This window comes from Phoenix dactylifera, chromosome 1, assembly GCF_051530095.1.
Source record: "Phoenix dactylifera cultivar Ajwa chromosome 1, Ajwa_hap1_PhDact_Kaust_v1.1, whole genome shotgun sequence".
NCBI lineage: Eukaryota > Viridiplantae > Streptophyta > Magnoliopsida > Arecales > Arecaceae > Phoenix > Phoenix dactylifera.
The window spans coordinates 69,711,492-69,780,654 of record NC_143190.1 but is presented as its reverse complement, the minus strand read 5'-3'; the positions used below and the strand labels follow the sequence as shown (position 1 = coordinate 69,780,654).

Genomic DNA, 69,163 nt, shown 5'->3' with positions numbered 1-69,163 from the left:
TATCATATAGATGTGTATTATGCAAACAACATTTTCATTGTGCTCAAGGATTCATAACTTCTCACAAGTTATTTTACATCAAAATTTTAAGCATATACTTGTGTATTTCATGGTTATGACATAGGCAAAGATATATTTTAGTTTGGGCAAACCATGAAATAATTTCTAAAAGTATAAGTCAGTCAATACACATATAGACATGATATCAAAAATTAATAATTAAAGAATTTAATCATGCCATAATAGGATTTAAGTTATTGACTTTGCTCAATTAATTTGTGAGAAAGGTGTCTAAAATTACCTATTCATTATATGTTCTTCAAGCCAAACTAGATTTCTTATGTGTGAACTTTTGGCTGAAGAAGATCCTCTCTCTTGTTTGCATGTGAATGTTTAGTGTATCTTACATGAAGATATCCTTCAAGTTGAAATTTCTCATTTTTCTTTCTTGAAGGAAGGTCATTAGTTTCTTTAAGATACAAAGCATTCATCCAACATATATATATTTTTTAATTAGATGACTCAATATGAGATATGACAATAGTTGCATGTTGAGTCACTTTACTCAAGAGATTGCCTAAATATAAGCAAGCACATATCATTTGAACTAAAGAGATAGATTCATTAACCAAGATAGTTCAAGTCAATTTAGTTTAGATTCTATTTGCTTAAGATAATTATCAATAAGATATGTTAACTATGTTTTAATCAATTTATCTTAAATATTTGTTTCTATCAAAATTCAGATTATGATTTATTTGTTATCAATAAAATATGATTAATTAAAGTTAGATTGAAGTCTTGCACACGGTCACATAATGAGCATACAATCTGGTCTACTAGCTGTATGATAAAATAATTATTCTATCATGCTTCAATACAGCTTTAACACAATAGATCTACTTTGCTCATCCTTTTCAAATTCTACAAGATGGGGTCATAGATATACCTTCTTCATGCCAATCTTCTATAAGAGTTTTCTTGTGGACTAATGTTGGTCAATGAAGATCCCCTTTCCTGTTTGTCTTAATTTGGAGTTTGAGAGAAGATGTTAATTCATTCATCATACATATTTCAAACTCACCTTGTATGAGCTTAGTCAAAATATAAATCTTCATTAGTAGAACCAAAAATAATGTCACAGATTCTTCCTTTTGATACATAGATTTATCATTATTACTTTCTATCAAAAAGGTTGCTTAAGCTTTTATATCATGCTTTTGATGCTTGTTTCAAATCATATAATGCTTTATCATATTTGTAATGAGTGTTTTCAAATATGGTGGTTATCTAACATATATAAAGTAGGCACATAGGAGTCCATTCTACACACTCATTTGATAGGATATAACGTTTATAAAGCAAACAAATGATAAATGTGATTTTTACTTCTAATCATGCAAGAATCTTATCAAGATCTATTTCATCTTTTCTTGATTTAATCTTCTAGTAGTCATCATTAAGTGTATATCTGAAAAATCCAATTTGGTTCTAATTAACAAGTTTTTCAGATTGTTATATGTAAAAGATTTAACCATATAATTTGATTTTAGTATTTTGATAATAGATCATTAGTCTCATAAAGAATAAAATGAATTGATACTTCTACAACTAGAATTTTTCATGAATGTTCTATATGCATTGCTTGATGAATGATATCCAAGGATAGAAATATCTTTATTAGATTTGGCATTATTTTTCAAGAGAACATATCAAGCATAACATGTACGACTGAAAAATATGAAAGATATGCAATGGTTCATTTTCCATTTTTCAGAAGATCAAAAGGAGTTTTCATCAAAAATAGATCTAATAGAAATCATATGTATGACAAGCAGTGATGATAGCTTTTTTTAAAAAATCATTTAAGTAGATGACTATCATACACAATTGTCTTTTTCATTTCTTCAAGAATTCTATTAATCCTATTTTACTTAAGGTGTCCTTGGTGCTGAAAATATTATTTTTCTGTGCACAACTTAACACAAAATTGGTTTTCAATCACTATGCCATGATACTTCTTTTACTTTCATAGTTTGCAAACCTTTTTCATTTGATCCCTTTCACAAGATTTAGCAAATGTAGAAAATACTTTAATTTTACTTGCCAAAAACAAATCCAATGTAAGCTTGTGAAAACTTAGTGATGGAAACAACATCTCTAGATTTAGAAATTATTTTTGTTTGTTTTCTTAGTTAGCATGCATAGTAAAACTTTGACCTTTAAGAGGATAATCTAAGTAAGCCTATGGCAAGGTCTTTTGAGATTAAGTACATACTAGCATGAGCTGATTTCATATGCCAAATATGGTTTCTTTAATCTTGGTATTCATAGTGCATATATTCAAAAGCATACCAAGTACACATTATCATATCTATGATCAATAAACAATAATGCCATAGATAAAAACTCTCAATCAAGCATATAGAGAATTCATAGAGTTATTCTTAATAAGTTGATTAATCATTTAGCACCTTATCCACTAGTGAGTAAAATGAAATGATTTGATTATATTTCCAAAAGTATTTTCTATATCACAAAATTGATCACTACTAGCAAATCATATCAAATACTAAAGCACAAATAATGATGAGATGCAAGAATTACTGATTTCATTATTATTTTTTTTGTTAATAACTTTTTAAGTTTCTTTATGTTCCATGGGTACCTTGGTACACCTATGTGTACATCCTCATTTTCTCATTTTGGGTACCCAAGCTTGCTTGAGTCCTTGAGAGTTAGGACATATGGTTCCTTTTGGAACCCATATCTGTTTAATAGTAATAACTTTACCATTTGATTTAATTATACTAGAACGATAGGTAAAGTTGTTATTCCCATCCTTTTCATTTTTGAAATAAGTTATCTTATTTAATGGTTTGCTCGGTAAATTGATAACCTTTTTCTCTAGAGATTTATGGCTAAGTGAAGGAGTCAAGCTAAATTTTGATTTATCAAAATCAGCATGTTGGCTTTCAAACATCATTTTTAATCTTTCAGAGCTTACGGTGAATTTGTTAATAACAGATTTTAATTGATTAATTTCTTTACTTAAGTTTTGATTTTCTTTAATTAAGTTATGATTTTTCTGAATCAATTCTTCTGAAAACGACCTTAAGCTTTCATTTTCAGAAGTTAGTTTCTTAAGATTTTTATTCTTCATAGCTAGTTTTCTACATTCACCATACAAATCATGAAAAGCATTCAAAAGTTCATTATAAGAATATTCTTCATGAAATTTATTTGGTGTAAGATTAGATTCAGATTCTACTTTATCTTCTTGTACCATAAGACATAAATTAGTTACCTCTTGTGGTTCATTGTTGCTCCTAACTTTCAAATCCTTGTCTGACTTTCTCTTGGTCAAGGCTTTCTTGCGTTTTACCTCTTTCTTCCTTTCTTCTTGCTTCCTCTTCTTCTTTGTCTTTAGGAAGCTGGTTTGCCTCGGAGTCGACTCGGACATAATTGGAGTCGACTCGGTTAACTTGAGGGTCGACTCTGAAATACTTGGAGTCGACTCGACTGAGGTGGGAGATTCAACACCTTTTTCTGCAGTCTCATTGTTAGTATGCAATTGAAGCACATGTGAGCTAATCTGAGATTTATCATAAATATTTTCTAAAGTATCCCAGATTTCCTTAGCAGATAAGCATGCAGAAATTTCATTAAACTTTGTTTCTTGAATAGCACAATATAATATGTTCATAGCATTAGCATTCAATTGTGCTAAGTCCTTTTCATTAATAGTTTGAGAGAGTGTGTGAAGGTCATTTATTATGATTTTCCATAAATAATAGTTTTGTGATTGAATAAAAATGCGCATGCGTATTTTCCAATGTGTATAATTTATGCCATTAAATAGTGGAGGTGTATCAATTGATTGTCCTTCTCCTAGAAAACTATCTATTTGAGTTGTCATGATCTTTGGCTCTTTGACGGTTAGGTCAAACACAAGGCAAGAAACTATAGAGAACCTGGCTCTGATACCACTTGTTGCCCAGTAGATACAAGCCAAGAGGGGGGGTGAATTGGGTCTTTTAAAACTTTTAAGCTACTTCTAGTACTTTTTGATTAATTATGCTAAGTTGTAAATATGCGCAGTGAAAGTTAAACTTAGCAACAATTTGATGTATAGAATGTGACTTGATTAAATATGCTTGCAACTAAAGGATGTGCAGATAAGAGTTAAGCAAGCAGTTTATCTAAGTAAGTGAGTGTGTTGGTTAGACAATAAGCAGAAGCATTACAAACACAAACAAACATATAGTGGTTCGGTGCACCCCAGCACCTACATCCACTCCCCAAGACTTCTTGGGAATTTCACTATAATCCTACAGATTACAGCCGGTTGTTTTACAAGCTCACAACCCAACTTGTTGTTTTACGAGGTCACAACGAACTCGGTCGGTTTTCCCAGGCTCACCGACTAGAACCACTCCGATTGTTTTCCCGGGATCACAATCAAACCCTTACACGTTGGTTTTACCCTCGGCTCACCAACAAACCTATCTCCGTTGGTTTTCCCTTTGGCTCACCAACAAACCTTACACCGTTGGTTTTCCCTTTGGCTCACCAACAAACCTTAACCCCTTGATTCAATCCCGTGATTGAATCAAGTTACAAGATAATAAAACAAAGTTTAAAACAAATCAAAGCTTCTTAAACAAGCAAATGTAACAATATAAACAAATAGAGTAAAGTGAAGTCCTCAAACGAGTTTTGAAGATGAAGGAGCTCGACTTCTTCTTTACTTGACCCTCTTCTGATTTGGCACGAAGTAGAGGATCACCGAGGCAGCACACTGATGGAGAGGAAGCTTTGGGATTCACTTGGAAGCTCTTCTTCTCTCTATTTCTCTTTGGATGGCCCTTTTTGTGCTTATGGGAGATTTCCCTTGTAATCTCTTTCCTAAATGTTTTCTCCCACTTTCATGAGTTCTCTCCTAGCTCTCTTCTTGTTTTTATAGCTTTAGATGGCGTGGAAACAAGAATATAGCCGTTAGAAACAAAAATAGAGCCGTTGGACACAGTCTGCACTTCCTGACAATATTACCGTTGGGATCGGAGTCGACTCGCGCTTTACTGGAGACGACTCGGCCACTGTTCCAAATTTGAATTATGGTGCATCCTCGACTGGGAGTCGACTCGTCTTAACCCGGAGTCGACTCGCCAACTTCTGGAGCTGACTTGGCAATTTCGGAGTCGGCTCATCCACTGAAGTCCGTGGATCCAATTTTGAATTTTGTCCTCTCGAGTCGACTCGACTGTCCTGGGAGTCGACTCGAATCTCAAAGTCCGAACTCTCGATCCTCTGTCTTTTGGCTCGTCCAGTCTTGGAGTCGACTCGAACTTCCTTGGAGTCGACTCGGCTCTCAGTTTGCGAAACTTGGTCTTCTGCCTTTTTGATGTGAAGCTGTCTTGGAGTCGACTCGAGCTGTCTGGGAGTCGACTCGAATCTCAGAGGCAGTAACTTGGTTTTCTGTCTGTTGATGGTCGCGAAGTCTCGGAGTCGACTCGTGCAATGCGGGAGTCGACTCGAATCTCAGAGTCCCAAAAATGCTCTCTGACTTTTTCCTTGTGTTCCGCTGAGAGTCGACTCTTGCTTTCTTTGGAGTCGACCTACCAACCATCGGAGTCGACTCGCGTTCCACTGGAGTCGACTCGAATCTCAGACCCGAAAACTGCTCTCTGACTTTTCTGCCTGTGACTCCTAGGAGTCGACTCAAACTTCTCCGGAGTTGACTCGGTAAACATTGGAGTCGACTCGAAATCCTCAGGAGTCGACTCGAAGACTATTCTTTTGAATTTTTTCTTTGATTTTACTCTTCCAAATTGAATCCTTTGAACTTTAAGCTTGGGCCAATAAATTGTAGCTTTCTTCCAACTTGAGAGCTTTGGAGGCCTTCTTCCAACTTGCTATGTTCCTTGCAAAATAAATATCTTTCTCCTTGCAACATAAACATTAGTATTTATACTTCAAGGTTTTGTGATCATCAAAATCAATCTTTGGGTCATCAGGATGATATTTTGATTGCAGCCAGTGATTTGGGTTTACAAAGAACCAAGAACTTCAAGCTTACTTATAGACATATAGATTTCTTGGAGGTTGTCGGATATTCAGATTTAGATTTTGCTGGATGTTCGGATACAAGGTAGTCTACTTCAGGATATGTTTTTCTCTTGGCTGGGGAGCTATATCATGGAGAAGCATCAAGCAGTCTATAACTCCTTCATCAACCATTGAAGCAGAATTTGTTGCATGCTATGAAGCGACTTCACAGGCTATATAGCTAAGGAATTTCATAGCAGGACTAAGGGTTGTTGATTCTATATCAAGGCCAATAAAGATCTATTGTGATGATATGATTGCAGTTTTTTTCTCTAAGAATAATAAGAGTGGCAGCCATAATAAGCACATAGATATAAAGTATTTGGTTGTGAGAGATAAAGTAAGATCTGGAGATGTGTTTATTGAATATATCAGTACTATCAGTACCGAGCTGATGATTGTTGATCTCATGACTAAAGCATTGTCGGCTAAAGTTTACACTGATCATGTAGATCATATGGGACTTATTAGCTTATTTGATGTATGATCTTTTTCTCTCATTTTTGTATTCACATTTTGTGAACAATGCTTACAGCTTTGATTAATAATACATGACTATGGTTGTGCACATAAAGTTTATCTTTTGTCATCTATGGTATCTTTTGATACATAAAGAAAGGACTTTAAGGGACTATTATTTAGTCATTTAGTAAGATATGAATATATCTTATAAAGTACACATCAACAAATATCCTATATTGTAATACATGGAAGGAAATATCTTCATAATGAGATATAACCGCTATGATTCATGTAGTGGTATTTGTTGACAAAGTTAAAGGTTGCAAGATTCGATAAATTTAATTTTATCGCCATAATACAGTTTTATCACCTTTATGTCACATGAGCCAAGTGGGAGAATGTTAGTACGTCTCCTTGAATTAGGAGACTGATGTGACCCACTTGATCAGTTTATCCCGCATCAAGATAAGCCTCGTTTAAATGGTGATTTAAATCCAATCAAATAAAGAAGAGTTTATCTTATCTGGTAGTTTCCGTGATGGATGGAAACTATTAGAGATAAACCTTAAAGATAAGGATATGGGTCCCTAACCTAGCATTACAAATAAGCCTGTGGATCCATCACCTAAGGTACTCAAGTCCTGCATAGGTTAGAAGATCCGGGTCTCCTCTCTTTCTCTCGTGGGGTCTCTTCTCTTCTCTCTCCCTGGTGCGACATCTTCGTGCTTGAACAGCATGGGCAGAGGTCAGTAAATTTTTTTATTTATTTATTATTCCGCTGCACATAATTTACCCTATAGAAACAACGCAAACAAAACAAGACAATAGGAACCTATGATTGGAAAAACAACAAAATTGTAGCAAAGGTGGGCTTGTTGGGAGAAGAGGAGGAGGAATAGGGAAGGGGCTGAATGTCCTTGCTGTAGGCTTGAGCCCTAATGAGCTCCCTAGCCGTTCCTTGACAATCCTTGCCGAAACTCACTAGCAGGTCAGGAGATACAGCAGTTTGTATTCAGGGCACAGCTTGTAGGGCATTTGTTGGCTGGAGAACAGCATGGGAGACAACGGTTCACCTACCGAACAGCAAGTCTCAAAGGGTAACATTTAGTTTAAATTGCACACTTCAGACTTGTATGTTTTGAACTAATGTTGTAAAACGTGGTCCAGGGAATGTGCCAAGGTATTTAAAGCATATTAAGTTAAGGTTAGGTCTAAATTGTGTCACAAGCATATCGAGACAATGTGAGGTATGAAATTTCATATGGTGGTGATGTAGAGCATAAATAAACAATTGGCTGTTCAAGGTGGTTGGTGGATAGTGGAAATATGTTAAGTTCATTGCAGTGCAACATGTTTTCACAGAGAGAAATTAGGCGTGCTGTGTAGTTTTGTATTATTGGAGGCTGTTGCTACCTGCATGGATGTTGGAAGTTCTCTCCAATGGTCAAATAGTTTGACTTGGCTTTGTTATTAGATATTGGATCTTGTTGCTTGTTTTAATAGTTATTTATGTCACTTGTAAATGAAGAATGGATATCAGTAGCTATTCAATGTATGGTTCCCAGTGATTAAGAAATACAAATCATCGAATAGGGATACTATTTTAAGAAAAGGCCTTGAGTCAGAAGTTGTGAAGGTAAAAGTGGAATTAACAATGTCAAGCATCTCTTTGAATAGTTTCAGCTCAACTGGTGGGGACAAGAAGAAAACTTAATAAAGAGAGGAAATAAGCAAGCAGTTTCTGTTTCAGATGATGATATGATGTTTGCATAACCCCTTGCATGTACCACGATATAAACTCTTACCCTGTTTCATGAAAGTAGCATGGTTGCAAATACATGGACATAATTATGCATGATTTAAAGACAAGTGGATACTAGATGGATGATGACTATGGGTAGTGATGTTAATGGGACTTCCTATAGTGATGATGATAACTATGGTTATTGGATGATGAAATTGGGTTAGCTCTCAAGACTTTTCATGATTTGAACTAAGGATATATAATTCCCAGGAATTTTTGTGTTTGAGGCAACATCAGGCTGGTTAGCATAATGTTGATGTTCACCTAAGTCATGTTTGCTGCTATGTTACACGGACACTCTTGTCCAGCTCCAAGAATACGTTTCGGATACATATCCGAATGAGATATGCATCGGATTCTTGGATACCTAGCTTCTTTTTTCCAGCTTTTATAGTTGGATAATTTGACTCTTTCAATTATGAGTTCAATCCACCATTAGAGATTGGTCAAGGATGTAGATATTGAAATATCTTTGCAAAATATCTTTTTTCGTGTATCTCTCAACAAAAAAAAGGTAGTTTGGAAAACATAAGTGAAAGATTTTAACAAATAATATATATTTTAATATTCTATTTCATACAATATTGAAAGATAAATATATAATTTAATTAAAATTGCTTTTCCCATATTTTCTTTTTTTTCCTCTTAGTGAGTCAGATACTTAGACATGTGTCTAAATCTAATTCTCGTATTTGTGTCGATGCAAAACTTATTTGGTGTAATAGACCTGATCTTTGGTTAGTGCAGTGTGATTTTCTGCATCTGTAAATATTATCAGCAATCATGATGCACATGCGTTATGGCATCATATTTAATCTGCACGGTCGTATGGAAAATAGAGATGTGTTAATCTCCACTTTTCTATTAGATGGGGTCAGTGACTATTTTTAACGTATTGTGGTTGTCCTTGCTGAGACAGTACTGATATTCACAAAATACCTTCTCCATATGGGTGTTACTGATTAATGTAAGTAGATTCAGGGCAAACCAACCATATGATACATACAGTTATTTATTACAAATTTTTGCTGAGTTATATTTGCTTCTCATTTGCAACCTTATAGCCTGTCTAGAACTTCGACCATCGTGGTAACTTATATTAGATATATGTTGTATTCTTGAATTTTCAGTTGCTGTTTTAGAATGATGTGTGCGTCATGAATATTTGAAATCATAATGCCTGGCCAAACAATTTGTACCACCTCGTATGGAAGCTTTTAATAAATTTATTTGCTTTTACTTTTTTTTTAAAAAAAAAACATCTTATATTCTCCCTGAGATATTTTAAGGGAAGGTTCCCAATGTTTCCTTTAGTTACTTTTAACTACTCAGCCAAAATTGCTGTTATCATAATGTAGAAAAGGAACCTAATTTAAACTTGACCTGTTTGTTTTTTTTTCTGATCTTTAAAATCAAGTTAGAAGGTTTTGGAAAAGAATTTATTTTTTGTTAATATGGAGAATCCTGAGGATCAATTAAGCAAGGATAAAAGGTTGCTGTTTATGTCTGGTTTTGATTTGCACATGACAATGAGGATTGTAGGCATTGGGGACTTGATACTTTTTATTTTTCTGGGGGATCTTACTAGCATCAAGGCATGACTAATATAGTGAAATGTGAATCTTTTGATTTCTGGGAATCCAAATTTATCGTATGCAGAACAAAAACATCTTGACCATCTATTGTCATTGTGCGGAAGAATGAATTCCTTTTGAGGGTTGATTAAGCAAAAGCTTATGAGAACGTGGATTTAAATGATGGGGTCTTGGAAAATGCCATTTATATCATCAATGCAGATATCTGTCATGCTTTTCTTGTCTTGCACGGTCGGAAATCTAAATGCCCTGAGAGGATTTGTCTTCAATGATGGACTGTTATCATCATCATCATCATCATTTTAAATTTTTGCTCATTGTAATGTGATTGTGGATTTTCACCTTTAGGCTCTGCATCCATAGCCAGAGTTATTTTTTTCCATTAGACTCGATTTAGATGCTGGTATGTTGCTTGTGAAGAATTGCTGCTGAACCTGCATAAACTATTCCATTGCTTGCTCATGGATATGTTCTGCATGGAATTTAGATTTGTTTTAAGAACTTGCAGTTTTTTTCTTTTTTTTTTTGGAGAGAGGTTGGGGGGATAAATATCATAGTTGATGCTGTAATTTCTTTAGAGGCTTAGATAGTTCTAGGGTGTCATACACAGATCATGTGTATGGGAAAATTAAAGCATTTTCTCGCAGAGGGTTATCAGCTGATAACGATATGAGCTGCAGCTTCTTTTTTACTCTATTATTATTATTATTATTATTATTATTATTTTGGTGAGGAAGGCTGCAGCATTTACATCAATCACTATCTTTTATAATTCAGATTACATGATTGGATTACGCCGTAGGATACGGCACTAACTATTACTATCTTATTCTGTTAACTTTGTGGTACATTTTATTGCTATATCTAAGTACCCAAAATCTTTTAATATACTTCTTCATATCAAAAAATTCCTGGCCTTGTATTGGCTCGTGTTGCTTGCTTACGAGGAGTCCTGTCCGCGACACGAGATAACTGGAGGCAGGAGAAATTTAGTGGCTTAAACCGCCTGGCTAAAACTTGGGAGTTCGCCACCAAGATGGTAGCATGGTTGGAACGGAGCTAAAATTCCACCAGAGTGGCCCAGGTTCGAAACGCATGGGCATCGATTAAATATGGAGATCGGATGCCCCTCATCTGCTTCAAATATACAACATGGATTCTGGCAATGCAATGGAGTTGGACTTTCATGTCGATCCGAATGAATCAGTCTTTGAACATAGGTAAATCTTTGCCTGCTAGGCAAGAGAATAGCAAGTTACAATTTCTGTCTGATGGAGTTGCCATCTAGTCCGCCGATACTGAGGTGGCGTTGGGGTGACGTACTCATACGTGGGGCAACCCACGGGTTGGAGAGGGTATGAGTAAAGGATGGCCATTCCGTCTATCCGCATCAAACATTTTTTGGTAGAAGGAGGGCCCAGTGGGGGTTGCTACGTGGACGGGGTTTCACCTCTCCCCCCTCCTATTTTTTAGCAAAAAAAAAAAAAAAAGTTTGGGAGTTCCAAATTAACCATGGTGGAGCTGTCCGTGGAACAGATGGATGGCTGCTGTTGTACGCATCATCAGAGAACATTAGGGGAGGCATTTCTGTTTGATGGTTTTGGTGGGAGACCTTGGTGGCTGCGTTTCTTGGCAGCCTGGGGATGACTTCGGAGCTGTTTAGATCTAGCTCTGTAATTGAAGTTACACGGCAACTCTTCTTCTTTTTCTTGTTCTTCTTCTGTCTCTCTCTCTCTCTCTCTCTCTCTCTCTTTAAGAAAAGCAAGAGAGGGAATGATAAATGGTACAAGATGATTGGTTAGAAGGAATGATGGTGAAAATGTGAGAGGAGGCGAGAAAGCGAGAATATAAGGTGAGCGGTGGTCATTGACCACGTGTCCTACAAGAAAGGATTGATTGCTCGGCAAATTTCCTGTCATATGCTGCAGTTTTGACGATAAAGATTGAGATATAGCTGATCAGATGACACCGAGGAGGAGTCATCTTGTGACAAAGATGTCTGACTCTTGAAAAGGGTGGCTACCTGCTTGGAGACTTCAGGTGCTATGTAGGTTTAAAATCCTACCAGCTTGGAGACTTCGGGTGCTATGTAGGTTTAAAATCTGTTGCTGCTAAATTCTAAACTGGGGCTAGAGTATGGCTCGGGTTGCTCTGAAGTCGGTAAATATTGAAGTGAATGGGGCGACCGAGGTGAAGAAGAATTGGCTGCCTCCAAAGATGACCTGCAAGCAGTTCAGTTGTTGGAAAATTTTCGGCCGAGGATCATTCAATGCCTAAGAATGATAGAGTAATAGTATAGAAGAGAGAAATTTTGTAGAGTAGAATCTCCACATAAGCTTACATGGGGTTCATGGGCTATTCTTTTATATAGAGTAGTATACTGATCCGTTACTTGATTCGGCGTGACATGCTTTAATTATAAGGTAACGGTCAGCTGCACAATTTACAACATAGAAACCATCTCACGTGAGCAGCATGCAGCGGTAATTATGCCGATCGTGGGTTGACTGCAGTGTTGCCATAATTGCCGGTTTTTATTAGCACGAGCGGAGTGGCTCTTTGATTTTCACCGAAATTGTTCAACCCAGCTAATACTAAGATAAAGAAGGTTGGTTTAATCCAAGATCAAGCTGTACAATATTTTTTCCATCAAATCTAAACTTTGTTGTTTTGCGCGAGCTAAAGCCATTAACAAGCAGCGGACAAGAGTGCATCAGTGGCTTTGTTCTTATACCGATCTTCACTGAGATCATAATTATGGGATCCAGGGGACTAAGCAATTATTGCTATGTGGGGCAATCTTTGGACGGTCACAGGAACATCTCCAAAAGAATTTCCCCCTCTTAGTGCGTTGCTCTTCCTCGCACCCTACTTGTAATCTATCTGTAGTTGTTGCGGAAAACATAGGATCCAAACAGCGAACAGGACAATGCACAGATGTGAGAGAGGAAGAGAAAGAGGAATTGAACATAGAGATTTTATGTGGTTTGGCAATATGCCTACATCCACGGTAGCAAAACAACTGTAATTTCACTCTCTCTCAAAATAACTAGGGTTACAAGATATTTATAGCTAAACCCTGGCCCCAAAGTCCCAACCTCCATCGGCATCCCTGGTAGAATAAAACACTACATAATTATCCCAAAGATAAATATATCTTGTCGCTTCGCTCCGTTCTGTTAGAATACCATTGTACCACTCAAATAAGAATATCTCAATATGAGCCACTTACTCTAATAATCTCCATCTTGGCGAATATTCACCCCTTAGGAGAAAAGATAACCTCGGACACCGCTTGACGCCGATGGGTTGGAACACCTCCTCTCTAGCACATAGAGATGTTTACCAAGTCCAAGCAATGCTTGAATTTGTCTGCAGTAACTAGTTTTGTCAACATAGTTGTTGCATTTTCAGAAGTGTGCATTTTCTCAAGCAATATATCACAAGAAGAAAGCAACTTTTTGATCTTGTGAAACCTTACATCTGTGCTTGATTCTCGCATGATACATCTGGTTCTTTGCCAAATAGATCACACTCTGACAGTCACAATGCAACTGAACTCCACCTTGCTGAACATCCAGCTTCTTGACTAATCCTATCAACCATAATGCTTTGCTGACAGCCTCAGCTACTGCCATATTCTCTGACTCAGTCGTAGATAGTGTAACTAGAGACTGAACCATGGACCTCCAACTGATAGGTTCTCCTGCAAGAGTGAATACATAGCCTATAGTCCACCTTCTGTCATCCAAGTCTCCTGCATAATCTGCATCAACATACCCCACGACTGAAGGATTATCCTATTGTCTGACAATGTCTGTAGTACCCCTCAAGTATCTGAAGATCCACTTGACTGCATCCCAATGCTGTCTCTCTGGATTTGCCATAAACTTGCTCACTGCGCTAACTGCATGCATCAAATCCGGCCTAGTACAAACCATAGCATACATCAAACATCTCACTACACTAGCATATTGAATCTTTGACATGTCTTCAATTTCTTTTTCTGTCTTCAGGCACTGCGAGGTAGACAATCTGAAGTGATTCACTAAAGGTGTGCTAACTGGCTTCGCATTACTCATGCTGAATCTCTCCAACATCTTTTGTATATAACTACCCTGAGATAACCACAATTTTCTAGAACCTCCGTCCCTGCGAATCTCTATCCCAAGAATCTTCTTGGTCGCGCCTAAGTCTTTCATGTCAAACTCTCTACTCAACAAAGTCTTTAATTTGTTGACTTCATTCATACTCTTCGTGGCAATCAGCATATCATCCACATAAAGTAACAGAAAAATAAAAGAATCATCAAGGCTCCTCACATAAACACAACAGTCATACTCACATCTCCTGTAGCCAATCCGAATCATGTAGGAGTCAAAATGCTTGTACCATTGCATCGAAGACTGCTTTAGCTCATAAAGTGACTTTCTCAATTTACAGACTAAGTGCTCCTGTCCAGGTTCAGAAAACTCTTCTAGTTGCTGTATGTAAATCTATTTCTCCAACTCACCATGTAGAAAAATTGTCTTCACATCTATCTGCTCTAACTCCATGTCGTAATGTGCTACCAATGCCAACACTACCTTGATGGAAGTGTGTCTGACCACTGGGGAGAAAATCTCATCATAATCAATTCTAGCTCTCTATGAGTATCCTTTTGCTACCAGACGTGCTTTGAACTTTTCCTCTTTTTTCTTTGATACTGATTTCTTTTTCTTGAATACCCATTTGCATCCTATCACTCTCTTCCCTTCCGGAAGCTCCACCAACTCCATGCCTGATTTTTATTCAAAGATTTCATCTCCTCCATCTGCACTTCTCCTGGCTGTGTATTGCCTCATGAAAAATAGTAGGATCTTCACTACTAATAATTAATGCATAGAAAACCAAATCTTCAAAACTATTCCTAGTTGGTGGCTTGATAGTGCATCTGGGTCTGTCTGTGGCTATATTATGTTGCTCTTGATTGGCTAAGGTAGAAGTCTCTGTATCTTGAACATCGTTCTCTCTAACAGAACTCTCTAACTCCACCTATACCACCTGCTTATTGCTGCTGCAACTTTCTGGTACTTGCTTCTCTTCTTCCTAAGTACTCTTCAATATGGTTTTCTCATCAAAAACTACATCTCTGCTGATCACCACCTTGTTTGCCTTCGTATCCTAAAGCTTGTACTCTTTTACCCCTTTCTGATATCCCAGAAAGATACACTATCTAGACTTCGGGTCTAGCTTTGACCTCTTCTCACTAGGAATATGCACGTAGGCTGGACATCCAAACACTCTCAAACCTGAATAGTCTACCTTATTACCTGTCCACACCTCCTCTGCAACCTTACCATCTAGTGCTGCCCTAGGTGACTTCTTAATCAAGAAGCATGCCATATTCACTGCCTCTGCCCAGAAGTTCTTTGCAAGCCCTGCATTTAACCTAAAACATCATGCTCATTCTGCTATAGTCATGTTCGTCTTTTCCGCCACACCATTTTACTGAGGTATCTTGCGTACTGTGAAGTGTCTCTTAATTTCATGCTACTCACAAAACTTCATAAACTTTGAATCTGTGTACTCAGTCCCATTATCTGACCTGAGGCATTTGACCTTTCTCCTTGTCTGGTTCTCTACTTCATCTTTCCACAACTTGAACTTGACAAACGTTTCTGACTTGTGCTACACGAAGGACACCCAGACCTTTCTCGAGAAAACATCAATAAAAGTTACGAAATACGTATGTCCACCCCATGATGCTACTCTGACTGGTCTCCAAACATCTGTATGAACAGAGTCAAGAATACCCTCTGTCTTGTGCGTGGCAGTTCTGAATTGAACCATGTTCTGTTTTCCAAGAACACAATACTTGGAGAAATTCAGTTTGCAAGTTTTAACACCCTTCAAGAGATTTCTTTTATGCAGTTTCAGCATACCACGTTCACTCATATGACCCAAACGTATATGCTACAAGATTATATTATCAGAGTTAGACTCTACAACAGAGACTCTACCTACAACAGTAGTCCCTCTCAATCTATAGATATTTTCAGCAACTTTCTGCCCCTTCATCACTGTCATAATTCTCTGCTAACTTTTATTACTCCACCTTGAGACTTTTAACAAAATCCGTTAGAGTTTAAGGTACCCTATGACTTTTAACAAAATCCGTTAGAGTTTAAGGTACCCTATGACTTTGCAATATCTCTGCTAGACTTTTAACTGTCATAATGTCTAACATTACACAACGTTCTAACCACATCATCAAACATAGTAATCCTAATATTCCCTATTCCAATGACTTTGCAAGATGCATCATTACCTATCAAAACAGAACCAGAATTAACTAATCTGTAAGTGTCAAACCAATTTTTATTTGGTGTCATGAGATAGGAACATGTTGAATTCAAAATCCAAAAATCTGCGAGATGATTTGAACTGGATGAAACTGAAAGTATATCACTGTCACTGCTAATATGTCTTCTTTCACTATATTTACAGACTTGGACCCTTCATATCTGTCATCATCTTTATCCTTCTTTCTCTCTGGACAATTCCGCTTTATGTGACCCTATTTTTCACACTTGTAGCACGTTATGCCCTTTTTTTTTGGATTTAGATCGAGATTTACTGTGATTCGACCCATTCCTTGTGTTGCTTCTTCCATGCTCCTAGTTACCCTTCACCACTAAGCCTTCTCCCTGTGAACTCTCATCACTGCCTTTCTTTCTTTAATGAAAACCTAGCAAGGCTCCAATGACGTCCTATAACTCTAAAGTCTTCTTTCCCCATGTCAGAGTTGTAACCAAGTTTTCGTATGTAGGAGAAGCGGGTAAAGAATGCAATAACATCAATGCTCTGTCTTCGTGTTCGAACTTCACATCAATATGCTGCAAATCACTGATAATCTGATCGAACACATTGATATGTTGGCTTAAATCAGTACCTTCCATCATCTTATGACCATATAGTTTCTGCTTAAGATAGAGCTTGGTCATCAATGACTTGGATATATACCGACTCTCCAATTTCGACCAAATTGTTGCCGAAGATTTTTCATCCTTGACATGATACATCACATCATCAGCTAGACAAAGCTGTATATTTGAAACAGCCTTAGCCTTCAATTCCTTCCACTCTGCATCACCCATGTCATCTGGTTTCTTCTCGTACAAGACTTTGACAATACCCTATGATACTAATAGATCCTTCACTCTCCTTTGCTATAGTCTGAAATTTTCAGTTCCATCGAACTTTATCTCATCGAACTTCGCAGAAGACATCCCTGCCATCTTATCTTTTTGCAGAATAAAATAGAAAAAAATAGGATCCGATGAAAAATAAAAATACCGAAGACTGAAGACACCCCTCTTATCCAAGATCAGAAGTGCGCACAGGTAAGACTCCTCTTCGGGATCTGTTGCGCGGCTCAGTGAAAAACGCAGCGGATGACGGCACACGGACAACGGTGGGGCACCTGCGGCGGAGCTCTCGACGGGTTGGGTTCTCCTTTCTTCTCCGGATCCGGGTGCAAACAGCATGGGGTGGCAGAGCAACGAGAGGACGCGGGCGAACACGGGCGCACGGGCTTGTTTTTCTTCTTCGATCAGATCGTGCGGTGATGGGGAGGATGTGGCGGTGGCACAGTGTTGAGGATCTATGCAAGCAACGCCGAGGTAGCGCCAAGCCGAGAGAGGATCATGTGCCAACCAAAGGCCAAAGTGGCCAAGTGATGTGTCTTATGGTCGGTTGATCCTTAGCTGACCACAAGGTTCATCTACGACTTCGGCACCGCGTGGGACCAGCCCGCGCGCTAGACCTCACCCCATCAACCCAATGGGCCTTGCCAAAGGCCTAGCTTACCTTAGCCAGGTCGACCTCAGGCCCTGCCAAAGGCCGAGCAGACCTCAGCTAGGCTGACCTCAGGCCCTACTGCCAAAGGCCGAGCAGACCTCAGCCAGGCCGACCTCGGGCCCTGCCAAAGGCCGAGCCGACCTTGGCCAGAGGCCAGAGCCTGCCAAAGGCCGAGCTGACCTCGGCCAGGCCGACCTTGGGCGCTGCCAAAGGCCGAGCCGACCTCGGCCAGACTGGGACTCCCGAGTCGCGCGACCCGGTCAACCGGGACACGTGTCCTATGCATCCGAGACGCGCATCGCAGCCAGCCATCTCAGTCATCCATTCAGTGATGGAAGACCGAGTCAAATCATTCGGGATGCGTGAGCCATGTATCCAGGATGCGTGAGCCGTGCATCCGGGACGCGGGATCCATGCAAATCTGGGAGATAAAGATTGGAGATCTTCTAGGGCCCCTCCAAGCCATTGATCACATGTCAATCAACGATGGAGAAGCCTTGGATCTGTGGGAAGATTATTTACTATGTTTATCTTAGGGAGAGTTACTTAATTTTGTCTAGGATCTTGGGTCTATAAATAGAGTTGTAAGGGGCCATTGTGAGGCATCCCAGAATAATCTAGAGTTGAGTTTTAGTCTTGTTCTCTTGTGAGAGAGTCGACCGTAAGGCTTGGGCGGCATTGTGCCGATTTTGGTCTAAGGGTTAGGCCTTAGATTTGGACTATCAAGGGGTTAGGCCTTCAATAGATTCAGTCCTTAGATCTTCTGTTCTAAGACTTGGGCTAGTGGTTGATACCTCAATCTCCACTAAATTGGGCTAGGAAGGAATCTCTTCAATCCCTTGCTAGATTTCTTTTATTTTCATTGTTATTGTTATTTGTTCTTCAATTGAGTGGAATAAAATTCAGTTTGCTTTCATTGTTGATCCTTGTATTGAGCTATTCCATCGGCGTTACCTACAATCGGTCCATCATCAGCAATTTTTGGAGGCACATGCAAGGAGCGCGAGGCAAAAGGGGCTTGGTGAGGGGCTTTGGACCGTGAGCCCCCATCACACAGGCAGTGGCGCGCGGAGAATCTCCTCTCTGCCTTGCTCGGGTCGTGCGGCGGTGGCATAGTGATGGGGGCTCATAGTCCAAAGCCCCTCGCCATGCCCTTTTCCTCGCGCTTCTTGCGTGCGCTTCTAAAAATCACTGATGATGGACTGATTGTAGGTAACGTCGGTGGAATAACTCAATACAAAGATCAACAATGAAGCAAACTGAATTTTATTCCACTCTAATTGAAGAACAAACAATAACAAGAACAATCAAAAGCAAAATAATCTAGTAGAGCAATCAAGGATCTCTACTAGCCCAAATCTAGCAAACGATCGAAAAGATCCCTTTCTAGCCCAATCTAGTGGAGATTGATGTATCTACCACTAGCCCAAGTCCTAGAACATAAGATCTAAAGACCGAAATCGGCACAAACGCTGCCCAAGCCTTACGGCCGACTCTCTCACAAGAGAACAAGACTAAAATCAACTCTAGATTATTTTCGGTTGCCTCACAATGGCCCCTTACAACTCTATTTATAGACCAAGACCCTAGACAAAATTAAATAACTCTTCCTAAGATAAACATGGTAAATAGTCTTCCCATGGATCCAAGGCTTCTCTACCGTTGATTGGCATGTGATCAATGGCTTGGAGGGGCTCTAGAAGATCTCCAATTTTTATCTTATGGATTTGCATGGATCCTGCGTCTCGGATGCACGGCTCACGCGTCCCGGATGGTTTGACTCGGTCTTCCTTCATTGAATGGACGGCTGAGATGGTTAGGAGGCAAGGCTGGCTGGGACGCGTATCCCGGATGCACGGGACGCATGTCTCGATTGATCGGGTCGCGCGACCTGGAAGTCCCAATTCGGCCGAGGTCGGCTCGGCCTTTGGCGGGGACCGAGGTTGGCTCGGCCGAGGTCGGCTCGGCCTTTAGCATGGCCCGAGGTCGGCCTAGCCGAGGTCGGCTCGGCCTTTGGCAGGGCCCAAGGTCGGCCTGGCTGAGGTCTAGTGCGCTGGCTGATCTCACATGGTGCCAAAATTGTGGATGAATCTTATGGTCGGCCAAAGGTCGACCGGCCACAAGACACATCAATTGGCCACCTTGGCCCTTGGTTGGCGCATGGTCGTTGCTCGGCTTGCGGCACGGCTTGCGGGGGTCCTTAACACACAGGCAACGGCGGTACGACAGGCGTCTCCCTCCTTGCTCGTAGCCGGTCATGGTCGGGGGGATCTCCTCTCCTCCTTTGCTCGCGTCCGGCCGGCCATCGCATCCTTCCTTCCGCCCGAGAGCCGCCAGAAGAACACCCACGCGACAGGGAAGAAGAAGATGTTCCTTTTTTTTTTTTTTTTTGTTCCATGTGCTGTTCTCGGCTTGGGAACAACCCTGAGATCCCACGTGAATTAACAATCCCAAGAGAGCCTTGGGAGAGAGGACACAAACCCCTTAGCCCCCACGTGAAACAAAGAGAGACAAATCCCCCCTCCTTCACATGAACGAGAAATCGTCCACAGCACCTACGGGGAGATCTCTTTTCCTATCTTCGCGGCACCCACGTAAACACCTTAGGAGAGAAGAAACTCTCATCCGCCCACATGAAGAGAAACAGCCACGCAAAGAGCAGCATATCAATTGTTGCGAAAAACACAAGATCTAAACGGCGAGCAGAACAATGCACAGAATTGAGAAATAAAGAGAAAGAGAAATTGAACATAGAGATTTTACGTGGTTCGATAATATGCCTACATCCACGGGAGCAAAATGGCTGTAATTTTACTATCTCTCAAAATAACTAGAATTACAAGATATTTATAGTTAGATTCTGGCCTAGAGTCTCAACCCTTATCAGCATCGCTGGTAGAATAAAATACTATATAATTATTCTAAAGATAAACATATCCAATTGCTTCGCTCTGTTCCGTTAGAATACCAATATACCACTCAAATAAGAATATCTCAATATGAACCACTTACTCTAACACTAGCGGTCACTCTTCTATCTTCTAAGTAACTTGTCTGTGTTCTTTCTCCATTTCCTAATAAAAGGGCGCTCACATCCTTCACATTTCATCAAAAAAATAAAAAAAATTAAATAATAAATAAAATAAAAGTTCTGCGTAAAAAAGTAGTTAGGAATGCACGCCATATTTCTCTAATGGGTCCGGTGCAAAACTTTGAATCTAAGATGTTAGGTTGATGGACTAAACTCATTCGAAGCTGGTGACTCTGAGCTATGCTCTGCTGAACTCGGTGTTTGTGCTGCACATCGGCATCAAACTGATAAGCCAACAGATTAACGCTGGACCGAACTCCAAATCATAAAATCTTAAAAGACTCAAACTGTTATAATGGAAAATAATGGACAATAAGAAAAAGAAGAAAAAAAAAATCATTATTCAATCATGTTATTGTTACAAGAAAAGAAACTATTTTAAATCGGCAACGAGATTCAAATTTCACGAACATTATATGGGACAAAATGCAATGTAAAATTTGGCAAACAAATACTATATTTTTTGTTAAAAGTAAAATATCGATATCGGGAACTTAAATATCAATACTGGTCATGCCAAATTGTACAAGCAACATATTTGACACCTTAACAGGCTATCTGCAGCACTGTAATGGTCCACATTCTTGACAACCATATGATTCGTAGAATTCGAACAAATGCAGGGCCTACATTCTTACATTCTGACATTCAATAGTTTTCATCTTTTTCATAAATCATTACCTTATAATCAACATGCCGTTGATTATTTTCTGTTTTTTTGGTGAAAAAGAAAAGTTCGAGCCCTGCTTTATAATCAACATGCGGTTGATGAGTACTGACCTTCATCATTTTAAGTTCAGAAAGAAGCAACATCCTCCTTGGAGACGAGAGCCTCCATCCGTTGCAGCAGCAAATCGACATCATCCTGTGTCTTGATGAGGCTCAGGCGTGCGTAACGGCTACTAGCTTCAAATACTGCACCAGCACGGGAAATGATGCCTGCTTCCCTGAGGACAGCAGAGCAGTCCACATCTCCTTCCATCTCACACTTCAACCAAGCATAAGCTGCTCATTTCAATGATCGTCAACATTTAGATACCAGAGAATTTTCTCTACATCCTTCTTAAGCATTGACGGAAATCATTTCATTTATGAGCTTCACCTGGAGAAGGGTCTATGATCTTTTTGAAGTAGGTGCAGTACAGAGGAGAGAGTTGCTGCAAGGAGAAGCGGTTGGAGGATGATATGACCTTAGATAATTTGCTCCATCTTTCTCTGGTTGTTTTATGTCCGAATTCAAAGATGCCTCCCTCTCCTCTCATCTCTGCCAACATCACTTTGACGAGCTTCAGCACTCTTAACTGAGTATCACGAGAAACACCCATGGTATTTAGTTGCATGTATTCCGTGGCTTTTTGATACACCTTCTCGTCCTTTATCACCGCCCACCTTCATTCAAGTAAAAATGCCAATGATTCAATCAACCATTTACATACATGCATGCATATGTGTATGTCACATAGAAATCATAAGAGAGAAAACAAAATGCTGGAAGAGGCGGCTATCTTCTATGCTCTCTCTCTCTCTCTCTCTCTCTCTCTCTCTCTCTCTCAAACATTAACTTTAAATGATAAGATTACTTTAGCCCTATATATGATCAATGATTTAGATATTAGATGGATCGATGGTTGGTGCCATACAAGAAAAAACCAAATTATTGTGCAAAATGAACAATAACGTCCATGGTTTTATTCAGAAGGATGCTTTTGGATTATATAGGGAAGTTCGATTTATGCAAACCATTCGGTCATAGTAATTGATAGGAGTGTTGATCTATCTTTTTGAAAAAAGACTGACTCACATCAAGATACAGAGCTTATATAGTTGCATATTAAAGATATAGAGATTCTTCAAATTACTTATGAAATTGTTCAGCTTGTTCGATGATTTAACAGGTATACTTACATACCACTATCTTTGTAAAAGTTTTTCATCATTTTTTAATATTTTTTCTTATAAATTCTTTATAACTAGTTTCCTGTAAACTTTTCTTTTTTTAATAAAGGCCGGGTGGCTTTGCCTCTTTCTTCATCATTAAAAAAAAAACAAAAACAAAAAAAAAAAAACAAAAGACAGGAGCGGATAACATGAGACATACCCAAACCTACTGCTGGCATGGCCGGTAACCTTGGAAGCGGTGAAGATCATGACATCCTCATCAGCTGGGGCTGGAATTGCAGTAAAATGAGGCCAGTAGTAAGCATGATCATAAATAACAGATGAACCTCCAAGAACTGATTGCAGCAGGCGCCCATCAGGATTGTTTGGTGAAGTTACAAACTCAATGAAGTTTCCCATCGATGCTACAGATGCATTTACCCATTTGGATGTTACTCCTTTCCATTCATACTCCCTTCTGTCGAAAAGATCGGTCTGCAATTTGTATAACTGTGCACGAACATGATAACAAAACAAGCTCAACGATACGTAGCTGAAAGTTGGAAATTAAGGACTTCAAATTTTCTAATCACCAGTATAGAAACACCAACACAATATTACGAAAAAAAGGATTCAAGCAGCAGGAGAGGAGGGTGCTGACCGCATAGTAGGGAGCGGTTGCAACAACAGAGGCAGGAGTGGAGGCATTTTCCGGCGAGAGAGCGTACACCAGAGCATTGAGCAGCTGAGTAGAACCTGATCCGAAGACGATGAACCTACCGTCGGTGACGGCATTCCCGACGGCCTCGTGGAGGAGGCGGATGTGCTTCTCGAGCTCCACGGAGATGAAGTAATCTCCCGTGGTTCTGTAGCTCATCCGGTGCCATCCCGAGAATACCACCGCACTGCTCGCTGCATGCTGCTGCCAATATGGCTCCAAAAACAACGGATCCCCGCTGCCAAAAAAAAAAAGGAAAAAAAAATCTATCATTCCTTGATTCACTTGAACCCATTTGTCACACCAACTAGGATCCTCTGCGGTGCGCAAGCCACACTGCAGAGTGGTGTACAGTTCTCGATAGTTACCATCAGAAGATGAAAACAATATTTATGAAGCATCTTGTTTGATAGTCGTCTACTTTCTAATAGCAGCCGAACTACACAGGTACTCTATTGTGCAGCCCGCCAATCACATGTAATAGTTTCTTAATGAGCTATCAACCAACCATTTAATTGAACCCATTTGTCACACCAACTAAAATCCTCTGCAGAGTGGTGTACAATTCTTGATGGCTGCCATCAAAAGATGAAAATAATATTTATAGAGTATCTCCTTTGATAGCCATCTACTTTCTAATAGCAGCAGAACTATATACACAATAGTCTATAGTGCAGCCCACGCGATAGTTCCTTGATGAGCTATCAGCCAACCATTTATTTTGTTGCTAACTAATGATCAAATATTTTATCATCAAACTTTGGTTTTTTTATTTTTCTGAATTGATAATTAATATATAATTTTATTTTATTAGTGTGTTTTTATGTTTCTCATGACAGAGACCACATCATTGCATCTTGCTGCAAAGATTCTTATGTCCCATGTATGGATCACAATCGATACGGCCCACCTTATCATGCTTGATAGATTTTTTTCTTTATGACATGGCAGCTACATAGCTCTTGTGCGGTGCAAAAACATGGGCCGCAAGCTACAGCGAGTCACTATAATTATCCTTTTTCTGTATTTTGCCATGCTGGAATATTAAAAATCCATATGAAATTTCTATCTTTTCTTTATGACATAAAGATTTTCCTTATTTGTGATAACGTAAATATTTTCCTCCATTCAGTAAAAAGTTATACAAAGATTTCAAAAGCGAAGAGGCAGGTCCACACCTAAATTTTGTCTTTGGAGCAGGTGATTAGGTGTACAACAGGAGGAAAACGCGGTCATTGATGTCCATGATGTATGACATGATGTCATTCTAATAATTCTCCTCACTGTGCTTAGTCCAAGAATAAAATATAGAAATAATAAAATTATAATTATGAAAATAATTATACCATGAATTATGCAATTCTTTATTCTATTTTTGAGTAATAGAAATTCTTTTAAAATAATTTTTGAATGTTGATTTTTATCCATAAACAAATAAAAATAGGTATAAAAAGAATCGAAATATTTTATGATGGCTTCCATAAACGCGGTACAAATTATATCTTTTAAAATATTTTGTAAGGAAATAAAATCTATTCCAAGTCTTCTATCTACTTAGCTGGTTAGGTGTTGGATCTTTCATGATCTATTTGGGATCTGATTGGATTTTATATTTTTTTATACCAACTTATTAAGTGTATGGAATTTTAACAAAAAAATTCAATTTACACAAGTTGATAATAAGAATTGCATATAAATATAGTTGTAGAAAGAATTCTCTGAGATCATTTCTGGTGTACAAAAAGGGAGTTCTTCCATGCCAGTATAGCTTTTTTCGTACATTAATTCTTTTATCTTAATAACAACTGGCCATCAAGAAAGAAAGAAAGAAAGAAAGTTTTTTAGATAATTTAAACTCGTTAGAGTAATAAATATAGACGAAGAGAAAGCCTTCGGCAGGGAACAAAACTGGGTTGGCTTCACTCACCTGTCGGCATCGGCGGGGCAGTCCGGCAAAAGCTGAGAGCAGTCCACCCCAGAATAGCACGTGTTGCACTCGCACGTGGGAACGCCGTCGACGAGGATGCCGTCGAGGTAGGCGCGGCCGTGGCCGGAGCAGGGGATGGCGGCGATGGCCTCGGCCTCGGCGGCGGCGCTCTCGGACCAGCTGATCGTCAGCTGGGGACGGCGAGAGAGGAAGAGGGAGAAGAGGAGGAGGAGTTGGCCATAGCTTCCCTTGGCTTCTCCCATCTGTCGGTAGAAAAAAATAACAAGGGCCGGGGAGAAAATAAAAGAGCTTTCTTTTGTTGTGTCTCATATAGATAGATCTATTGGTTTTAAGGATCCGACCACGCAATAATAATCCCATGTGGATCCCGACATAGAAAACGAGATCCGACCCAACTGAAAATAAATATAATAAACATCAATTTTAAATATTATTTTTAAATCTTTGAAAATATAAATCTAGTCCAACCTGTAATTTTATATTGTTGCTGACTCGTCCCATCCACCAATTCAATCATGATGTTAAGAATGCTCAAAAATATTAGAGCATGCCTCCCCCCCCCCCCCCACAAATAACTACTAAAAAAAAATGAAGCACTTAAATCTACTATAAATCTGTCCCCTTCTTGCAGTCAGTTAAAATTAGACTCTGGCCCGGAGGTACCAAGGCAAGTGGCATCGAATTTGGTTGCTCGGGCCCATGGAGGAATCAGATTGAGAGTTTGGGAGAATCTTCTGGGCTGACAGATCCGGATTCCTATAAAAAATCTGTGCTATTGCAGCACTAAAACACTATAGTAGTACAAAGAACATCGACAGGGACATAAAGATTCCAACAAAAAATCTACCATGACTAATTGTGCCGTGCTCTAGAAGTGTTCGCAGGACTTTGATCATGCTACATCATCTCATCCACCCTGGTCCACAGCCTCCAAAATGGGAGAAAAAGGTGCCCCGAAAATTAAAAGTTTTTTTTAATATTTAAGGCAAAGAATGATGCAAATTTAGATGCCGCCCATTGGAGCAATCGGTCTCATCTCCATCACGTGTCGATCGGGCGTTTAATTATGAACCATCACCAGAATTATAATCCTGAAAGCATCCAAACATTGTTCCAAAAATTTAGCCACTTGTAATACCGCTTCAAAAAGGACAAACACTATACAATTATAAATGTATTCTTTAGAAGATTTTTAAAGCTAACAAGACAATTTTGTCACGACTCATCTTAATTAATCAATTTGTATGAGAAAACTACTTTCTCCGTCAAACCAAGTCATCAAAGCCATAAATATATATATATTGGTAAAAAGTATAGTGTAAAAACAAAGAGAAAAGAGCATACTTTTTTCTTTTTTTCAATTTTTTTAATCATAAAACTGATAACTCTATTATTAGGAGGAGTTCTTGGCTTTGGATTTTTCCTTTAAGATAGGTACCAAGAGAAAGATGGTCCTATAAGAAGCCCATTACATATTTTCTTCTATCATGTCCATCCCATATTATTTTTGTCTGATTGACACCCTAGAGATGGTCTCTATATATATATATATATATAAATTCAACTACGACCAAGTTGGAATTGCTTGGTCAGGACGTGTGCTTTTAAGCAGAATGATTTGGCCGTCTGTTGCTCCAGGCTGGCTGGCGGTCAGGATCTCTGGCCCCACCCTTGGTATCTCATACCAAACCGGAACAATTGCGTCTGTCACAGATTCTTCGCTTGTAAGCAACGCCTGACCTTTGGTTACGGTGGTACACCGTGCGCCTGCGCAACCCACGCGTATTTTGATATTCGTGCTACAGTAGCAAGCTAACATTGTAGCCAAGCAACGCGGCATAAATCCACAATAAAACTCCCTCTTTTGCAACGGACGTTGAAAGACTTCAACAAATCTCTTCTTCTCTGCCCTTCTTTCTGGCCCTCCTGTCCCCTTCCCTTGGTTTCTCTAGCTAGAGAGAAGCAATCAGTATCTGAATTCACTACCTCAGTGCACTGCTTGCAACCTGACTTCAGTTCAGACCCCCCTAACCATGTTTCAGGCCAGGATCGTGGTATGGGCCACCTGCATTGCAGTGATCTCGGCTGCCGCGGCGGCGATCGAGGGCGTCGGCGTAAACTGGGGGACCCTGATGTCACACCCCATGGACCCGGCCATGGTGGTTCGGATGCTCAAGGCTAACGGGATCAACAAGGTGAAGCTGTTCGATGCCGACCCTTGGACCGTGAATGCCTTGGCCGGGACCAGGATCGAGGTCATGCTCGCCATTCCGAATGACCACTTGGGTGATATGAGCAGTAACTACGAGAACGCCAAGGACTGGGTCAAGCAGAATGTTGTCAAGCACGATCGCAAGGATGGTGTCAATATTAAGTATGATTTCGACTCCTCATTCTATCCAAACTGTCATTTTGATTTAGTTCTTTGTCCAAACATAATGATTCAATTCCTTTGAAGCTCATCTCTTTTAGGCATGCCATGGTTTTTATTATTATTATGTAAGACATCAGCAAAATCCTTTGAAGCTTATTCCTTTGAACCAAGTTAAATGAGCCTTTTGATCTGAATTGAGCTTTAAGCGGTTGATCTAGTTTTCTCAGTAATATTACTATGTCTTTCAGCAAATAATTTTCCAAAATTTAACCAACCGTTGGAAGTTTGAACAGTATGATTCCAAAGTTATTCCAGTCGATCATTTTGGCCAGGTATGTAGCCGTCGGCAACGAGCCCTTCCTCAGGAGTTGCAAAGGCTCCTTCGCGAGCACCGCCTTCCCGGCACTCAAGAACATCCAGAGAGCCCTCGACGAGGCCGGCGTCGGCGACCGGATCAAGGCAACCATCCCCCAAAATGCCGATATCTACTCCTCCCCTGTCAATGACTCCGTGCCCTCCGCCGGGAACTTCCGCAGGGACATCCGCGCCCTCATGACCAAAATCGTCCGTTACCTCGACTCCAAGGGCTCCCCCTTCGTCGTCAACATCTACCCCTACCTCAGCCTCTACCAGGACCCCAACTTCCCCGTCGACTTCGCCTTCTTCGACGGCAAGAGCCAACCGGTCGTCGACGAGGGGCTCCGTTACACCAACGTGTTCGACGCCAACTACGACACCCTCGTCTGGTCCCTGAGGAAGGCCGGCGTGCCCAACATGAAGATACTTGTCGGGGAGATCGGCTGGCCGACCGACGGCGACAAGAATGCGAACACGAAGCACGCCAAGAGGTTCTACGATGGATTATTGAAGAAGGTGGCGAAAGAAGTCGGCACGCCGCTGAGGCCTGGAAAGATGGAGGTCTACCTCTTCGGGTTGATCGACGAGGACATGAAGAGCGTCGAGCCGGGGAACTTCGAGCGGCACTGGGGAATATTCAGCTACGACGGGAGGCCCAAGTTCCCGACGGACTTCACCGGGAAGGGGAAAGACAGGTATCTGGTCGGAGCCACCGGAGTGCGGTATCTGCCAAAACGATGGTGCGCGCTGGATGAGACGGCGGCGAAGAAGAAGTTAAAGATGATACCGTCGAGCGTGAACTATGCGTGCTCGACCGGCGACTGCACGCCGTTGGGTTACGGCTCGTCATGCCAAGGGCTGAGCCTGTCGGGGAACATATCGTATGCGTTCAATGCATACTTCCAGACGATGGACCAGGACGTGAGGGCTTGTGATTTCGAAGGGCTGGGGAAGGTCGCGACGACGAATCTGTCTCAGGGCACCTGTCTGTTCCCCGTACAGATCGTGAGTGCTGGAGAGAGGGCGGCGGCTATGGTGGCGGCGGCGGCGGCGGCGGCTGTGGCTGCTGCTGCTGCAATGGTGTTTGTGTGAAAGAGGGAAGCAAGGAACGGAGAGGGGAAGCATACGTAGGGGGCCTAGGGGCTTGCTTTGATGGGCTTGGAGATGTATGGATTTAAGCATAGCTTTCTCGGCCTTTGGGCCAAGATCAAGTGAAATGAAACCACGCAGCCAAAAAATCTAATCGCTCCATCACATAGCAATTGATTTCAGACGTGTAAATTTTGTTTGGACAGCGCGCATGGCCAAGATGTGACTGGAGTTCGAATTTTGCTGACAAGGATATGATATATCCCCAAACAATGAACCTTTTCATTTTTTTTCCTCCAATTGTTGCAACAAAAAACTAAATGAATAGCATATAAAATATCAAACAAATGAAATGTCCATTATAGTAGCCAGTATTTGCCAAAATAATGAATACGATTGCTAATGTAAAAAAAAAAACTAGTTTCTTAAGTCATTGTGCACTAAATAAACAATTCACTTTACCTACTAGCTTGGATCGAGTTTTGACCTAAAAAATATCATTTCTTCACATAAATAATGAAACCAATAAAGAATATATAATTGCTACTTAGTTATACAATTGATATAGGCTGGAGCAATACAGCCTCGAGATAAAGTCGAACAAAGCCCTAAACCCTGTCGATGGACAGATGTGTACTACACAACACATACAGTGGCATTCTCAGATGGAAAAGGTTGAAGCCGAAAAGGTCAGATGCAAACCAACCCCATCGTCCATAGGTTCTATAACCCACTCTGACTCCAATTCATATTCAAAAGCATTTGACAGTGGATCTATAGCCCACTCTGACTCTTAGTTGTGGAGGATCTCGAAGGTGTTATTAGGACAGTCCTTGATAACTGCATGCATGGCCCTCTTCGTAACAAGACAAAAAGGCTACATATTTATCTATCCTTCTAATTTGTTTCTTAAAATTTGATCCTTAGCCTTTAATTTTTGAATTGATAATTATTTTCAAAAACTTAGATTTAAATTTACTTTTATTGTATGGCTTATTCTGGTCTTCTATTGGGTAACTCTGAATCTTGTGGGAGACCTCTAGCCTCCGTCAACTTTTCGTGATATCAGAATAAGATCGTTGACCATTTTTCTTCTGAGACATAGATTGTTTTGTGATGTAAGTTAGATATCTTATTTGGGACTATAAATATTTGTTTGCTTTAATTCTTACTTGATATAAAAATCTTGTTGTGTTAAATTTTTATTTGTTTTAAAAATTCTAATTGCTTTAAACTTAAAATGTTTCTGAAACTTTTCAATTCCATTTCCATGTAGAAAAGGGTGTAAAGCTTAGAGTTAAACTTTGTTCCTGTTCTTGTTATTCTTCTGCTTGAGTTAGTTGAGAATAACTAAATCACCTTATCCTATCTGAGATGATCTTCAGGTCCCGCCTCCTAGATTTATTCGAGTGGTTCGATCCAGCTTGTCGACCACTCAAGAGCATCCTACACCGCATACCTACCGTCCAAGTTGCAACCCTACTTTTTTAGCCAATACATACGTAGCCAAAGAGAAGCGGTATATACACACATGATGCAGAACAAGTGGCTGCTGATTATATGGAGCGTTTGATTGAAGAAAGCCCAAAGTTGGAAGAGCGTGACGGCTGATTAATCCTTTATTTCTGTTTTTGTTCAAGTTTTTGTTTTGCTTTAGATTTCTATTCTAGTGAGAAATATTTTATTATTCTGCGCAGGGTATTTCTATAATTTCTGCCATCAGGGTAAGGGGTATGATGTAGCCTATATAAAGGCATCTTTAAACTCTTGTGGGAGAGTTTTTTTTCAACTGTCATTAAGGATTGAATAATTCTTAAGAGAGCCTTCGCTCTCTTTTCTGAAAATTCTATTCTTTTCAGGTTCAACGTTTGTTGAACCAAATCATTAGCACTTCCCCGCATCAATTGGTATCAGAGCAAGGATTTGCTTGGCTACATGGCCAATAACGGAGGCGAAGGAAGCAATCCCAACAATGTTGCTCATGGGCAAGATGCTATATGGGGGGCAACTGTGGAACATGGGCAGTTCATGGCGGAACAACGTCAGCAGATGGCGAAAATCCGTGAGTTGCTCGCAGGTATGGGACTCAACGCTAACTGTAGTTGAAACATCAATGGATTAGGAGCCAGAGGTTTTGCTCGAGGCCACCATGGTGGTAGGCATGACAGGCGCGATGAGGAGCGCAACACCCACTTTCATCATCAGCGTCCATATGAGGAAGACGAATCAGGTGAAGAAGAAGAAGTTTGCGATCGTGGACAACAGGGAGGACGAAACAGAAGATATGACAACTACAGATTGAAGGCAGATATTCCTACTTTTAATGGGAATATGGATATTGAAAAATTCCTTGATTGGGCTTCTGAAGTGGAGAGATTTTTTGAGATGATGGAGGTCCATGAGGGGCATATGGTGAAGCTCGTGGCCTTCAGACTCAAGAGTGGAGCCGCAGTTTGGTGGGATACCCTACAAAGAAACAGGCAGCATCAAGGAAGAGCACCAGTTCGCACATGGAGAAAGATGAAGCAATTGCTTATGGAAAGATTTTTGCCACCTGATTATGAGCAGTATTTATTTTAGATGTATCAGAATTGTGCCCAAGGAGGTTAATCCATATTCGATTACACCGCAGAATTTTTCAGACTTTCTACATGGAATAATCTGAATGAAACTGAGCCACGACATAAAGCATGATATCTGAACGGTTTGAGGCCAAAAATTCATGAGAAGATTGGGTTGCAGGTTCTTTGGTCTGTGGATGAAGCACATAATATGGCATTGAAAGCAGAACTGTTCGAAAAAAATGGTGGGAGATCAGAGTACTCACTTAGAGGTAATGTCGATACTAGTAATTTTTCAGAAAAAGGAAGGGTGCCACAGTCTTCAAATCCGATCCAATCAGGCCCAGTTGGTGCGCTAAGCAAGGATGGCAGTAGCAGTGGAGGCACTGGGGAGAGGCAGCCTGCAGGATTTAGCAGTATAGAACAGCCCAAGAATTGAAATACTTACCCAAGAGCAGTACTGCCAATGAAGTGTTACAGAGGTGGTAAGCCTGGTCATCATTTTAATGAATGTCCAACAAGAAAGCCAGTGAACATGATCGAACCCGAAGAAGAGCCTGAGGAAGAAGAAGAGCAGCTAATTTATGACACTGGTGTATATGTGGTTGGCGAAGAAACCCAAGGGGAGCGAATTAATTTAGTTTTACAGCGGGTTTTGTGTTCAGCCAAACAAGAAGATTTGTCCCAGCGAGCGACATGACATGTTTCAGTCACTATGTACCATCAACAAGAAGATTTGTGACATGATTGTTGATAATGGTAGTTGTGATAATTTTGTGGCAAAAAGGCTGGTAGATCACTTGAAGTTGCCGACAGAGATCCCTCGCCATACTTTATTGGTTGGGTAAAGAAAGGCCCAACAGTTAAGGTGACAGAAGTTTACAAAGTTCCTATTTCAATTAGAAAATATTATAGGGATGAAGTTGTTTGTGATGTGATAGATATGGATGCTAGTTATGTTTTGTTGGGAAGGCCTTGGCAATATGATGTGGATGCAACTTATAAGGCTAGAGACAATGTGTATCTATTTGCTTGGGAAGGCCATAACATAGCTATAGTCCCTGCAAAAGATTCTAACAGAAACTCCAAAGCCACAAGAATGGAGGGGAAATCTTTCCTAACTCTGACCAGATCTGAACATGATTTTGAGATGGAAGCAAGGGGGTCACAGGAGGTTCACGTGGTGGTAGTTTGGTTGTGAATTCAGAAAAAGATGTAGGGAAGGAAGTGCCTAGGAAGGTTCAGCAGTTACTGGAAGAGTTTAAGGAGTTAGTAGCTGATGATTTACCCAATTAATTGCCGCCTATGAGGGATATTCTGCATCACATAGATTTGATGCCTGGAGCAAGCCTACCAAACCTCCCTCATTACCACATGAGCCCGAAGGAAGGTGAAATTTTGAGAGAAAAGATAGAGGAGTTACTGAGGAAATGATTTATTCATGAAAGCATGAGTCCTTGTGTTGTTCCGGCCTTATTGACACCAAAGAAGGATGGAAGTTGGCGTATGTGCATAGACAGGCGGTCTATAAACAAAATTATAGTGAAGTATAGATTTTCCAAACCTCGTTTGGATAATATGCTGGATACGTTGGCACAGGTTCTAAAGTGTTTTCCAAAATTGATTTGAGGAGTGGGTATCATCAAACCCGAATCCGGCCTAGGGATGAGTGGAAGACTGCTTTTAAAACCAAAGAAGGCTTGTACGAGTGGATGGTCATGCCTTTTGGGTTGTCCAAGGCATCGAGCACCTTTATGCCTTTTTCTTTGATTAAAGAGAAATTATGCAGTGCACCTGTGTTGGCTTTGCCGAATTTTTGCAAACTCTTTGAAATAGAGTGTGATGCTTGTGGAGTAGGGGTTGGGACTGTTCTGTCCCCGGATGGGAGGCCCGTTGCATTTTTCAGTGAAAAACATAGTCACGCCAGGTAGAAATGGTCCACATATGATCAAGAATTTTATGCAGTTGTGAGAGCTTTGAAGCACTGGAAGCATTATTTGGTGCGGAGGAAATTTATTCTATATATTGATCACCAATTGTTGAAGTTCTTAAATAGCCAGAAGCATATGAACAACATGCATGTTCGGTGGTCTACTTATTTGCAGAAGTTCCTTTTTGTTATTCGACATAAATCAAGAACTTTAAACCAAGTGGCCGATGCATTGAGTCGTAGAGCACCATTGCTTGTGACCTTGAGTCAAGAGTTTGTTGGTTTTGAATGTCTGAAGGAATTATATCCTGAAGATGAAGACTTTAAGGATGTATGGTCGACATGCTTAGCGAAACAACCTACAGGTGACTTTCATATTTATGATGGATATTTGTAAAAGGGAAATCACTTATGTATCCCTAAAGTTTCCTTGAGAGAGAAGCTTATTCGGGATTTGCATGGAGGTGGTCTCAGTGGCCACATGGGAAGAGATAAAACTATGGCACTTCTAGAGAAGAGGTATTATTGGCCTCAGTTGAAGAGGGACGTGGGAAATCTAGTGAGGAGGTGTTTTGTTTGTCAGAAAGCAAAGGGGCAGGCACAAAATACAGGTCTTTACACTCCTTTACCTATTCTTAATAATATTTGGGAGGATTTATCTATGGATTTTGTGCTAGGACTACCGCATACACAGCGAGGGGTAGACTCTGTGTTTGTGGTAGTTGATAGGTTCTCAAAGATGGCGCACTTCATTCCTTGCAAGAAGACATCCAATGCATCCCACATTGCAAGGTTATTCTTTCGGAAGATTGTCCGGTTACATGAGGTTCCACAATCCATTACTTCTGATAGGGATTCTAAATTTTTGAGTCATTTTTGGATTACTCTATGGAAGATGTTTGATACTTCTTTGAAGTTCAGTAGTACGGCACACCCGCAAACAGATAGCCAAATAGAGGTGGTGAATAGGATGCTTAGAAATTTAATTCGCAACATATGTGGGGATAAGCCAAAACAGTGGGATCATGCTTTGCCACAAGCTGAATTTGCATATAACAATACAGTCCATAGTACTACTGGTAAGTCACCTATCTCGTTGGTTTACTTGAAGCAACCTAGACATGCAGTGGATCTAGCACGCCTACCCAGAATTCAGGGAAATAGTATTGCAGCGGAGAACATGGTGGAGCAAGTTCAGGTTGTTCAGGTTGAGGTTAAACAAAAGCTGGAGGAGGCTAATGCTAGATATAAAGCAGCAGTAGACAAACATCGCCAGTACAAAGAGTTCCAAGAAGGGGATATGGTGATGGTGTTCTTACGCAAAGAGAGATTTCCGATGGAAACTTATAACAAGCTCAAACCAAAGAAGTATGGTCCCTACAAAGTGTTGAAGAAGATCAGTAACAACGCCTATGTCATTGATCTATCTAGCGATATGGAAATTTCGAGGACTTTCAATGTTTCAGATCTGTATGAATATCACTGTCAGGAGGCGCCCTTGTACCCAGATATTAACTCGAGGGCGAATTGTTCTCAAGTGGAGGGGACTGATGCAGAACAGGTGGTTGCAGATTATAGGGAGCGTTTGATTGAAGAAAGCCCAAAAGGAAGTTGGAAGAGCATGACAGCTATCCTTTATTTCTGTTTTTATTTCAAGATTTTGTTTTGCTTCAGATTTCTATTTTAGTGAGAAATATTTTATTATTCTGCACAGGGTATTTCTGTAATTTCTGCCATCAGGGTTAGGGGTATGATGGAGCCTATATAAAGACATCTTTAAAGTCTCGTGGGAGAGTTTTTTTCCAGCCGTCATTAAGGATTGAATAATTCTTAAGAGAGTCTTCTGCTTTCTTTTCTGAAAATCCTGTTCTTTTCAGGTTCAACGTTTGTTGAACCAAATTGTTAGCACTTTTCCGCGTCAACACATCCCTGAGACTCATGATCTTATTACCATTTTGTTTCTATTGGAACTAGGTTGTGCACACATCTTGAAGCAATCGATGGCAGGAAGAGTGCTCTGACCTAGGTTTGGAAGCATACCTAATGTCATATCACCCACCATTGGCACCAAGTCGACAGCAACAAGCACATTAGCAGGAACATCCTATTACCATCTAGGTCTTCTCACTGCCCCTATTCCATCATTGAAGCTAGCAAGTCTCAGTGGCAAAGAGAAGTTTTCTTAATCATCCATGGCCCTTGCATGAGCCCAGGGCCGGCCAAACCCTTAGGCAAATTAGACGGTCGCCTAAGGCCCCGGCCCAAAGAAGGCCCACTGCAGGAAAGACCTCAAAGATAACATGGAAAGAAAAAAGGCCCCCCTGTGAGTTCGCCTTAAGCCGGTCCATTGCAGGGAAGGCCTTAAAGACAAACGGCCTTAGGCCCCTAAATACATTGGACCGCTCCTGCATGAGCTCCTAGGGTGGCCATGGCCTTCCAAGAACTCAATCTCAAAATCAAATCGCACCAACTATGGACTCAGCCGACAACTATGTCCACTTCAAAGTCGGCCATCTTAAGACCTAGTCGACAGAGATCATGGAAGGAAGCTTTGAGACAACTTCAACAGAGTGTGATCCAATATATAGTAGATGCAATCTACCATACAATCGTCTGCAGCAAGTCTCCATGCCTGAATAGCCGCAATGCTTTACGAATTCAACTACCTGATGAAGGCAAACATGATAAGCGATATGACAAATTGTCCCCTCGACCATCGGCGATTTCTTTGGAAAGCTGAAAGCTAAGACTTTTCAAAAGATTGGCTTGCCACAATTGAAGAATATTTTGGTTGGCGTTATCTCTTTGCTTGCCTGAAACAAACCCAACTTGTTACGGCAAAGCCCTTCAAATTTTCATTGAATGCGAAAATCCATGTAATGCTAGCGTGGCGAAGTCGTTCGCCTTGATGGAGTCCCTGTTGTCCTTTAGTATGCCAAGTGATTGTTTCCTCCTGATCCTTGCTTGGGTTTTCTTTCTTTTTTTCTCCCTTTTTTTTTGTTTCTTTGTTTTGTTTTATTTCATTTTATTTTTTCACCTTTCTTTGTGCATTCCATCTTTGTGATAATATTATCAGGTAGGAATGGCTGTTATGACTTTGTAATGACCATTATCTAAAAGCCCAGTTGAAATTATTGAAATGAGAATGATGCATTGCAGGTAATCGAGCTTTTCCGAACACAATAATCTCCTCAATTTGGTATTGCAATGATTCTTAGAATGCTTAGCTCGGATCCTATCATCATGGATCTCTGGTCACTCACTGGATTCAATAGTTGAATAATAAAAATATTTCAAGATGGAACTCATCATAAGAAATTTTGATCATTTTATTACCTGACTTGCTATATAGCATCACCATCCATTAGCCAATTCAAGCCAAACATGTCTACTCGTTAGTTTATTTCAATTGGCCTTTTCTAATATATGTCGTTATCTCTCCCCTTTTTGTTGGGGATTGTGTATATATGCCGTCATTGAAGCAATCAACTGTGGGCAATCAATCAGAAGCACAATATAGACTCGAGGGATCAATGTAACACACAACAGCTGCAATTAGAAAATCATAGTTTAATTTTATTCACACATGAGAAAAAACATAATATTCCTCCAAAAAAAAAAAGATGTCAAAAAATTGAATGGCTCTCTTGCAGTAATTAGAGAAACAAGATCGAGCTACGACACTTCATGTGAAGCCGTGAACGAAACAATGGGATGTTAAGGGAAAAAATCTAACAAAAAAATATGTTGCTAGAATTTTATGCAATGAAGCCCTTTAAATCTAATCTATTTTCGTGATCTCCATGACCCACTGCTTCCGAGATGAAACATATATCTGATCGGTGTATTAAAATTTTTTATTACTTTCATTTGGTCTCAAAATTCTATCTAAAAAGCCTTTTTCATTACAAAGTATGTCAGGCTTTGCAAGAAGTTCCTATAACAAAAAGTGGCTATTGCTTGTAGAGATTTTTTTTGATCAAGACTTGCTGTCTCAGTACCAAATCCCTCAGTATGATACGAAACGGTGAGATGTATCGAATGTCTGTACAGTACAAAATTCAGTACTAATTTGATATGGTACATTCTAGTACCTACCGGTATGATAATTTTATTTTTGACTTTATATATATAAGTAAAATTTAGTTTGTAATATAATATAGCCCTCGTGCACGCACGATATGATAAAAGTCTAAAGTTGCGGTGGCCTTGAGCTTGGGCAGCATTGAGGAATCCCTAATGTCTCCTTTCCACAAAGAATGGTGGAGGAGCTGGTCAACGGAGATCTAATGACGGTGGCCCATTTCCATTTAGTCGAGTGAAGAAAAAGAGAATTTTCAGTACGAAGGACGATAGATGCCAATAATGCATCTTTAGATATAGTCCACTCATTTGGCCAACCCGAAATAAGAATCGTCTGTCTTTCTTTTAATTAAAAAAAAGGGAAAAGAGACTCAATTGTTTAAGATGTGCAAAATAACGTGTATTACTATTATATTCCAAGTGCTTGATTTCATAGAGAGAAAACGATAGACAAAGGGCATAGTTTATATTTGCTGCAAGCTGAAACTTTTTCTTTGACAGTGATGGGCACAACAAATATCTATCCTTAAGATATGTGTTCGATTTACTGTTCTCAGCCGACGAGTTTAACTACTAGCTGCTATTTCGACATCATAGGCGATAAAGAAAGAACTCATGAATGACCCGATCCCTAAAACTTTGATTCAACCGCTTATGTACTTGGTAATAAGAAGTGGAGAATCTAGACCCCCTACTGACCTAACTAAAGGAAGCCTTCGATACCGGAAAACTAAGTCGTTTGGAGCATATTTCATCTATAAACGGGTCCATTACTAACATGGGGCACTGCCAAGGGCATCTCCTTGAAGCAAAAAACGAAGCGTATCATTCTCCAAACTCAGCCGGGGATGGCTTTGAAACAGACAGGCACGTTTAAAGGTTGTCACGCTTCCAAGAAAATATCAAAACTCGGATGTAATGCATCACACCATGCTACGACTATGTCCTCGATCGAACAGTTTTGTAAAATCTATTTATTGTTTACTTAGCTAAACATATTTGTCTTATATATTTTGCAACAGTATTTTCTTAAGCATGAAACCAGTTTATGCTCCTGATTTCATGTTTTAGCACTTTTGATGTGAGCAGGATTTTATACTAGTGTTAATTTGTTTGACAATTTTAAATTAGGATATCTATACTATAACACATATCATTGTTAGAACACTAGATTTCGATAATTTTTCAAATCATTATTGCAGGTCCAAAGAAATCGATTACTAGAAAAGAATAGCACTATTATTAATTTCCTAAAGTTCTGGTCATTTGATGGTTCTCCTTATCTAGTACAACATTTCCAAGTAGGTGATTCAAACAACTCAAGTAAGTATAAAGATGTCAAAGCAGCAATATAGATCATGGTGCCAATAAAAGTATTAGGCTAGAGATGGATTAAGATAAAAGATGATTAAAATTTGTCGAGCTAAAGACTATGAAAAAATATATTTTTTCTTGGTGTTGTTAGTTGGACTCAATTAGACTATTTTTTTGCGGTCTATCATTTCATCAAGGCATGATGCATGCATGCGCATATATATATAATATATGCTATACATTTTTTTTCAAAATTATTTTTTTTAGTTTTTAATTTAATATATAAATTTTAATTTTTTTAGTGGTATATGCTTCTTCTTTTTTTTGGTACAACGGTTTGTTGAGTATAACTATGGCCAACAAAATCGGAGAACAAATGGCTACAAAGAGGCTCCGATGCAGACATTAAAATTCCCTGAGTGATGTGTAGCAAAGGAGGCAATTCAGTTAGCAGCACAATTTGCATGTATGAAAACATGTGTAGTCAGATAGAAGTCACACTTCCCAAGAAGTCGGTGAATGTCGTAGAACAGCGGCCTCTCCTCAGCAGTGCACCTCCGATTTTGGACCCATTCGATCACAGTGGTCGAGTCCCCCTCCAAAAAAATGCAGTCCGTGCCCAGTACCTATTCGCATCGGTAACGCTCTCTCATGTTGCTCTAAGTTCGGCGCACACAATGAAGGTGTTGAAGATCTGCCGGCCACCTACTACCATCAGTTTGGCATCGCAATTTTTGATGATAAATTTTACACCTCCTCATCTTTCTTTTTAGCTATACTGTCATCGAAGTTAATCTTGAAAAAGTCAAAAGATGGAAACAGCTAGAAAATAAGTACTATAGTAGCGGGATGGGAGTCTCAAATTTTTCTAGCCAATCCTGCGAGTAAACTCTTAGTGATGCCGGAAATTTCTGCCGCATGCAGTAAAGCTTTATTCCCCGGTGTCGTCGCTGTGAGCGCAGCTGCGTTGCTTCTGAAGAAAATTAGTGTATGCCGCCCTATCATTGCCGCTCCTTCTTTAATTATCATCGAGATAAGTGTTTGATTAGACGAGGTCAACGTAAACAGGCAGATGTGATCGACGGTGTAAAGGATTTATTTTTTTATGCTTAACCCTTTTTATTTGGATAAGTCATATCTTGCTTTTGGCGATTTACCAGTCTTAACAACTCCTGACACGGACGTGACGACGCTCGACACGATTTCCCTGTCAATCGCAGCATGGGATATAAAAGAAGAGTCGGACCCACGTCTCCGGACTTATCGCAATTCTAAACCCGCAAGCCAAATCTCGCTTTTTCCGTGACGTGCTCCTCGCATTTCTCCAGTGGCATTTTCGTATTATCGCCGAGCAGAATCCAGAACGGCGTGTAGGCCATGCACGCCGCATGGAATCTCGTCCGGTTAAAAGTACTGAGATTTTTTTTTTTTTTTGTCAAAAACGGATAGAATCTTGTCACTTTCTCTATCCAGTAGATCGAATTCATAAATTCGCCTCCTCTACTGTTGCGACGCGTGTCCCTCGCAATAAACGAGGAGGCTCATTTTGAAGGACAGGTACACGTGTTTCCTTACAACCTTCGTCGGGCGGCAACCATCCAGCGCGGCTGACCGCGTTAAGCATAGTTTCGGACGGGCCGGCCCCGGTCCCACACGCATGTACACGTGGCTATTCACCAGTAGTTTAGTAGGAGAGTGGGTCCCACTCTGATCCTATAAATACCCTCACCTTGAAGCGCGAGAACGAGCACTGCAACCCAATCGCCGCTTGAGGTCGCCGGTTCCCACCACCGAGACGAAGCTGAGAAGCCGATACGTGGCAATATCCCATTCGTTCCTTTGTGTATTTTTCTGCTCGGTCTACTTCTTGGAGAAGTTTGCGGCCGACTCCGGCAGCCGACAACTATTTCTACGACTTTTCCCCGCTCCGTTTCGTCATCTCCTTCCTTAAAGTCTCCCTTCCAAGCTAAAAAGAATCGAAGATTCTGTCTCTTTTCTTTTACCCGTTCTTCTGAGATCTTGCCGCTGCCGATCGAAAGAAATTGGTTGAATTTCGAACAATCTGAACCAGTCTCGTTTTTTTTTTTTTTTTTTTTGGTTAAAAGAATCGTTTTCTTGCACTTTTTCGGTGAGAATTCTTCGAGGAAGTCTTCAAGGAAGTAAGGCGCCCGGCTCTCTAGTTTGATGCGTGAACAAAAATTGCGATAATTCCTAGAGAAAAAGGGGAGGCCTTTTCTGTTTCAGGGATTTTGCAGAGAAATCTCAAAGAACGAAGGCTTCTTTCTTGGCTGTGTTAAGTCTCCCGAGATTTTCTTGCTCCGGATCCCAAGAAATTGAGCGAACTACAAACATTTCGAACCAATCTCGTCGTTTTTGTTGAAGTTTAAACCAAAAAAAGAAAATCCGGTTTTCTCAGTTTTTCTGGTAAAAATCTCCAAGAAAATCAGTTTCTTGGCCGTCGGGAAAGCAGGTCTTTTCAGGGATCTTCTTGGCCGAGGTTCTTCTCTTTTCCAATACCAAGATGGTGACCGTTGAGATCGAGGAAGCGATGAACGGCAAGGAGGCGGTGATCCCGAAGGAGGCACGGGGGATCTTGCACGGCCTGGCCTCGAGCTGGGGCGACGTGGTGGACTCCAAGGTCTTGGAAGTGGTGCCGCTCAAGGGGGCCATGACGAACGAGGTGTTCCAGATCAAATGGCCCACGACGGAGGAGAGCAAAGGGGCGAAGGCGAGGAAGGTCCTGCTCCGGATCTATGGGGAAGGGGTCGAGGCCTTCTTCGATCGGGAGGACGAAGTCCGGACGTTCGAGTGCATGTCCAGGCACGGCCAGGGGCCCCGCCTGCTCGGCCGCTTCTCCAATGGCCGGGTCGAGGAGTTCATCCATGCTAGGGTAAAGTCGCAATTTTGTTTGTTGAATCTTGGATTTTCAAAGGCATGCGCATGCACTTATTCTTCTTGCTCTTATGGATATATGAACATCGGGTTCCTCTGCTTTTAGATTTTTTGATTGCTCAAGCATAGTTTAGTCTCCTGAATTTATCATCTTCTGTTAATTGTTTTGTAATTCTTATTGTTCTCTTGTTCTTGGATTCTCACTATGTTATTCTGCTTTAATTTCTTCAGCACCTTATCTGAAAATTTTGAAGAAACGAATAGATACTTTATACTGCTATCCTTTCCGCTTTCTTTCTTTCTTCCTTTAAACAGATGAAGTTATCTGCTTTAGACGGGCCCCATTTTTTTTGCTTCTTCATTTGCATATTTAGTAACTAGTGTGGCCAAAACTTCTTGAAAAAATAACTGTTTTTCTTTCTTTTCATCAAGAATATTTTGAGCTTAAAAGGCAGAATCGTTCCAAACCATCCGGTTTCGGACGTATCTAGTTATATCAGGCATGGATTGGGATAATTCGAACAATGAAATTGAGAAATCAGTGAGAAAGAGGGGGAGAGAGAGAACGAAAAAGAGGAAGCAAGAGAGAGGGGGGGGAGGAAGGGAGGGAGAGAGAAGAGGGAGAAGGCAGCGGTGAGTGACAGCCGCTGAAACAGGGCCGAGGGAGGGGGAGAGAGAGCTTTCATCGGAACAAGGGCGGAGGATAGAGGGCTTCGCAAGCCCTCTCTCCCCCTCCCTCAGTCCTATTCCGGCGGCCATCGCTCACCGCCGCCCTCTCCCTCTCTCTTCCTCCTTCTACTCTCTATCCATCTCCCCTCCCTCCACCTCTCTCTTTCCTCCGCACTTTCCCTCCCTTCCTCCTCCCTCCCTCCCTCCCTCCCTCCCTCCTCCATGTCACTCTTTTTTCCTCTCTCTCCTTCTTTCTCTCCCCCTCCTTTGCGTTTTCCGATCAGTTCAAGTCAAAATGGCACGGCACAAAAGCGTACCATACCGTACTGAATACCATACCGTACCGCCTATCTACCAACATGGGTATTGGTTCTGGTACTGCAGACCTTGGTTTAGAGCATTTACCGCAGCTTTAGAATCTTTAGTGTTTTGATCTTTTTGTTTACGAATTTTTTTCTCCGGTGCTTTGGGCTCTATTTATTAGGAAAATATTCCTGTGTTCAAGATGAGTTGACCTGGAAGCTATTGGAATGCATGGTTCTGGAGGATATGCCTGCTGATTTTAACTTGGGTAACAGGACAGAGAAAAGGTATTGTAAGATAAACCTCATTTATATCCAAGAGTGTTTTAGCACTCCTTTGATTTCCTCTGTAGAAGGGAGTGCCTACTATGTATGCGGAGAAAATGAAATTAGACATCTTCTTCCTTCCAAGAAAGGCTTATCACACACGCATACATGCATTCATGTATGTCCCTATGTATGTATGAATGAATCAAGAATCTTGTTTCTGTTCTTTTGTCTGTCTAAAAAATAATATCATGTACTAATTGCATATGAGAGGAACATGTTGTATTAAATCAATTTATCATGTTGGTTGATCCCGAAGGACTTACCACTATCAGAAAGTCATCAATTAGGATGATGATGCAATTGATGGATCTATCTTCCTTTACCTGTTAACTGAATGAGCAAGATGTTGATTTTGTTGAAATAAACAAGAGATATAAACAAATTTATAAGACAATTTCTCTTAAATACTGTTCATATATGTTATTCTGGGCTACCATTTAAGAGTTGTTCTAATATAGAGTTGATATTCTTGAAATTTCAGACACTTTCAGCTGCTGATCTGCATGACCCAGAAATATCTGCTCTGATAGCATCGAAACTGAGGGAGTTTCATGATCTCGATATGCCTGGCCTAAAACATGCACTCCTCTGGGACAGACTAAGGTACAATATAGTTGCTTTCTGTACATTGTAGTATAGCCTAAAGGAAACAGTAGGGCAGGTCACTCACTTTTTCTGTTCCCCTTCAGAAATTGGCTTAAAGCAGCCAAGAGTCTCTGCTCTGCTGAAGAAGCTGAAGAATTTTGCTTGGATACTTTAGAAGAGGAGATCACTACTTTGGAGAAAGAAATTACACAAGACGGACAGAAGACAGGGTTTTGTCATAATGATCTTCAGTATGGAAACATTATGATCGATGAAGAGACCAGGCTAGTGACTATAATAGTAAGTTTCTTGCTTTATCACTTATGTGAGCTCTGTAGCATTTCAATCACCTAAAACTTCAACATTTTTTCAGTCCATCAATATGAACATGTGCTGTTCTTTACTGAAGCCACAAAGTAGTCTGGCGAGTGTAGATATTATACTGAATAGCTGGCTTGTCAAATTTCATTATTTTTTAGCATGGATAAGGTGTTGTAAAAGTCCCCACCATCCTAAGGGTGCAACATGTAGAAGGAATTTTTCAAAAAATCCCAGTCATTTAGTCTGCATTTATGTACTTGCAAGTGTACATAATATGCTTGCCAGGATGCTGTAATACGAAATTCTTAGGGGAAGTGGGTATGAGCAAATTCTTGGGAACAATGTGTACTCATTCCAATGTTTGAGCATATATCTTTCTTGATTTTGCTATACTATTGCAAATCATTTATAATCATTTGCTTAGCAAGCCTCTTAATTATCTGAAAGTTTTAATCATGCTGCCTCTCAAATTTTTGAATGCGTTTTATAAGTTTTGCAATCGGTGCTAGCACATTTCTGGCATGGATATTATTTCTAGAATGTTGATAGCCTATTCCTTAGCCTTTTTTCTACGGAAAAGAAGACATCTAAGGTATCTTATAACAGTGTTTATCTCTCCGTTTTTTTTTCCCCAGGACTATGAGTATGCAAGCTTCAACCCCATTGCATATGACCTTGCTAATCACTTCTGTGAGATGGCTGCTGACTACCATACAGAAACACCTCATGTATTGGACTACAATAAATATCCAGGTTCTTGATTCCTGGCACTAAATTTTTTGATATTTTATTCTTGTTTATTTTTTTTCTTAAATACTCATAAGCATTCCACAGAGTGCAGTGATATGCTCTGCATCTAACTCGGTGTTTACTTGATAACAGATCTTGAGGAACGCAAAAGATTCATCAAGATATACCTGAGTTCTTCAGGTAACCATGAGTTTTATTTTCAATGTTTCTTTCATCTTCATCATGACATTTTATATGCCCGTCAATGTGTCTAGTTTCCTCTGCTTTTAACCTTTGGTATCAAAAATAAAACTTCCTGGAGCAAAACTACAACAACAACGATGTCGTCCCAAAAATTTCTGATCATCATCTACCACTTTCTGGTGGAGCAGATGAAAAATCCTTCTGAATTATTCAAGTATTGGCCATTTTTGTTTTGATAAAGATGGTCTTTTTAAGGGATGTGTATATCAATAAGATGCTGCCCTCATTAGATTTGTTCACATGCTTACAGATGAAGGATCAGTTGAGTCAGATAATGGTAATCTTGTTGTCTAGAATGGTGTTGTATAGACCTGATTCATAACTTGATTTGTTTTCACTATTCTCACTAAAGGTTAGACATGCAGATGCACTAACTTGCACTGCACTCTTTTTCTGAATTTGCTGTTCTCAAACTTGTGTTCTTACTTCAAAATTTTGTTTCCTTTTCTTAATAGGCGAGAATGCTGACGATGCGGAGGTTGATGATCTACTCCAAAGTGTCGAAAAGTATGCTCTCGCAAGTCATCTGATTTGGGGTCTGTGGGGAATAATTTCGGTAAGCTGTTTACTGTTTGTGGAGTTACATGTGCTCAGCCTCTTGTGCCACCTTTTCATTTATTGATCCCTTTATATTCAGGAGCATGTGAATGAAATCGACTTCGATTATATGGAGTACGCAAAGCAGAGGTTTCAGCAGTATTGGTTGCGAAAGCCCATTACTTTGGGTTCTGGCATTAATCAATGAACTTTGGGTGATGAAGAAGGAATGCTTCAGGAGTCTGTATAGTAATGTCGACTTTTACAGCCTTTTGTATTATACCGACTCCAGTATTTAAATGTGTACATAATAATAATACAGCTGTATAACAGTGTTGTAAAAGTAGCTGCTGTTAATTTGAATAAATACTGTCCTGGTTTTCTATTTCAATGTTATGTGGGTTATCTGCTGTATTCCTTTTTTCCTTCTGAATGCAAGAACGAAAATGAAAGCATCTTTATATATAGTTTTCATTTGATTGTTTCTAATTTATTACAAGTACTTCTCTTGACTGGATCCTGCATTGATTGCAAGCTAGCTTGTTTTTGCACTCAGTGGAGTTTTGCATGTGGCTCCTCCTGCATGCGGATTGAGCACCACTTATTCCAACAGAGAATTGTGTGAAATTGGTTTTAAAAAGTTAGGTTCGGTTCCTTGCAATCTCAACACAACTAGTTTAAATACTATTGTTATTTACTAGGTTAAGATGAGTTTAGTTAGTTAATAACAGATCTTTTTGAGAAATAAGATAAGAAGAAACCTGGGCGATATCAGGATGAAGATGGTTCTCAACCCTAGGTCATCGGTATCCTGATGGCTTTGCCAGCTGTACTAGTTTAAACCTCGCAAGGTTGAGACATGTTTGGATAGAAGACAAACACTCGAATATTGTCACAGGAATTCAGACATCTTTTGTGTCAGGTTTGCTCGAAGGACAACTCGTTCTGCATGCCGACTGTTTGTTCAAGTTATCCAAGGACTGTTTTTACTCCTTTCCTTTATCATCTTTTAAAAATATGTTGGCATTCAGTGGATTTAGTTGCTAAATAGAAAAATTATGATTATCTGTTGTTTTGATTGATTTTGTTTCATTAGGCTTGATTTTATGGGATGGCAATCATACAGAAGTATGTGAAGAAATCTGGAGCTGATGACAATTTACGAATCTACTTTTGAATCAGTGTCAGAACATAGTCATATTGATGCCATTTTCATAGGTCAGACTTGTTCATTAAATGTTACTTTTTTGCTCGGCAATATCAAACATAAAACAACTAGGACCAACGATCATTGGATTTTTAAGACAAGTAAATTTAATTGCTGTATGTGTCCTGATCTAAATGATGTTTAATGACATGACACCTTGCAAATTCAACATCTCTGACAGCGCAACACAATCTGTTGATAAGACAAAACATTGGGATTTTACCTTCATGAAAACAGGTGAAAGAGAAGGAAAACCATAGTTTGTATGAATCCATTATGGGACTTAAGAAAGTTTAGTGTCATTACTGAAGAAATCTTAACCAAAAGTTTTCCAATTAGTGACCAAGCCATTAAGATCAATATGGAAAGTATATGTCACTTTCTTGCAGCTGAGTGACAACAGTAGAATGTTATTTTGATGCAGCAAATCAAACCCATGCTCTGAGTTTAATGAAAAGCCTGTTTCATGAGATGGACTTTGCAATTGACCTTGTTGACATTTCTTCAATATAAAATACCATCATACACCCCTACAAATGCCATTGTTTAAACATTAAAAGAATTAATTAATACTATCAAACAAACCCAATTTTATATCTATCTGTGAACTTTGAACCTTTTGAAGCTATCATATCCTTTAATTCGGCCGTCTTGTGTCCACCCTCTTTATGTACCTTAAATTTCGCTAATCCCTGGAGTCAAATTAAGCTTCCAATTCCAGCTATAGTGGAAATCTACTCAACTTTTGCTTTAAGATGGCACAGGTTTATCAATTTTGTAATACCTTTTGGCAGTTCATGAACCGGACCTGCTTTGAGCTTTGGTGTTTGCATACTGTGGAGGTTTCCCATTGCTTCGGGTAGTCTTGCTATGCTTGTGCAAGAGACACTCATGTTATGGAGATGATTTAGATTACCAATAGAATTGGCAAATATATTATGTCATTGCGACTTAAGTCTAGCACCTGTAGGCTTTATAAACAATTCTTTTAGGAATGCGATCAAATCCAGCCTTTACAGTCATGCAAGAAAAGAAGTGTGCATGGTCTCCTGAATTTTTGCAAGTTGCTGAATGCAGTTGGCTCTAGATGATCAGAAACCAGAAACAAGAGAAGAGCCTTTTCAGGAATTTTGTGCAGCTTGCCATTGCTTTCTTTAAAACATTCATCAAGAGAAACAGATTGTGCTAGGTCTTGGATCAAATTGTGCATGAAGTAGTTTTCCACAAATTGTTGGATGAATGACCTAAACAACAGATTGTCAAAACTCTGGCTTCTACTATCTTCAATTGGTCTATTGTCAAAACATTGGCTTCCAATATCTTCAATTGGTCTTCTTCCCTGAGGGTTGAATGAATACCTGTGTAACCCTGTATAACTAAAATAACCACATAAAATTTAAATTTATAAATGCATATATTAAAATTCTGTGCAACAAATTCATATATATGAGATTAATATATAAATTAGTACTGACTGCAATATTAGTTGACAGGTTACAACACCTTATCAACCATCATAATTTCCACATCATCATAAACTCATGGGAATATCGTCCTACCTCTCCCATTCTGACAAATCCTGCATGGCCATTAAGAAAAGTTCAAAATTATCAAAATGTTCATTGTACCATTGAGAAGTAAACTGCAAACATTTGATAAGTGTTCACTGATAAATAATACATGTATAAGGGAGATATTTTCTATACTGGATCTGCAAGACCTGTTTCAGTTTTCTCCACCCCTTCCTCTTATGAAAGCAATCCATTCGAACTAAACCAACAAACTAGGAAAACAAAATTGGTACATGGTAGTAAGATACTCAGGAATTCAAACCACTATGGAGCTACATAGCTGAAAGTTTGAAGTATAACAAACCAAACACCAACTATAAGATAGATACATCAACCAACACTTTACAAGCCACTCTGAGTTCTATAGAGAGGTAAACTGGTGAATAAAAAAGACCCTGGTAGCTTTGAGAAACCTCCAATAGACTCACATGTCCATTAGCTCCAACGTACATACTCCAGCAATTGTATTAGTTAGCATTAGCATCAAGCACCTTTGAAACCTGTTGACATTTCTTTTAGCAAGATAGAAAAGTTATGCAAGTGCCATGACAAAAGATAACTGTTTGCAACTATGAACTCAGAGCTGATCATGTGAAAGGCACTGATAAAACCTCCCTAACATTTTAGCTTTCCCCAAAGGCAATAGAGTTGATCTGGAAAACCAAGAGTCACTATTTCACTGTTATAGGCATTAATCATGAAGATATATATGCTCTGTTTCAGTATCTTCATCATTCAGGTAACCCCCAAGGCATCTGTCCTCAAACTAGCAGCAAACTCTAGATGGACTTGGGCATCAGCTTGAATGACAAAGTCAGAAATTCAATCTATTTTTGCTAAATAATTAGGAGCTTGAATAGCTTCTCGGTATGCACGAGAAACCCGCAAAATTTGAAATGCATTTTTTCCAGCCATCAAGTCCTACAACAAAGGATGCAAATTCTGTACACCCATTGTCTTTTAAGAGATATATGTCTCACCTTGTTTTTCTCTTGCTAGTAAGAAGCAAGAATTAAACTGTACATCACGCTAGTTACAATAGGTTGTCAAAGGGAAGGTTTACACAAGAAAGTAAATGCTCATGGATAAAGAGACAGTTTGAAGTTTTGGCCATATATTATATCATATAAGCTTTTCCATGGTGAGTTTAATATATATATATATATATATATATATATATATATATATATATATAGAGAGAGAGAGAGAGAGAGAGAGAGAGAGAGAGAGAGAGAGAGAGATTGGTTGCTTGTAGAAAGGCATTATTTGTTCATTTCATCACCTTACTGAAATGGAAAAAAAATCAAGCAGATATCATAGATCAACAAGAAAAGGTAGAATTATAGATAATTTTAGTAGTGATATGAAAATGTGTTCTTAAAAAACTAAAAAGTAATAGCGAGAGCCGGGTGCATTCAGATTGCTTTTTTTGTTTTTAAGCAATTTTACGAAACCATAGAGGGAAGAAACAACTCCGATCATCAAGGTTGTTTGTAGGTTGGATGATCTGATAGAAGATTAATGCACGTCTCTTGCATATGTCATGGAGCCTTGAATTGTGTTTAATTAAATAGCATATAAGGTTTTTTTTATTACATATCACCGTTGCCTACATTTTGAAGCATGAGAGAATTTAGGCAAAACAAGGGCAGAGGAGGCAACAGCATGCCCAAAAGTTCACGAACTTGGCGGTCTGATGGGAACCCCAAGTCCGGAGAAAACCTTGTTGGAGTTTAACAATGTCAGACTTCCATCTTAGGCGTGCCTGCAAGAATGAAGGCCTCGTAAGTGACCCTCCTAACAAGCGAAGGACCACCCCAAGCAGTCTCCAGCTCCTTGACCACTCCTTCAGATAACAAATCCACTCCTCGCTCCTTGGCGGTGGTCACAGCAGACCACGACTTCAACACACCCAGGAAGGCATCAAAAGACAAGTCCTGTTCCATGTCAAGCTCCATGGGAGCGCCTTCGGATCCCAAACCAATGCTTTTGAATGGGAATGGGAGGGTCCGATAGCGATTGAAGGCATACCAAGCCCGAGGGTCCCAGTAAGCTTTGGTGGTCTCAAACAAACGCTTCATCACGTCCTCCAAGGGGCTCATGCTGTAGTTGTAGCCCCAGACAGCAATTACTCCTCCGGGCTTTCTTAGAACACGGTGGACGATGGAGTAGAAGCTTGGGAGGTCGAACCAGTGGACGGCCTGGGCCACGGTCACCAGGTCCACCGAGCCCTCGCCCCCGAGAATGGAAACAAGGTCTGGTTCCGGCGTAGAGAGAGGCGTGTGGACGTATCGGACCTTAGGGTGCGGGATGGCGTGCTTCAGCTGGGCCTCGCTCACATCCGTTGCTATCACCTGCTCGTAGTGCTCCGCTACCTGCTCGGATCCCGTGTTAATTACAACTGGGAAGTCCCTATTTTGGAGCGGATCGATGCAGGAGATTGCAAATGATATGACAAAGAAGTGATGCAATAACGTTATCTGACTAGAAGTGCAATTTCCAGGTCGCCGCTAATTAAGCTCCCTCAGGCGTTTCGGTATGATGATTCATGGCACCATGGGATAGAAATTAAGAAAGAGAATGGGGGAGGGGGGTGCTTACACTGACGGCGGCCTGGCCATTTCCGGTGCCGGCGTCCCACGCCAGCTCGTGACGGGCGGTCAAAGATGCGAGCTTAGCGAACCACTCCTTCGGGTATTGGGGCCGCGCCTCCGCATATGTCGCCGCCTGCTTCTCGAACAGTCCGGCCATCCCCCCCCCCCCCGCCGTACCAGGATTCACTTTACCCATCTCTAATGCGTGACAGTTGGTATATCAGACGGCTGGGATGCTCTTCTTGGATCGAAGCAAACACTACATAAAAAAAAGAAAATTCATATCAGACGGCTGGGATGCTCTTTCTTGTTCATCACTTGTCTCCGCCAATCTCCGTATTCTCGCCAATACGAGAGAGAAAGAGAGAGCGGTGTATGAAACCAGCGAGGTAACACTTTGGCGTTGGTTGCAAGACAGTGGGATGAAGCGGCGGGTGCGCCGCTTCTACGAGCACCACCGCAGTATCTTTGATAATGTCCTAATAGCACAGGAGTTTATATTTGATTTGAGTAGAGCCTCGATGAAGAGAAGTTTAATAGGAGTCAAGCTTAATATAGAGAGAGCCTACGATAGGGTGCGTTAGAATTTTGTGTAGCAGTCTTTGCAGGGGTTTGGCTTTCATGAAACATGGATTCGGTAGATCATGGGTTGTGGGCTCCGTCTTTTGCTATCCTGGTGAATGGTACGCCATCTTGTTTCTTCGAGCCCTCGAGAGGGTTGCGCCAGGGATGTCGCCTATCCCTCCTGCTATTTATCATTTGTGCGGATGCACTATCTAGAGCCTTGCGTCATGCTGTGATCACTCAGGAGTTGGAGGCTTATAGGCCAGTGGTGGGAACTAGCCCAGTCGTCGCGGTAGGACGCCCGAGTTATTGGTAGTGTTGTGGTTCAAATCTGGTCTGAGGGTGACCACGCCTGAGGAGTCGAGGGAGCCGCTGGTCCTTGGAGGAAGAAAACGGGGGCCACCTCCTGCGCGGCGGCGGCGACGGACTTGCACAAAACCTCACCGGTGTATCCGGTGAGGGCCCTCTGAAGATCAAGTTAGAGTGGGGTAAATTTGATCCAGCCAAAAGTCCTTTAAAAGTTACATGACCGAGCTATTTGTAGTCCCGGTGGAGAGGCCCAGGTGGCAAAAGTATTGTCCACCCTCATCATGAGAGGAGGGTGACTCTGAGTCGAATGGCGCACAGCTAAGGCTGGCCAGTGGCGTGTGGTACTGTCCGCTCTCAACAACGGTAAGATATTGACAGTCGTAGCAGAGTATGGCCAGAGTAGTCATGGTGCTGTCTTTTGACTGTCGAGGGCCAGCTATCGAAGCATGGCGCGGTGGCGTTGCAATGTATGGCCACGTAAGAGGGCGTGGGCGCACACATGGGTACGGTTGTTGGTGAGGCCGAATCCGTTGAGAGGTTGTATCATGCATTCGGCGAGGTCGGCTCGACGGGTGCTGAGGATAACCCAGTTCCCCGGGTTCCAAGATGTGCTCGGTGGAGCGCCCCAAGCTCGAGGGTCGGGACGTACTACTAAAGTGGGCGCCCAGAGCTCGGTCGGGACGGGTTGGCGAATATTGGAGATGCCCCGAACTTGATCGGGCGAGTCGGCGAATATTTGAGGCCGATGGAGTTTTTGGCGGAGTCCAAGGCCCGGCTAATTCTGGGCCAGACCAAGGATTCAACCGGTCGGCATTGGCGTTTATTGGGCTAAAATTGGGCGGCCTTTTTGTTGTGGGCTGGACGATCCATTTCACCCCCATCAGGTAGGATTCTTTGGAACTATTGTGCAACGTCAGGGCAGCGGGTCAATTTTTCTAAGTCAGTTATTTGTTTCAGTCCGAAGACCAAACAAGCAGTGAGGCATTCTATTCTGGAGATCTTGGGGGTGGGCGAGCAGGATGGCACTATGAGATATATGGGAGTCCAGATTTCAGGTCGGCGGTTGCGTGGCGGGGATTACTATTTCCTCAAGCTCGGCATCAGGCGGAAGCTAGAGGGCTGGCAGATGCATTCATCATCTATGATGAGCAGGATCACCATGGTCCGGTCAGTTCTCTCTTCGATCCCTATTTACTTACTCTCCAACTCCTTCATCCCAGTATCGATTTTGAGGTCTCTTGAGCAGCTATTTAGAAACTTTATCTGGGGAAGGCACAGAGGCAGAAGTGGTATCCATATGTTAGCATGGGAGGTGGTATGTCAACCTACCAGGTTTAGGGGTTTGGGGGTGCAGTCCTTGTTGGAGAGGCGGAAGGTGTTAGCGACCCGACTCGCTGCGAGATTTATTCTGGAGCCCGACAGTATGTGGTCCTCGTTGATGAGGGCGAAGTATGGTGTGTTGCTGCCTGAAGCGAGAGCTGCTCGCCACCACTCACCAGTATAGAGGGAGATGTGTGCTAGAGCTATGTTGGTCCTCCCAGAGATTAGATGGGCCATTGGTGATGGTCGGTTCATCGATGTTTTGGAGGATTGTTGGGTGACTGCGGAGCCGCTCAATCATCTGCCGACCATGATTGATTCGGGATGATTGGTGGGCCACATGGTTAGTGATCTGATGGTTTAAGAGGAGGGCCGATGGAGGGAGGGGTTGATTCGGGAGGTTTTTGGGGAGCACTTGGCGGAGATAATCTTGGCTCTCTCGATGCCTACTCAGATGGAGCCTGACAGGTTAGTGTGGGCGCCGACGGGGCAGTCGTAGGTGCGTGCGAGGGATCTACAGGTTTTGTTCAGTGGGGAGCCAGTTCGACAGATCGAGGGAGGATGGATTTGGAGGATGCGGATTCATTTGCGGGTGGCGCTCTTCTTTTGGAAGGTGGCCTGGGGTTGCCTTCCTACCAGGAGCATGCTAGTTAGGCGGGATATGCGGATCTCTCTGTACTGCGAGGTGTGCACGGACTCTGCGGAGACTATTGGGCATGCTCTTCTACAGTGTCCCAAGGGCAGGAAGATATGGAGGAGGTCACCAGTTCCTCTTCTCCAGTCGGTGGTGTCGGTACAGGATCTACTATAGCTGCTGAGAGACTCCTTTCGGAGCCCTAGATCTGTTGAGGCAGGGGTACTTAGAGCATATCTAGCCTACCACATTTGGTTGGACAGGAATGCGGGCTTGTTTGAGGGCAGGAGGTCTTCTCCGAGGTTGGTGATGGTTAGAACAGTGCTTTTAGGTCGAGGAGGTGACTTTATGCGCTGCTATATGTTCTCTTGGGATGGATAGGAATATCTGGGGAACTCGCTTCGCTGTTATAGCGCCCAGGTTCGCTCTCATTTCTTGGGTGCCCCCACCCCCTGGTTATCTTAAGGTGAACTTTAACGGCAGCATGGCGGTAGATAGGAGGTCTAGAGGTATTGGATTTGTGATCAGAGACTACCGTGGTAGTTTGGTTGCAGCAGGGGGCCGTCGCACGCCAGGCCCTACCGTAGTTGGGGCAGAGCTCAGAGCAGCCTGGGAGGGGATATCATATGCGAGGCGGATGCTCGGCGTCGAGCGGGTGTACATCAAGAGGGACTCATCTATAGTGATCGAATGGATACGGGGTGCGGACAGGTATGGAGATGGTCATCCACTTATTCGTTCGACACACAGGCTAGTTGTGGAGCTGGGTAAGCACCAGGTAGCACATATTTTTCAGGAGGCGAATAGAGCAATAGATTGCGTTGCCTCCTATGTTGCACGACATTCCGGAGAGTTCTTATGGACGCCCACAGTAGAGCTCCCGCCTTCATTGTACTTTTTACTTTCTTCTAACTTGGCGGGATGTACTCATGTTAGAGATATATGAATTGCCGTTTTTACCCAAAAAAAATCCGGATGACCCACGCCCTCCTCTCCCACTGCGGCCTCCTCAATCGCATCAGGTCATCCGCCCTGTCCCCGCCTGCGACCGCAACTAGGCCTGTTAACGAGCCAAGCTGCTCGAGCTTGGCCCGGTAAAAGCTCAGCTCGAGCTCGGTTCGTTAGTCAAATAAGTCCGAGTCCGAGTCTAAAATGAAGCTCGTTTAAATTCGAGCTCGAGCTCAAGCTCGAGCAGCTCACGAGCCCGTGACTTCAAGCACGGGGCGGAGCTGAGAGCGGCCTGGTCGGACTGAGTTATATTCGGCATGCTTTGCTGGAGAGAGAGGTCCTCTTGGAAGGTGACTCTGCGACGGTCATTGGGTGGATCCTACAGGCCTCAGGTGGGGTCAGCGATTACCATCTGCTGCTGAGAGACATCTGGGCCATTGTTTGTGATGGGATGGTGATTCAGGCGAGATATATGTTTAGGGAGGCCAATGGGGCCGCAGATTGAGTGGCTTCCTTTGTGGCTAACAACTCAGGGGACCAGCTATGGGTGGGCGAGATAGAGCTGTCTAGTTCTCTCTGTGTTGTATTACTTCTTGATTTTTTCTTGATTGTTTCCGTACACGTATAGTTCTTCCTTTCTAGAAAAAAAAAACAAACAAATGGGAGATAAATTCCACTCTTGATCCACAGAGTACACCCTGAGCTTACTTGCCAACTTTTCCTAGCCAGTACTTTCATGGTATGAAGTTTGTTTCTCAAAGCAAGCCATAGAAAAATCTGATTTTTTTTCTAGGATGGCAGCCTTCCTGATAACTTTATCGTAAAGACAAGTGAAGCCTCCATTGTTGATGAATTTGTAACAGGTGCCTACAAAAAAAATGTCATTTTGAGGGAGCTTCCAGGTCAGGACATCAGCAATCCTAGACGTTATGATAAGAGAGAGCATATTCTGTAAAGTTTTCAGCTGCACCGCTTGCTATCTAGATAAGGAGCCCCTGAGTCTGATCTTCCAAGTAAAAGATCTCCAAGACCATTGAGAACCAATAGAATAGTTTGGCTTCAACGATCTGGAGTAGGGATCATCAAAACGTGTAGATAGTGGTGAGTGGCTTACCCAAGAGTCCTCCAAACTGGTGATTTTGTTATCCTTGGTAATATCACATTTCAACTAACGATCTGTATGGTGACGTAATTTTGATGGATGCACACTTTCAGTTTGTTAAAATTTTTATTAGTATGATTACTGTGTAGGTTGGATGATCTGATAGAAGATTAATGCACGTCTCTTGCATATGTCAGGGAGCCTTGAATTGTATTGAACTAAATAACATCACCGTGATCTGACAAGGTTTTTTTAATTACATATCACCGTGGCCTACATTTTAAAGCATGAGAGAATTTAGACAAAACAAGGGCAGAGGAGGCAATAGCCAGCCCAAAAGTTCACCAACTTGGTGGTCCGATGGGAACCCCGAGTCCCGAGAAAACTTGGTTGGTTCCCTGATTGCAGTCATTCGCAACTTGCAGACCATCCGAATTGAATGCAAAATAAAACTTGTTTTAGATTTCATATAGAATTAAACTCGACTTCATCAGAAATAAAACTAAAAGAACCTTATTATTAGAGATTACTCCATTTAAACATCAATGGTCAAGAGCCAAGTAAAGACCCACCGGAAGCCTTCAAAGGCGATAAGTTCAAGAGCCACATTCAAACCTTGTTGGAGTTTAACAGTGTCAGACTTCCATCTTTGGCGTGCCTGCAAGCATGAAAGCCTTGTAAGTGACCCTCCTAACAAGCGAAGGACCACCCCAAGCAGTCTCCAGCTCCTTGACCACTCCTTCAGATAACAAATCCACTCCTCGCTCCTTGGCGGTGGTCACAGCAGACCACGACTTCAACATACCCAGGAAGGCATCAAAAGACAAGTCCTGTTCCATGTCAAGCTCCATGGGAGCGCCTTCGGATCCCAGACCAATGCTTTTGAATGGGAATGGGAGATTCTTGTATCCATCGATGACATATCGAGCTCGAGGATCCCAGTAGGGAAGTGTGGTGTCGAGGAAGCGCTTCATGACATCCTCTATAGGGCTAATTCTGTAGTTGTAGCCCCAAACAGCAATCACTCCTCCAGGCTTTCTTAAGACGCGGTTGACGAGAGAGTAGAAGCTTGGGAGGTCGAACCAGTGGACGGCCTGGGCCACGGTCACCAGGTCCACCGAGCCCTCACCCCCGAGCACGGACGCAAGCTCTGTCTCTGGAGCGGAGAGCGGCGTGTGGAGGTATCGGACCTTCGGATGTGGGATGGCGCGTTTCAGCTGGGCCTCGCTGACATCCGTGGCGATCACCTGCTCGTAGTGCTCGGCCACCTGCATGCTTGCATGCCACGTTCATGGTTACTTGCCTAGCTTTCATGGAGGAGGTTGTGATGGGAGAAAACTTTGACGATTTATATTAGAAAGCTGGGCATCAATCGGATATTGCACCGCAAATTCGATGCGAGAACATTGCACAATTTCGATGCATCAAGCAGTCTAGATAAATTACATATACATAGGCAACAGCGAAAAAAAAAAAACCGTACACCACCTAAGGTTCAAATCTAGTATCTTTACTTGACATCAACCAAATATATTACTTCATATAGAATTTTGGAGAACTTAATACTCAGGTCCTTTCTTTGAAAGGCTCTGACACGCAGTTCTTGGATCATTTGGATTTAACTTTTACTCCTGCATACATCTATATTGTACATACTTATATAGCTAGTTCTTGCGTATAGTTATATTGTCTCTCTAGCGTACTTATATTTGTATATACACAGTTTTTTATAACTGTGTATACCGTGAGATACGGTACGTGTGTACAACCAGGAGGAACAGGAAATTAAAAAAAAATGAAATTGAGCCCCCCTAGGCCCGGAACAGGCCTAACCAGACCACTTCCTTTTTTAAAAGTCGTCGTGTTAGGTGAGTTGTCGTATCCATCGTGCAATAGGTGCGTTCCACGTTAACTCACCTCACCAACTCTTTTTTTTTATTTTTTTAAAGAAGTCCCGGATTTCAAATGGCCTCCACATCCCAGCAAAAGACCCTTTTGCAAATGGATCCCAATATTTTTTGCGTCCCCGCCCATCGTCCCCAACCCAAACAAATAAAAGAAGGCTTCCGGAGAGATCCTGAGCAGGGCAAAGAGGAGGGAGGTAAGAGGAGGCGGCTTACGCTGACGGCGGCCTGGCCGTTCCCGGTGCCGGCATCCCAGGCGAGGTTGTGATGGGTGGTGAGCGATGCGAGTTTGGCGAACCACTCCTTGGGATAGCTGGGCCTCGCTTCCGCGTATGTCGCCGCTTGCTTCACGAACAGCCCGGCCATTTGCCCTCGCCCCTCTCTCTCCCTCTCTCAGCGTCGCTCGTCTCAGAGGAAGATCTCAACTTATAGCCATACTTTCTGTAGCATAATATATTATGGAGGAGGCTATATATGCGGCTCCACGGTGCTCAAGATTCCATCTCTTGAAACTGGATAGCTGTCATTTATGACTCCGAGACACGCTCATGTGAGTTGTTTATTGTATTCTTCTATCCATTCCATGAACTAAGTTCATCTTTCCCCCAACGATGATGGCAGAAGTGACCTCATCATCACCTCGCATGCTAGGTGATGTCTTGAAGTAGTTGACTACTATTAGATTCCTCTCCCAAATAATATTTAAAAACCTCCTAGACCTTCCACCAGTCTCAAGATTCAAATAGCAAGAATGTCCCTGCAATACCTCTTCGCTACAAGTGAGGATCTCTAACTAGGTCCTGATGATCACTTCATACAAGTACTTATGATTTCTCGTACAAATGGAACCGTGCTTTGTTTCGGTGGATAATTTGAGAGTGAAATAGCTCAGCAACCAAGCTTAGCCTTCTTTTTTTTTTTTTGATAGCCCTAGAATTAAGTGCTGACGCCATATATTGGTTTGGGTCATCTTGCTTGCCTTCCTTACGAATCGAGACAAATAAAGAGCAACGCTATGATAACCCAAAAAACCAAGGTCACAGAGCAAACACCAAGGGAGCAACGAGAATACAGCACAACAAATCACACATATCTAGTATTTAGCAAGACTGCTCTAATCATCCACAGCATTTTATTAGAGTGATCGGCTACAAAGGATGTAACCCAATCTGCTCACTACAAGAATAGTGGTCATTAGCGACGCTTTGTTTGGCCTTTAACGACGCTTTTAAGCGTCGCTAAAAACCATCCCGACGCTTTCGTAAGCGTCGGCAAAGCGTCGCCTATGCTACAGTGGAGAAAATGTTTTCCGAGGCTTGCAAAAGCGTCGGAAATTAGCGACGCTTTTTAGCGACGCTTTAAAGCGTCGTTAAATGTGATTTTAACGACGCTTTAAAGCGTCGTTATAATATTATTTTTTTTAAAAAAAAATTCGTGATTTTAACGACGCTTTAAAGCGTCGTTAGAATATTATTTTTTTAAAAAAAATTTCGTGATTTCAACGACGCTTTAAAGCGTCGTTAGAATATTTTTTTTAAAAAAAAAAATTTATGGCATTAAATATTATGATTCGGCATTTATGGCAATGCTAGGAAAATGGTTAATTGCTCAAAACCAACAAAATCCCAACCTATCATATGTCTGAGGTAGGCAATAGCTCAAAACAATGCACCAAAAAAAGGTGAACACCCACAAGATCAAAGTACAAATCAACCAAACATCTACTTCCAAACACTCCACAGTACCCATACAAACAGAGAAACAGCAACATCAAAGAAGGTTGTTGAATAAGTGGAGCTTGAGATCTCATCAGAGAATGCCAATGATGCTCCTTGAGTTTGTCATAAGAAACCGGTTCTAAGCATAGCTATAGATTTTAAAGGAGTAGCTAGAAAGTTGATAAAACTGAGATAAAAATAAATACCCCATTACATTTTGTACTGAGTTGCGAATACCTCTTGCATTTTGTATTGCTGCATATCAACCTTCTGTTTTTCATTTTGCTCAAATAGGTCCAAAATCTACTCAATTTACAAGTGCCACCTCATAGAAATCCCTTGTAAGCATGCAATTGCTACAATATATGCATCAAAACAGTAGTCATAGATGTATATTAGTTATTATTATATGCAATTGCTACGAGCTATTTCATATACGATTTAGAAAGTAACCAAATTTTTTAAGTAAAAAAATGCTCAAGAAACAAATTGGGCAACAGCCCAATAGTTTGCACCTCTTCATTTGGGTGAGGCATCATGTTTAAAGCTTGAGAGGTGGTTCCCCCCGGTATGTCATCTGGCTGTTTCTCCCATTACTTTTCTCAACTCTTGGTCCCCTTTCCTATTATCAAAAAGAAATTGAACAGAAGAAGCAAAACAAAAGAAAAGCTATCAAGTAGGTCATGGCTAGCTGTTGAATCATAAATATATGCTGTAAGAAAAAAGAAGTATTAGATCTGAAAAGCTAGGAAATCGCAACAGTAAAGATACTTGGATCATAGGACATACTAAGAAAAGAATATATAATTTTTATTTTCAACATAGTAGGGAACTAAAAGAACAGTAGCGCACTTACCTGTGTCAGTGTTGTTGCATCTGCAATAACAAACGGCACATTCACAAAGCGAGCTAATGTTTTTGCAAGTAATGTCTTTCCTGTCCTTACAGACAACACAAGAATTTATATGTAGGTCAGACCATCAATCAATAAAATCCAGTAGATAATTCCTTTTTAGTTCTCATGGTGATAGATAGGACATAACAAGTGCCAGCATGTTCAGCAAAACCATCACATGATAAAAATGTAACAAATAAAAAGGAAAACATTATACCTGAGCCAGTAAGGCCCATCAAGAGCACATTGCTTTTCTCTAACTCTACATTATCATCATCATTTTCAGCCTCAAAATTCCCTGAATCAGCTCCAGATCTGTGTATTTTCAGTAAATTCAGCTCAGCATAACCATCAGAAGACCATCACAAGAACAAGCAAATTTTTGATGCTTATAAATGCAAGTCAACAATCTAGATATGCTTAAACTTAAAGAAACAATATATAACAAGACAAGATCAACATAAGCCATAGCATTATAGCGGAAAACTGAAATAGATATAAAGGTCACATGAAAACATACACTTTCTGTAAAGATGCATGATAGATTCTTTTATAGTGGTTGTACACAGCCACAGATAGCACCTGCAATTTTTAAGTGGATTACTAATCATAAAACAAAAATTCTAGAAATAATTAAAAGCATGATAAACAAATAAGACAATTATTATAAGAAAAATAAATTCTCATTATTGGTTTAACCAGATAAACATGGTACCTGATAAAAAGAATAAAGAAATCAATCATGAGACTTGGTATCTTGAGAGATAGAACCAGATATTATGGAGAATTATCTTTGATCACTCAATTGGTAACAGATAAGGTTGATCGAAGAAGAAAGTAGACAGATATTATGGAGAATTCTCGTCGCCGTCGTCGTTCAAGAACTCGGGGGCGATGCCGGAGAAGGCGCGGTTAAGGAGGACAGCGAGCAAGGAGAGGCCGCCCACGAAGATGGGCAAGCTCCGGACGAACCCATCGTTGTTGGAGACCCAGTCGCCTACCAAATCCCGCCGGGGTTTCGGGCCTCTGTAAGCCCCCTTCGCACCAAAGAAACCAAGTTATAGAAGAGAGGAGAAGAGAGGAGGGTACGGCTGCGTACCTGAGGATAAGCCGAGGGAGGAGAGGGAATAGGCGGAGGGGAAGAGGAGGCTTGTTTTGCATGTCCCTCTACTACTCCGTACCTCTGTTTTGCATGTCCATGGCTAGTATGAGATCAAACTCCTTGAAATCGGAGGGGCGAATCGGCCTCGAGATCGAAGTCACCTCGATCCCACGCCTTTTGGATGCTGCCCTCATCCTTGAGTCCGCTGGATTACCCTTCAACCCCAAGAGAAACAAACCAGTTAATCGCAGATCGTATTTATATATATATAAAGGAATGCAGGGAATTATCAGAGAGTTACTTCGTGGTAGCCGATGGTGCCGGCGGAATCGATCCAGAATTTGGACTCCAATCCCCTCTTGCGGACAAGGTCTCTGAACACGGCCTCCGCGGCAGGGCTTCGGCAGATGTTGCCTGGAAGGAAGAGATGGAGAATTAATGCTAAGGAGACCCAAAGTAAGGAGGAAGAGGTAAGGATGGAGCTATAGCTTTCCAGGGTCTGGGATTGGGAAGGCTCACCGAGGCAAACGAAAAGCACGGAGAAGGGCTTGGACTCTGCAGCGGATGGCGCCGCCATGGATGCTGCTTGCTCTGCGGCGGCGGCGGCGGCGACGACGAACCGGAGAGAGGCGGAAATGGGATTCCGAGAGGGCAGATGATGATGGGGAGGATGAGAAGAAGAGGGGAGGGGATGTGAATAGAAGGTTTTATAAGGGAGGAGAGTGGGTTTAGTAAGATCAAGAAAGGGGAATGAACCAAGTTGGCAGAATGGTAATTTCGGTACAGTTGCCGCTGCTGCTGCACTGAAGCTTAAGGCGTCTCTCATGTCCCCCTTCTGCCCACCGACCACCAATCGGAAAGAAGACGAGAGGGGAGAGAAGGGTCGGGAATGGTTATTTTCGTCGCTATGCAAAATCCGGTGGTCGAGAATAGCAATCACACAAATCGCCGATGCCTTGTTTGGGCCTGGTAGCAAATATCTCATACCTCATGCTTGTCACCAAAGCCGAGGGAGGAGAGGGAGAGGCGAGGACGGGAATGGCGACGGAGAGGAGGGCGAATGAGAGGAGAGGAGAGGGTTCGAAAGAGAAGAAGACAGCCCACCTCCATCCGACGGGGTTTTGTGGAGGGGAGGAGGGAAGTCCGACGACGCTTATAAGCGTTGTCGTATTTTAACGTTTTGTCCCCACACTTACTACAAGCGTCGGCGGTTACCGTTGCAAGAAAAAAATTTGCCGACGCTTTTTTGTAGCGTCGCCAAAACCCTTTATTGTTGTAGTGGCTGCTTCATTTATCTTACGGTAAACATGACTCGCCCTGAATGGGACACTCTCTAACTTGTGAGATGTCCAGGAGCAGTGAAATTCCACTCCTTGCCGAGTAAATAGAATGCTAAGCGGAGTTAATTCCATTAAAGCATGCAATCCAATTTATTCGAGCGATCAGAAACATGAATTAAACCTATTACAATGCCAGAAATGCGACCTTTGCCTCGCACATGCTGTCAGTCTCCCACAACTTCGCCTACGATTTATGAGCAGCTCGAGTTTTCCAGCTTGGGAGTGCCGGCGAGCATGAAGGCCTCGTACCTTATCCTCCTAACGACAGAGGAGCCACCCCATTCAGTCTCAAGCTCTCCGACCACTTCCTGGGATAACAAATCCACTCCTTGCTCTCTAGCTGTGGTCACAGCAGACCAAGACCTCAGCATTCCGAGGAAGCCATCGAAGGTCAAGTCCTGCTCTAAATCGAGACAGATCGGATCACCTTCCGATCCAAATCCGATACCGGGGAATGGAAATGGGAGGGTCCGATAGAGATTGAAGGCATACCAAGCCCGAGGGTCCCAGTAAGCGTTGGTGGCCTCAAGCAAACGCTTCATCACGTCCTCCAAGGGGCTCATGTTGTAGTTGTAGCCCCAGACAGCAATCACTCCTCCGGGCTTTCTTAGAACACGGTTGACGATGGAGTAGAAGCTGGAGAGATCGAACCAGTGGACGGCCTGGGCCACGGTCACCAGGTCCACTGAGCCCTCGCCCCCGAGAATGGAAACAAGGTCTGGTTCCGGCGTAGAGAGAGGCGTGTGGACGTATCGGACCTTGGGGTGCGGGGTGGCGTGCTTCAGCTGGGCCTCGCTCACATCCGTTGCTATCACCTGCTCGTAGTGCTCCGCTACCTGCTCGGATCCCGTGTTAATTACAACTGGGAATAACGTTATCTGACTAGAAGTGCAATTTCCAGGTCGCTGCTAATTAAGCTCCCTCAGGCGTTTCGGTATGATGATTCATGGCACCATGGGATAGAAAGAAAGAGATTGGGGGGGGGGGGGGGGGGGGCTTACACTGACGGCGGCCTGTCCATTTCCGGTGCCGGCGTCCCACGCCAGCTCGTGACGGGCGGTCAGCGATGCGAGCTTAGCGAACCACTCCTTCGGGTATTGGGGCCGCGCCTCCGCATATGTCGCCGCCTGCTTCTCAAACAGTCCGGCCATCCCCCCCCCCTCTCTCTCTCTCTCTCTCTCTCTCTCTCTCTCTCTCTCTCTCTCTCTCTCTCTCTTTTTTTTTTTGCTAAAGCAAAAGGGGAAGGGGGGAGGAAGGGACAAGCCCACCCCCGCGTAGCAGCCCCGACCACTGGGCCCCCACCCCGCCAGGAGAATGTTCGATGCGGGTAGACCAAGTCGTGTGTTGGGCACCCCGACCTATTTTACTCATACCCTCCCCACCCGTGGGCCGGCTCAGTTATCCGACCCGACCCTCCGTGTGAGTACGTCACACCTGGCACCACCCAGGCTACCAGCCGACCAGTAGCGCTTCCAGACCCCGTGTCCAGGCGTGGGGCATTCGGTCCCCGAATTTAATCGACGCCCGTGCGTTTCGAACCTGGAACCACTTGGTTGGAAGCAAACGCCCCGTTCCAACTGGGCTACCACCTTGGTGGCTCTCTCTCTCTCTCTCTGTGTTTCGTGAGAGCCTCCAACTAGATTTTCAGCCACAAAAAATTGTCACCGTACCAGGATTCTCTTTACCCATCTCTAATGCGTGACAGTTGGTATATCAGACGGCTGGGATGCTCTTCTTGGATCGAAGCAAACATTACATAAAAAAGAGGAAATTCATATCAGACGGTTGGGATGCTCTTTCTTGTATATCAGACGGCTGGGATGCTCTTCTTGGATCGAAGCAAACATTACATAAAAAAAGGAAATTCATATCAGACGGTTGGGATGCTCTTTCTCGTCAACACGAGAGAGAAAGAGAGAGAGAGGTGTATGAAACCAGAGAGGCAACACTTTGGCGTTGGTTGCAAGACAGGGACTAGACTTGGGCATCGGGCCGTGCCGGGCCGGCCCGGCCCGGGCGCACCGGGCCACGGGTCAAAACGGGTCGTGCCTGGCCTGGCCCGCTCAGCGAAAAACCGAAGCCCGGCTCGGCCCCAGGCCCGTCGATTGGCGGGCCGCGCCCGGCACGGCACGAGACGGGCCGTGCCTGGCACGGCCCGAGACGGGCCGTGCCTGGCACGGCCCGTCTCGGGCGCAAACGGGCCGTGCCCGGCACGGCCCGTCTGGAGAGGGGGGGAGAAAATAGCCGTTTCCAACGGCTATTTTGAATTTTTTTCCAAAATGCCCCTCCCAACAGTCCAAAAACGGCTAAATTGAGGGGTATTTTGGGAAAAAAATTTTTGGACTCCTATAAATACCCCTTTCCTCCCTCATTCTCACCACACCAAACCAACTATTCTCTCCTTCTCTACTATTATTATTTCTCTCTTCTAAAGTGCTCTTCCAGCAATTTAATTTTTAGTTTGCATTTAGCAAGTGTTCAAGTGCTACACAAGAGGAGGTTCCTGTTGAGAAGAGAAGGTCACTCCTGTTGAGAGCACAAGAGGAAGCTCAGAATCTCGGCTCTGCCTCTGCCCTCTGACCCTCTACTCAATTCCTCCTTGTGGTTAGTTTTTATTTTTTGAATTCATCAATTTAGATATGTCATCTTTTGAGGAAAGTCATTTTGGCATTCCTCCTGTTTCCGAGGGAGAAGAAACTAATCCCCAACCCCATGTTCCTAGTTCCTCCAGAACTAGTGAACCGAGTGAAGATCAAACCTCTTCTCGTAAGAGGACTAGTGCTGTATGGAATGAATTTGATAGAGTTATGGTTGATGGAGTCTGGAAAGCAAAATGTAAAAAATATGCGAAACTTTATAGTTGTAGTAGTAGTGGGGGAACAGGCCATTTAAAAAGACATCAAGAGAGTCATAGGATGCATGATTCTCATGCTCAAACTCAAAGTACCCTTAATATACAAGGGGGATTACTTGTAGGTAATTTTGCATATAATCAAGAAAATCAAAGAAAAGCACTTGTAAAATGGATAGTTAAGGATGAATTACCTTTTAGTTTATGTGAATCTTTTAATTTTGAAGAATATGTTCAATTAAACCTACAACCTGCTTACAAAAGAACTAGTAGGCGTACATTTAGAAGAGTAGCTATGACTAACTTTTTAGCAATGAGACAAAGTTTAATTGAAACACTCTCTACTTTAAATGTAAAAATTTCATTAACTTCTGATATTTGGTCAGCATCTGTAGGTAGTAATTGTTTTATTGTCATTACTGCTCATTATATTGATGATGATTGGCAATTAAATAAACGTATTCTTGCTTTTCGTGCTTTTGATTTTCCACATTCTGGGCAACAAATTTCAAATGTCATTTATCAAACTGCATGTTCATATAATATTAATGATAAAATTATGTCTATTACTTTTGATAATGCATCTAATAATAATTCTGCTGTTACATTATTAAAGGACTCATTGCATCCCATGTTAAATGGAAATTTATTGCATATTAGATGTGCATGTCATATCTTAAATCTTTCTGTTCAAGCTGGCATGGGCATGATTCAAGATGTGATTTCAAAAATTAGAAATGCAGTTTCTTTTATTCATGCTTCAAGATCAAGACTTCAAGAATTTAAGGAACTATGTATAAATCATGGTAAACGTTTTAAAAAATTTAAACTTGATGTAATTACTCGTTGGAACTCAACATATAGCATGACACATGATGCATACCCATATAAAAACTTATTAAGTGCATATATTAATGATCGTGGATTAGGCTTTACATTGACTGAAACTGATTGGAATAAAGGAAAAATTTTGGAAGATTTTTTTCTTAGTTTTTATAATGCTACCAATGTTCTTTCTGGTATTTATTATCCAACTTCATGTTCATTTTTACAACAAGCATATATAATTAGTCAAAAATTTGCAGAACATAGATATGATGATGTTTTAATGCCTATTATTGAACAAATGGAATCTAAATGGAATGAGTATTGGGACAAGATATGTCCTATGCATAACTTAGCTGCTATATTTGATCCAAGAGTTATTGTATTCTGGAGGTCAGACCAAGGTCCAAACCTCCCTTCATGTACCATTTTGATTTAAATTAATAAACTGGTAGGGGTCTATGCCAAACCCCCCACCATTAAGGTGGCTTTATATTAATAAATCCTTAGTTTTCAATATTTATTAATTTATTAAAAAAATTTATGAAGCATTTTTTTAATGGAGACGGGCCTGAACCGGGCCTGGCTCGCGGACCGTGCCCGGCCCAGGCCCTTATGGGCCGTGCCGGGCTGGCCCGCGGGCCAAGCAGCGGGCCGTGCCAGCCCAGGCCCTAATGGGCCGTGCCGGGTTCGGCCCGCGGGTCAGAAAAGTGTGACCCAGCACGGCCCCCTTGAATGAGCCGTGCCAGGCACGGCCCGGTACTGTAGCAAGCGGGCCCAGTGCCCAAGTCTAATAGGGACGAAGCGGCGGGTGCGCTGCTTCTAGTAGCTATCTTTTTTTTTTTTTCTAGCTAAAAAACTATTCTTTTGTTTTCATCGAATGTTCAAAAAGGCTAAGCCGCGGATTGAAAGGCTTCATATACAGTCAATCACTTCTGAAGTAGACTGTAGATTTAAGAATAAAAATTGTCTAAAGCACTTCATAATTTATTATTTTTAAATTTTATCAAATACATTCGTAGTTAAAAAAAAATTAGCGCATTTTCTGTGCCATCTCAACCGACCATCAATGGCTTATAATCAAAACAAAAGTGGCGTACAGCTTTACTCGACAAGGCATGCATGCCCCCTGTTTTATTCCTAATTCAACCTAGTGACGATGGAGCCAGGACCAGTCTTTTGTGGACCAAAATGGAGCAGAAATCGTATACAAATCCCGACTTTATTCTCACACGGAACCCAAAAAAAAAAAGAAAAAAGAAAAAGCTTCTAACGTCAGTCTCACAGCGCTAGCCTTCGAATTTTGGCGTGCCGGCAAGCATGAAAGCCTTGTAAGTTATCTTCCTAATATCAGATCCACCCCAAGCAGTCCTGAGCTCCTTCACCACCTCTTCAGTCAGCAAATCCACTCCACGCTCCTTCGCAGTGGCTACCGCAGACCCCGTCCTCAGCGATTCCACGAAACCATCAAATGATACCTCCAGATCCATGTCGAAACTCGCAGGACTGCCTTCGCTCCCCAGTCCGATGCTTTCAAATGGGAACGGAAGGCTCCGGTATCGTTCAAAGGCGTAGCCAGGTCTCTCATCCATGTAAGGAAGGGTGGAGACGTAGAAGCGCTTCATTACGTCCTCCAAAGGATGGATGTCGTAGTTGTAGCCCCAGACAGCAATCACTCCCCCAGGCTTCCTCAAAACACGGTTCACGATGGCATAGAAGCTCGGGAGATCGAACCAGTGCACGGCCGTGGCCACCGTCACCAGGTCTACCGAGCCTTCGCCTCCGAGCATGGATACGAAATCTTGCTCCGAGGTGGACAGAGGCGTGTGAATGTATTGAACCTTCGGATGCGGGATGGCATGCTTGATCTGGGCCTCACTAACGTCCGTGGCTATCACCTTCTCATAATGTTCTGCAACCTAGTGGTGGAATCAACGTATATAGCATGCCAAAAACCGATAAGACTGAAACCAAAGTTATGGATCAAAAACAATGGAAATATGAAATTAAAAACAAAATTTAAGCCCACTGAAGGCTTAGTTTATTAAAATAGAACTCGGGTTATGAAGTCACGCAAATACACAAACAACTGGCGTGCGGCCTAATGTTATGAAGAAGAAGTTAGTAATTGAGGCAGAGAACGGTCGCAACATGGTACGTACCATGGGATCCGAGAGAAAGAGAGAGAAAGAGAGAGAAAGGCTTACGTTGACAGCGGCCTGGCCGCTACCGGTGCCGGCGTCCCACGCCCGCTTGTGATGGGCGGTGAGCGAGGCGAGCTTCGAGAACCACTCTCTCGGATATTTGGGCCTAGCCTGCGCGTATAATTCCGCCTGCTTCTCGTAAAGCCCTGCCATTGTTCCGCTCTCTCGCTCTCGCCTCTCGCCTCGATTTATCCTTCCTCGCTGCCGTTCCCAAACAGCTTAGCATGATCTTTAGGGGAGCGTGGAAGAACACGACTCCGCGAGGAAGGCTAATTGAGATAATCGCAGCCGC

The 69,163-nt window shown here is 41.8% G+C and overlaps 8 protein-coding genes across 14 annotated transcripts in view; 2 read left to right on the top strand and 6 right to left on the bottom strand.

Annotated features, from left to right (window-relative positions):
* Positions 1-21,341: 21,341 nt before the first annotated feature.
* Positions 21,342-25,790, bottom strand: LOC120109171 (tryptophan aminotransferase-related protein 3-like). The gene is made up of 5 exons (XM_039122923.3): positions 25,426-25,790; positions 23,442-23,736; positions 23,001-23,290; positions 22,005-22,291; positions 21,342-21,907 (listed from the first exon to the last, which is right to left on the bottom strand). The coding sequence occupies exons 1-5, from the start codon at positions 25,686-25,688 to the stop codon at positions 21,699-21,701; spliced, it is 1,344 nt and encodes a 447-aa protein (XP_038978851.2). The 5' UTR covers positions 25,689-25,790; the 3' UTR covers positions 21,342-21,698.
* Positions 25,791-26,841: 1,051 nt separating this feature from the next.
* LOC103697936 (glucan endo-1,3-beta-glucosidase 8-like) lies at positions 26,842-29,561 on the top strand. The gene is made up of 2 exons (XM_039122926.3): positions 26,842-27,820; positions 28,153-29,561. The coding sequence occupies exons 1-2, from the start codon at positions 27,480-27,482 to the stop codon at positions 29,267-29,269; spliced, it is 1,458 nt and encodes a 485-aa protein (XP_038978854.3). The 5' UTR covers positions 26,842-27,479; the 3' UTR covers positions 29,270-29,561.
* An 11,336-nt stretch (positions 29,562-40,897) lies between these two features.
* LOC120109172 (putative choline kinase 2) lies at positions 40,898-46,174 on the top strand. Its single transcript, XM_039122924.3, has 7 exons — positions 40,898-42,044; positions 43,829-43,950; positions 44,037-44,232; positions 44,889-45,006; positions 45,136-45,183; positions 45,702-45,802; positions 45,884-46,174. The coding sequence occupies exons 1-7, from the start codon at positions 41,676-41,678 to the stop codon at positions 45,989-45,991; spliced, it is 1,062 nt and encodes a 353-aa protein (XP_038978852.3). The 5' UTR covers positions 40,898-41,675; the 3' UTR covers positions 45,992-46,174.
* Positions 46,175-50,098: 3,924 nt separating this feature from the next.
* Positions 50,099-51,359, bottom strand: LOC120109173 (uncharacterized). The gene is made up of 2 exons (XM_039122925.3): positions 51,163-51,359; positions 50,099-50,936 (listed from the first exon to the last, which is right to left on the bottom strand). Exons 1-2 carry the CDS (start codon positions 51,349-51,351, stop codon positions 50,304-50,306), a joined length of 822 nt encoding a protein of 273 aa, XP_038978853.3. The 5' UTR covers positions 51,352-51,359; the 3' UTR covers positions 50,099-50,303.
* Positions 51,360-56,529: 5,170 nt separating this feature from the next.
* On the bottom strand, positions 56,530-59,261 carry LOC148715526 (uncharacterized). The gene is made up of 2 exons (XM_088711319.2): positions 58,153-59,261; positions 56,530-57,300 (listed from the first exon to the last, which is right to left on the bottom strand). The coding sequence occupies exons 1-2, from the start codon at positions 58,300-58,302 to the stop codon at positions 56,668-56,670; spliced, it is 783 nt and encodes a 260-aa protein (XP_088567445.2). The 5' UTR covers positions 58,303-59,261; the 3' UTR covers positions 56,530-56,667.
* A 378-nt stretch (positions 59,262-59,639) lies between these two features.
* On the bottom strand, positions 59,640-62,759 carry LOC120106539 (uncharacterized). Of its 7 annotated transcripts, XM_088711289.1 has the most exons (9): positions 62,171-62,759; positions 61,953-62,065; positions 61,731-61,866; positions 61,265-61,586; positions 61,070-61,131; positions 60,767-60,864; positions 60,511-60,590; positions 60,170-60,276; positions 59,640-60,010 (listed from the first exon to the last, which is right to left on the bottom strand). In XM_088711289.1, the coding sequence occupies exons 1-4, from the start codon at positions 62,634-62,636 to the stop codon at positions 61,462-61,464; spliced, it is 840 nt and encodes a 279-aa protein (XP_088567415.1). In that variant the 5' UTR covers positions 62,637-62,759; the 3' UTR covers positions 59,640-60,010; positions 60,170-60,276; positions 60,511-60,590; positions 60,767-60,864; positions 61,070-61,131; positions 61,265-61,461. The 7 variants fall into 7 exon arrangements, with proteins under 7 accessions (XP_088567415.1, XP_088567422.1, XP_088567432.1 ...); XM_088711296.1 differs by having other exon boundaries at positions 59,640-60,276; positions 61,649-61,866; XM_088711306.1 differs by having other exon boundaries at positions 59,640-60,276; positions 61,265-61,546; positions 61,649-61,866.
* A 197-nt stretch (positions 62,760-62,956) lies between these two features.
* On the bottom strand, positions 62,957-64,146 carry LOC148715525 (uncharacterized). The gene is made up of 2 exons (XM_088715449.2): positions 63,993-64,146; positions 62,957-63,827 (listed from the first exon to the last, which is right to left on the bottom strand). The coding sequence occupies exons 1-2, from the start codon at positions 64,140-64,142 to the stop codon at positions 63,183-63,185; spliced, it is 795 nt and encodes a 264-aa protein (XP_088571575.1). The 5' UTR covers positions 64,143-64,146; the 3' UTR covers positions 62,957-63,182.
* A 3,473-nt stretch (positions 64,147-67,619) lies between these two features.
* LOC148715524 (uncharacterized) overlaps positions 67,620-69,163 on the bottom strand; it is a 1,686-nt gene continuing 142 nt past the window's right edge. Inside the window, exons 1-2 of the mRNA XM_088711341.2 lie at positions 68,875-69,163; positions 67,620-68,586 (exon numbers count right to left, since the gene is read on the bottom strand). The exon at positions 68,875-69,163 is cut by the window's right edge and continues 142 nt beyond it. Coding sequence (XP_088567467.1) covers positions 67,957-68,586; positions 68,875-69,024 — 780 coding nt within the window. The 5' untranslated portion in view covers positions 69,025-69,163 and the 3' untranslated portion in view covers positions 67,620-67,956. The remainder of the gene's footprint in view (positions 68,587-68,874) is intronic.

Excerpts from the sequence above, each read along its gene's own strand:
- LOC120109173 (XM_039122925.3), bottom strand. The coding sequence starts at position 51,351 with ATGGGTAAAGTGAATCCTGGTACGGCGGGGGGGGGGGGGATGGCCGGA. Across the intron at positions 50,937-51,162 it reads ATGGCCAGGCCGCCGTCAGT|GTAGCGGAGCACTACGAGCA; the intron begins GTAAGCACCCCC and ends GGATCCGAGCAG.
- LOC120109172 (XM_039122924.3), top strand. The coding sequence starts at position 41,676 with ATGGTGACCGTTGAGATCGAGGAAGCGATGAACGGCAAGGAGGCGGTG. Across the intron at positions 42,045-43,828 it reads AGGAGTTCATCCATGCTAGG|ACACTTTCAGCTGCTGATCT; the intron begins GTAAAGTCGCAA and ends TTGAAATTTCAG. Across the intron at positions 45,803-45,883 it reads GTCTGTGGGGAATAATTTCG|GAGCATGTGAATGAAATCGA; the intron begins GTAAGCTGTTTA and ends CTTTATATTCAG.
- LOC103697936 (XM_039122926.3), top strand. The coding sequence starts at position 27,480 with ATGTTTCAGGCCAGGATCGTGGTATGGGCCACCTGCATTGCAGTGATC. Across the intron at positions 27,821-28,152 it reads AAGGATGGTGTCAATATTAA|GTATGTAGCCGTCGGCAACG; the intron begins GTATGATTTCGA and ends CATTTTGGCCAG.
- LOC148715525 (XM_088715449.2), bottom strand. The coding sequence starts at position 64,142 with ATGGCCGGACTGTTTGAGAAGCAGGCGGCGACATATGCGGAGGCGCGG. Across the intron at positions 63,828-63,992 it reads ATGGACAGGCCGCCGTCAGT|GTAGCGGAGCACTACGAGCA; the intron begins GTAAGCCCCCCC and ends GGATCCGAGCAG.
- LOC148715526 (XM_088711319.2), bottom strand. The coding sequence starts at position 58,302 with ATGGCCGGGCTGTTCGTGAAGCAAGCGGCGACATACGCGGAAGCGAGG. Across the intron at positions 57,301-58,152 it reads ACGGCCAGGCCGCCGTCAGC|GTGGCCGAGCACTACGAGCA; the intron begins GTAAGCCGCCTC and ends GCAAGCATGCAG.
- LOC120106539 (XM_088711283.1), bottom strand. The coding sequence starts at position 62,636 with ATGAGATATTTGCTACCAGGCCCAAACAAGGCATCGGCGATTTGTGTG. Across the intron at positions 61,867-61,952 it reads GCACCATCGGCTACCACGAA|GGTAATCCAGCGGACTCAAG; the intron begins GTAACTCTCTGA and ends TTGGGGTTGAAG. Across the intron at positions 61,587-61,730 it reads CATGGACATGCAAAACAGAG|GGGGCTTACAGAGGCCCGAA; the intron begins GTACGGAGTAGT and ends TTTGGTGCGAAG.
- LOC120109171 (XM_039122923.3), bottom strand. The coding sequence starts at position 25,688 with ATGGGAGAAGCCAAGGGAAGCTATGGCCAACTCCTCCTCCTCTTCTCC. Across the intron at positions 23,737-25,425 it reads TGCCCCGCCGATGCCGACAG|CGGGGATCCGTTGTTTTTGG; the intron begins GTGAGTGAAGCC and ends TTTTTTTGGCAG. Across the intron at positions 22,292-23,000 it reads CATGCCAGCAGTAGGTTTGG|GTGGGCGGTGATAAAGGACG; the intron begins GTATGTCTCATG and ends ACTTGAATGAAG.